We start from the raw sequence: 72,089 nt of genomic DNA, 5'->3' as shown, positions 1-72,089 counted from the left end.
TGAATCCAGATTGGAATTTTTCATATATGCAAAGGTAGAATGGAATTTTGATGAAAAAGCTGGCGAACTAGAAGCCTATTTCAGTGTCAGATGAACATCAACTATGCCTGTTGATAGTTCAGTTCCTTGGGAAGGGTATGAAAAGTGCCAACATCCCCTTCACAGTCTGGAAAGGTACATTTCTGCAGATAGTCTGCCACTTTCATTGCTATTTATTTATTTAGTTAAAACATTAATTATGCAATGTTTTAAAATGAATACAAGTACAAAAACATTTTTTCTACAAACTTTATGGATTTGGGTCTCTATATTATTCCAAAATAGGTCCACTCTAAAAATAAACCAAAAATTTCTTCTTTGAAGTTTGAAGCTTTTCAAGAACCATTTTTGGGTTCTTGAATCTTTTGAATCTTCCAATGGGTGATTTTTACAAAAATGGTTCTTTAAGACTTTGAAGAACATTTTTTGAAGTTCAACAAACCAATTATACTGATTAAAAGATTAATTCCTAGAAATGTAATTTCAAACAAAGAGCCATTTCATTGTAGAAGTGTGCAAAAGACGGTTCATGCTTTCAAATAGTTGCAAGTTTTAGATATGATGAAATGCAAATTGACATGGATTATAGAATATTTCACAGAGCTCTCTTTGAAGATGAATATTGTTACTAGGATATTGTATTGTTACTCTACAGCTACACACTGCTGAGCTAACTGCTGTTTTCTCTGACACACACACACACACACATTACCACACACTCCTCGACAGGTGACAGTGGATGTCAGCAGTGTGTGTCGTGGTGATTTGAGTGTGGAGCTGGTGTCTCCAGTCCAAACGCATTCAGTACTGCTGGACACGCGGAGAAATGACAGGTCAGAAGCCGGACTCAGGAGGTGGACACTGATGACCGTACAAAACTGGGGGGAAAATCCACAAGGAACATGGAGACTGACCGTATGCTCCACACATGTGCACAAACACACACTCATAGTATATGTAATACAGACACACACAAACACACATGAACAGAAATGATAGATAGATAGATAGATAGATAGATACATACATACATACATACATACATACATACATACATACATATGTAGATGCATACCATGAAGGATACCATATACTATGTGTGTAAGACACACAGAGATGAGAATAGAATGACTGTAAGTTGGCTTTGAAGATAAAAGGCACACATACACACACATATGTACCATCTCCTACAGATTTACTGTCTCCTTTGTGGCCAATTACACAGCATCTGTAAGAGCACAGACAGCACAATGATTAAAACAGCATATACAATATTGCCTTTAAAACACACACACACAGTGTAATCATTAACACACACACACAATACAAGACACAAATGCTCACAAACAATTTCTGTTTGCTGTGTGCAGACTTTAAAGAAAAATAAAAATACAAAGCTGCCTCAGACATGATTAGCAGAGACAGATGTGTGCATGGGTGTGGATCTGATGCCTGAATTTCTTCCATGTGACTTAGTGATCCGACCCAAACCTGCTCACATGGACTCACAGAGATGGATTAAAGTATTCGAGTTATTTGGGACACTCTTACATACAGTATATTGTGTTAAAATGTTCTTTTATTTTATTCATGCAATTTATCCTAACATGCAATGAAAATAAATAAAAAAATTGACACACTGAAATCATTTTACAGTAATTACATATGATTAGATATGATTATCACTGACTTTTATACCATAGTTCACAGTATATCGTTAAACTGCTAACTGTCACATGTCTACTATAGATAAAAGTATATATAACAAATGTAAGGAATCCAAGAACAGAATGGTAAGTGCTGGTATATTGTGTGTATAGCAGGAGAGCTCAGTAGACATAGAGTTACACTGATCTGCCTTAAAGAGGAATTTTTTTTCTGTATAATGAAATGGTTGAGATGTATCTAAAATGTTTTGATGTAAAATGTTCAGTTCTAGGGGACATACAATAAGCTTTTGCCCTAAGATGTATTTTTTAAAGCCATTCATGGCAGAGAGCTACATGCAGGGAATTGTAAGGCAAAATAGCTCCCAAAGAAAACATTGCTGCTATTTTACCATTATTAGCATTACATATAACAACTCATGTAGGTTTACTGGGGGTTTTGGCTAGTAAATAAAATTTGCTGTTTGTTATTGTATTTGTACTGATGACCCCTGGTTCATATCACCACCACTGTAAATAAATCTGTACATTTTTTTGTATAAGTAAACATTTCACATCAAACCACTCTGGATGGTGTGGAATTTTGGTGTGGATGGAACAGGAATTTTGGCCAAACTGTGGAATTCCCCTTGAATGATGGTTATGTTTGCTGACCACTTTCAAAACACCAACAATTGTAAAACCACAAATTTTAGACTAACTGGGGCTTTCCACAATAAAAACTAGTTCATTGCCCAAGTTCACAATACAAACACCTTAAAGACAGACAGAGAGAGAGAGAGAGAGAGAGAGAGAGAGAGAGATGCTGTGTACTTGTACTTAAATGGAATGACAAAAGTCTCTTGACTTGACTTGAGAGAGAGAGAGAGAGAGAGAGAGAGAGAGAGAGAGAGAGAGAGAGAGAGAGAAATGCAATAGGAATCTCCCCACTAGTAGTAGATGTACTTCACTGTGGTTGCATATTTGACTTAGAGCTGATACTTGTGTGAAAGGTCAGTATTTATTTGTATAGCGCTTTTTACAACAGCTGGTGTCAGCAGCTTTACAGAAAATCTGTGTCCAAGGCCCAGTGGCCAAGCCAAGGGTGACATCCATCCATCCATTTTCTAAGCCGCTTCTCCGTCAAATTATGTCAAAAACTGAAAAAAAAACAAGGTTTTCTTCTGACAACAGCGATATACATATTTGTCCATGTGCTGCTCATTTTTGACCTACTTATACACTCTGATATGACCAGCAACATCTTCAGAAACACACTGGCCCAAAGGTAGATTTCTATAGGTGCGTATATCTGCATATTTTTGCATGGTTAATGAATCTGAGGAGGTCAAGAACGGATACTTCTGCTTTTTTATTTTTTTTATTTCAGAACTGAGAGTGAGCAGTACAATTTGTAGGCATATGCATGTGTGTGTGTGTGTGTGTGTGTGTGTGTTTGTGTGTGTCTGCTTCTTGCAAAGAGGACCACACTCTCAGAAAAAAAGGTATGACACTGTCACTGGGGCAGTTCCCTTCTTGTCACTAGGGTGGTACCCCCAGGGGTACATCCCAGTACCTTTAGTCAGGGAATATAACTGGACCATAATCCACTGAAATGATATGTTCTAAGATGTACTGACACCACACACCCCGCCTCGCCTCCAGGCTTTTATTACATCGTTCTGTCTTAAAACATTAGTTTATAAAAAGATACAACTATCTACTTTTCCACTGGGAAAAACTTATTTAAGGTACACAATTGGTCCTTAAAACCATTGTTGTACCTTTGAGGGAACATATACATAATTTCTACCTTGATGAACGAATCATGTACCTGCATAGTACCTTGCATTTCCAACAGTGCATGATATGATGTAGTAGAGCATAGTGGAGTGTTTGTGGTATATTGAGGTAAAGCAGGAAACTTTAAAGTATAAAGGGGGGTATAATGGAGGTGTTGGGGGATATACAGGTATAATAATAATAATAATGGGGTATATTGGCTATAGTAAGACATATAGTGGTGCAATGGGGCGCCACAGGATTTAAAAGATTAACTCTGGCATGTATCCACCTCATGTGGACAACACTGTTTCAAACTCTCAGATATCCAGTTAGGGAACATAAGTGTCATTTGTTACCATTTTTAGTAAAGTCAGTCAGTGTATTGGGGTGCATTTAGGTATTATGGTGTGTTTTAAGATATAATGTGGTATATTACAGGTATAGTGTATTGCAGGGGATTAGTGGGATGTAGTAGAATAATGGACTGTACTGAGGTATAGTCAGAGGTGTTTGCGTATAGTGCATATTTTGTGTTATAATAAGATTTTTTGGGACTTTAGTGGGATAAAACATACTGCATTGTGGTTGTATATTGGACTTGAATTGCACTTAGTATATTACTATTAGCATTTTTATTATTATTATATATAAAATACATACGGTTTATTATTACTGAGGTGTTTTGGTGTAGTGTGGTGTACTGGAGTTTAGAGTAGTTGTGTTGTGAATGATTGATGTAGGGATTTTGGCCTGCAGCCAGCAACATACTCTCTCCTGCTGCTCTACATATGTACACTCAGCATGAGCTCCACTGGCACAGACCTGCGAGTCTCTCTCACTGTTGCTCTCCTTCTCTTTCTCGCTCTCTTCTTTCTCTCTGTCTGTCTTCTCCCCTCCCCCTTTGGTCACAGTCATGCAGTGTGATTCTTTCTGTTTGCCCCACCAACATCCCTCACTTTCTCTCTCTCCACCCCAAAATATCTCTCTCCATCTAGCCCACTCTCCTTTCCACTCTCTCTCCTGCTATCGCCTCCTGCTCTAATCTTTTTCACACCCTGTGTAGACATCCATCCCTCATAATCTCTCTCTCTCTCTCTCTCTCTCTCTCTCTCTCTTTCTCTCACTCACTCACTCTTTGAATAACACATCTACCCCCTGTCCTTTTCTGTTTATTGCATGCCCTGGGTGTAATTTTCTTTGTCCTCTTCTGAATGTTGTTATTTCCTGGCCTACATGTCTTGGTTTGCCACCCTGTTAAAATATAGCATATTTCTACCTCTACCTCTAGAGACAAATATTTACACGTAATGGAAGGAAGTTATGGAAGAAGAGCTGTCCCCACTGGTATACTTCATTTATGAAGTTGATATATATAAACATTTGAGAGAACATATTAATATGTGGTGTAGTATATTAATTTTCATTATGGTTTCCACTGAGGGGCTTTTGGCTTGCTGTTGTGTTTCTGATTTTGTTGTTGCTTTTTTGGTTAGTTTGTCCTCCCCCTATTAAAATCCCATTACAGGCAGAGCATGAGCAGGTCCATAGCTGTGCTGGGATGTAAGTGTTAGCTAGAAGTGCAGAGGAAAATGGGTGCAATGAAGGCAGAATTAAATTTTGTAGATATGTGTTGTTAAGGGAAGCTATTGACTCTGCAGGAAGTGAGGATAGCTTCTGCAGAGAGAGAGAGAAGACTCTCCTGGTGATGCTACAAACACTATTGATCCACCGCTGGTGGTGTCCAGCAGTTTATTTACCAACAACAAATCGATGCTGCCCTCCGCTGTGGGACATTATACTCTGACCGAGAACCCTCTTCATTCTGCACTGTTAAAACAAGCACATCTAGATCCCTCTTCATTCTACACCATTAAATGAGCACACCTACAATGTTCTTCATTGTTCATGTTTATGTTTCATCTCTCTCAAGCCTATCCAGAACCTTCATTATTCTGTACTGTTATATAAAGCACATACAGAACCTTCTTCATTTTATATTGCTTAAACAAGCACATTAACAACCTCCTTTTTATCCCATTACACCAGCACATTTAGAATGTTCTTCATTTTGTACTGTTAAAGCAAGCACATCTAGAACCTTCTACGCTCAGCACTGTTAAAACAAGTACTTGCGCTGTTCTGCACTTTGAAAACAAACAAATTTAGGAACCTCATCATTCTCCACTGATTAAACAGGCACGTCTAGAATCCTCTTCACTCTACTCAATTAAACATGCACATCTAATATGCTCTTCACTCTGCACTGTTTAAACAAGCACATCTAGAACCCTCTCCATTAATTACATCAAGAACCCTCTTTATTTTACTCTCCAGAACCTTATTCTTTCTGCATTGTTAAAACAAACACATATAGAACTTGTTCTGTTCTGTGTTCTGTTTTTAAAACAAGCAAATTGTTTTAATTGTTAAACAGTTCCTATCTGTAGTGTTAAATCAAGTATGTCTAGAATCTTCTTCAATCTGCAGTGTTTAAGAACACATCTAGAACCTGCACTTTAGAAATAAGCACATCCAGATCTCTCTTTGTCCTGCACTGTTAAAACAAGAACATTCAAACCATTCCTCATTGTGCACCATTAAGGCGAGTACATCTAAAATACTCTTCGTTCTGCATTTTAAAACTAAACACACCTAGAACCCTGTTCATTCTACACCATTAAAACAAAGGACATTTAGTTAATTCTGCAGTCTCATTCTTGTGTCCAGCAGCTTATTTACCACCAACAAATCAATGCTGCCCTCCGCTGTGGGACCTTATAAGCTGATCAAGAACCCTTTATAATCAGCACTGCTAAAACAAGCTATATTCATCCTAGACCATAAAACAAGCAAATCTAGAACCCGCTCAGTTCTGCACTGTAAAACTCATTTGCATGCACTCCATCCTGCACTGTACTCAAAATAAACTAATCTAGAACCCTCTTCATGCACGTAAAAATCCAATAACAGCTGAAAATCAGAATTTGTCAGTAATCAAATCAATGCAGTTTACATGCACTTAATAATCCGATAACAGCTGAAAATCAGATGTAGTCAGTAATCAGATCAACACAGTTTACATGCACTTAATAATATGATAACATCTGAAAATCAGAATTTGTCAGTAATCAGATCAACAGTTTACATGCACTTGGGTCAGATAATGGAAAAACTCCAGGTCTACATGAGTCATACATCAGGCAGTAATCAGATTTCTGATTTGCAACCGGCCAATAAACTCCAGAGTGTATTGATTACATGACCATTTAAACAATCAGATAACTGCAGAAATTAAATTATTTGATGCATGTAAATCCACTCAGTCACAACAATGACTCCCTCGAAAGGTGAAAACTCCTGTGTCACCCAGCTTGGGAAAGGAAAATGTGCTCATTTTCACAAATACATATATGTGTGCCATCACAAATTGTATGTTTATGAAATAAAAAAGCATGAATAAACTGAATTGCCAAATTTTGTTTGACATGTAGCTTGGCAGACAATAAGGTAACAGGCGAATCCAGTAATATTCTGAGATTTTAAATTCAAAGATCATTAAATAATATATACTGTCTGTTACAAGCTTAAGTTATCAAAAGTCTTTGTACAAATTCAGGCTGTGTGGAGTTGAACACTCAGTCAGGAAAAAGAAGTCTTAGCTTAATGTGCATTAACATATGCTGTTGGAACAATCAATCAATCAATCAATCAATCAATCAACCTTTATTTTGACTCGGAAGTATATTGAGGGCAACCCACATTTTCAATGTAGCCGAGCATTTACAAAAACAGGGATTGACATGACAAAGAAAATAATAACTACATTTAATCATTTTAAATTAAAAGAAAATTTAAAATAACAGTGAATAAAAGATAAAAGTGGATAAAAAAATAGAACTTGAGATTTTAAATGGTAAGAAATTAATATCAAAAATAGATAAGAAATTAGTAAAGTAATACTACAATATCACAAATTAAAAAAAAAAAGTAATCATAAAAACTTAAAATAAAATGAGAGGAAATAAATAAATAAATAAAAAGAGATAAAAACAAAAAAAAAACAGAAAACAAAAAAAAACAAAAAAAAACCTTGCATATCCAAAAACATGCATTACTTTCAATATAAGTCAATGGAACCAGAATTTTTTCTATGTCATTTTTGGCCATTTATTTTGGTCCATCCTTCATGAAAGTTACAGAGAATGTAAAGGCCAACATTATGTCAAAAACTGAAAATCAACAAAAATGGAGATACAAGGTTTTTTTTCCGACAGCAGCGATATAATAGAAAATCTAATATACACATTAGCTGAAATGAACATTATCATCAAAGGTGTTTTTTTGATAATCAAAGGCTGCTATTAAGACAAATTTTTCCATGTTAAACACTGTTAAATAGTTATATGTGCTGCATGATGATTATATGACAAAGTGCAGAATATGCCTTTTTTATGTGGGTGTATTCCAGGTGTTGAAGTAGGTCTTGGTAAGGGTCACAGTCCTCTATGGCAGTAAGTCAAACAGCAAGTAGCTCTGCATGGTAATGATATACAGCGTGTGTGTGTGTGTGTGTGTTGGGCAGGTAAAGGATAATAAAGAGACGGTTCCTGGCTGTAAACGAAGTAACAGTGAGGAAGCAGCGGGAGCTGTGCTGAACATTACGCTCACACTCTATGGCACCTACAACCCCAACAAAACTAACCACGGTAACATACACACTCATATTTGATGTTATAGACTGTCAGAATCAATCTGCAATTAATTACAGTGAAGAGTTTACTTGCTTTCAATGCAACACTGTCGTAGGTTACATATGGACCATTTTACTTATTTAGTTCAAACTGCAGTCTCACAGAATAAAAACATAGGCTCATTCAAAGCAAAAGCATATTAGTTCAAAGTCTGGTTAAAAGTCGGTTAAAAGTCCAAAATTTGTTTTTCAGCTCTGACTTTGAACCAATTTGTTGGAATGATCTATATACATTACATTTCCAAAAGAATGTCTTTTGTCCACTCTTTCTAATAGCGGGTTTGGCTACATCAGCGGCACATTGCTAACAGGTGCACATCCACATAATCTCCATAGACCAAAAACTGGCGGTAAAATGGGCTGTACTGTAGAGCTCAGTGAACAACATGCCGCTAGATTCCACTTATCTGACAAGTCAATGCAGATTACTTGAGCTGCTCTGTCACTTCCCTGTACTTCTACTTTACTGTGAATGAAGTAGAAATGTCTAGGAACAACAACTGCTCAGACATAAAGTGGTACACCAAACAAGCTCAAACCACAAGACCATGCTGAAGCACACAGCGTTCAGTTTCAACACGCATTACCAAATTCCTAATGACTGCACAGTGGCAAACATCAGCTGGTGTGAAGTACACCACTGTTAAGCTCTGGAGCAATGGAAATGCATTTTCTGCAGTCTGACGGCCGAATCTGGGTTTGGTGGATGCCAGGGGTAAGATTAATAAACTGGGGCTGTTTTTCATGATTTAGGAAAGTTTGAGGAAAGCTGTTTCCTGTTTCAGCATGACGACACCCTAAGCACAAAGCAGGCTCCATAAAGAAATGATTTGCCAAGGTTGGGGTGAAAGAACTTGACTGGTCTGCACAGAGCCCTGACCTTAGGGATAAACTGAATGCTTACTGTGAACCATGCCTTCTCACACAACATCAGTGCCCAACCACACTAATGCTCTTGTGGCAGAATGGAAACATTCCTACAACCATGTTCTGAAAGCTTTCTGGCTGGTACTCAAAGTTATGGCTATAGATAATGAAAGCAGGTTGTAATTTAAAATAATGAGAATTTCTATGGAAATTGCAGTTTCTAAACTTTCAATCCATAACATGCTGCCTCTGTTAATGTTTGTACAGAGCCCCGCTGGTGACATCCCGTTTAAATAAAAATAATGCGTGGCCATACCTTATTAAAGCGTGGCAACGCGATCCTAATGCATGGTCAGGACTTAGTAAGGTGTGGGAATGAGATGATTAAGTCGTGGCCATGACTTAGTAATGTGTGGGAACGAGATCACGGCTTACTAAGTTGTGGCCATGCATTAGGATTTCATTCCCACACTTTACTAAGTCATGGCCATGACTTAATTATCTCATTCCCATGCCTTACTAAGTCATGGCCACGCATTATTTTGATTTATAGAGGATGTCACCAGCAGGGCTCTGTATGTTTGTAAGTAGAAGAAGAGATATTTTATGCGAAAAGTTGATGTTGCCTGAAGAGCACTCTGAAATCTGTCATTACAGGCTGTAATCTAATGTTAATGTAAATTATTATGCAACTATGTAATTACATCTGTAAGTAAATAACAGCAAAATGGCAATAATTACTATAGACATCTAAGTTTTAAAACTATCATATACTTATCTCAGTATTTTTGTGTTATTTTAACAGCTTCTCTCTTTCTCCTGACTTCAGTCTGACTGCTGAGTCCTTCAGTCTCCCAATCACTCCCTCACAGTGTGTGTCCCTCAAACACTCACACTAACACAGCAAACATCTGCGCACATGTGTGTGTGTGTGTCTCACACCTCTGAATCCAGCCACGGCCCTGACAGTGTGTGTAACGAGATAACACACACACACACACACACACACAGACACACACACACACCAACTACCGATACAAGAAACCTGGCACACTAGGTTTGATTTTAAACTAGCCTTTAATCTGAGACTAAACATCAATATGTGACAATATGTGAAAATAGTTTTTAATATGAGAAAGCAGCCATTAGGGGTGTACTGGTGCCGGTCCCAAGCCCGGATAAATGGTGAGGGTTGCGTCAGGAAGGGCATCCGGCATAAAACTTGTGCCAAAACTATCATGCGGATCACAAATATGATTGCCATACCGCATCGGTCGAGGCCCGGGTTAACAACGACCGCCTCCGGTACTGTAGGTCGAAGACCATCAAAGAGGAGAGGAGGAAGGCGGTTAGAAGGCAGCGAGAGAGAAGGAAAGGCAGGAGTGTGGAGGTTAGAGTAGGGACTCTGAACATAGGAACAATGACTGGTAAAGGCAGAGGAAGGTAGATATTCTGTGTGTCCAGGAGACCAGATGCAAAGGAAGCAAGGCCAGGAACATTCGAGGTGGATTCATGGTGTAGAGAGGAAGAGAAATGGAGTAGGGATAATCCTAAAGGAACAGCTTTTGAAAAGTGTTCTGGATGTAAAGAGAGTGTCAGACAGGATCATGAGTCTGAAGTTGGAGGTTGATAATGTAATTTTGAATGTGGTCAGTTCATATGCACCACAGATTGGTTGTCAGTTAGAGGAGAAAGAGGAATTTTGGAGTAAGATAGATGAAGTGGTAGATGGTGTCCCTAGAGAGGAAAAATTAGTGATTGTTGCAGACTTCAATGGACATGTTGGTGAAGGGAACAGAGGGGACGAAGAGGTGCTGGGTATGTATGGTGTGAAAGACAGAAATGCGGAAGGTCAGATGGTTGTAGATTTTGCAAAGAGAATGGAAATGGCTGTGGTGAACACATATTTTAAGAAGAGGGAAGAACACAGGGTGACATACAAGAGTGGAAGGAGGTGCACACAGGTGGATTATATCCACCTAATAGCCACCTAATGCCACCTAAAGGAGATTGGAGATTGTAAAGTGGTACCAGGGGAAAGTGTAGCAAGGCAGCATATAGGGTGGTTGTCTGTAGAATGAGATTAGAAACAAAGAAGAGGACAGAGCCAAAGATTAGATGGTGGCAGCTGAAGGAGGAGGATGGTTGCAGGCAGTTCAGGGAAAAATTGCAACAGGCCCTTGGGGGCAGTGAGGAGCTACCTGAGGACTGGGAAACTACAGCTAAGGTGGTGAGAGAAACTGGCAAGAATGTGTTGGGTGTTTCGTCTGGTCAGAGGAAAGAAGACAAGGAAAGTTGGTGGTGGAATGAGGAAGTCCAGGAGAGTATTCAGAAGAAGAAGGCAGCTAAGAAAAAGTGGGATAACCAGAGAGATGAAGGAAGTAGGCAGGAGTACTGTGAGACTAGTCGCATAGCGAAAAGAATGGTGGCAAAGGCAAAGGCAAAGGCCTATGATGAGCTGTATGAGAGGCTGGACAGTAAAGAAGGAGTAAAGGACTTGTATCGTTTGGCTAAACAGAGAGATAGAGCAGGAAAGGATGTACAGCAGGTTAGGCTGATAAAGGATAGAGAGGGAAATGTACTAGTGAGTGAACAGAGAGTGTTGAGTAGATGGAAGGAGTACTTTGAAGAACTAATGAATGAGGAAAACGAGAGAGAGAGGAGGACAACGGGGGGAGAGATAGTGGATCAGGAAGTGCAGAGAATTGGTAAGGTGGAAGTGAGGGCAGCTTTAAAAAGGATGAAGAATGGAAAGGCAGTTGGTCCAGATGACATACCTGTGGAGGTATGGAGATGTTTAGGAGAGAAGGCAGTGGACTTTTTAACCAGGTTGGTTAACAAAATCCTGAAGAGTGAGAGGATGCCTGATGATGGGAGAAGTAGTGTACTGGTCCCCATTTTTAAGAACAAGGGTGATGTGCAGAGCTGCAGTAACTACAGTGGTATAAAGTTGATGAGCCACACCATGAAGGTATGGGAAAGAGTTGTTGAAGCAAGGCTAAGGCGAGAGCTCAGATCAGTGAGCAGCAGTTTCATGCCCAGAAAGAGTACCACAGATGCAATTTTTGCTTTGAGAGTGTTGGTAGAGAAGTACAGAGAAGTTCAGAAGGAGCTACATTGTGTCTTTGTGGATCTAGAGAAGGCAAATGATAGGGTGCCAAGAGAGGAACTGTGGTACTGTATGAGGAAGTCAAGTGTAGCTGAAAAGTATGTTAGGGTGGTGCAGGACGTTGTATGAGGATAGTGAGACAGTGGTGAGTTGTGCAGTTGGAGTGACAAATGGTTTCAAGGTGAAGGTAGGGTTACATCAGGGATCAGCTTTGAGCCCCTTCTTGTTTGCAATGGTGATGGACAGGTTGACAGATGAGGTCAGGCAGGAGGCTCCATGGACCATGATGTTTGTAGATGACATTGTAATCTGTGGTGAGAGTAGAGAGCAGGTGGAAGAGAATCTGGAGAGGTGGAGGTTTGCACTGGAGAGGAGAGGAATGAAGGTCAGTAGAGACAAGACAGAATACAATACGTGTGTGAATGAGAGGGAGGCAGGTGGAAAGGTGAAGATGCAAGGAGTAGAGGTCGTAAAGGTGGATGACTTCAAATATCTTGGGTCAACCATCCAGAGCAATGGACAGTGTAGAAAAGAGGTGAAGAAGAGGGTGCAGGCAGGATGGAGTGGGTGAAAACGGGTGTCAGGGCTGATGTGTGACAGAAGGATAGCAGCAAGAGTAAAAGGGATGGTTTACAAGACAGTAGTGCGTCCTGCTATGATGTGTGGTTTGGAGACTGTGGCTCTGTCTAAAAGACAGGAGGCTGAGCTGGAGGTGGCGGAGATGAAGATGCTGAGATTTTAATTGGGAGTGACAAGGATGGACAAGATTAGAAATGAGCAGATCAGAGGGACAGTGAAGGTGGAGCAGTTTGGAGATAAAGCCAGAGAGGCCAGGTTGAGATGTTTGGACATGTGTTGAGGAGGAATAGTGGATATATTTGTCAAAGAATGTTGGAGATGGAGCTGCCGGGTAGAAGGAGAAGAGGTAGACTTCAGAGAAGGTTTATGGATGTAGTGAAGGTGGACATGGAGCTGGTTGGTGTAAAAGTAGAGGAGGCAGTGGATAGTGCAAGATGGAGGCAGATGATCCGCTGTGGCGACCTTTAAAGGGAGCAGCCGAAAGAAGAAGAAGAAGAAGAGGTTTTAATATGAGACTAACTGTTACAGTGAGGCTAGGCTTTAATTTTAGACTAGGCTTTGAAATTAAGATGAAACTTTATTTTGAGACTAGGTTTTAATCTGAATATAGGATTTAAACTGAGAATCTCAAGACTTTGGTCTGAGGGTTGGCTCTAGAGAAACTTAATCTGAGGCTAGGCTTTAATCTGAAACTAGCTGTTAGAGTGAGACTAGGCTTAAATCTGAAACTAGTCTTTAAGATAAGGTTTAATTTGAGATGAAGTTTAATTTTAAGACAAGGTTTTTGGCTGAGACTAGCCTTTAATCTGAGGTGGGCTCTAAAGAAATTTAATCTAAGGCTATGTTTTAATCTGAGATTAGGCTTTAAATTGAAACTAGACTTTATATAAACTAGAGTTTATATTCTGAGGCAAAGTTTTAAATTTAGACTAGGTAATAATGTGAAACTAGCCTTTATTCTGAGGCAAGGCTCTAAGAAAGCTCTAAAAAGTAAGTTCATCTGAGACTAAGATTTGATGTACGATTATGCTCTAATCTGATACTAGGTTTGATCTGAGACTATCCTTATGTCTAAAACAAGGCTAATCTAAGACTAGACTTTAATCTGAGAAGAGGCTTTGTTTCTTGTTGAGGCCAGGCTTTAGTTTGATACTAGGCTTAGTTTAAGGTGAAGCTTTAAAAAGAGACTTGACAAGGTTTTAGTCTTAGACCAAGTTTGAAGCCGAGACTAGGTTTGTTCTGAGACAAACCTTTAGTCTTAGACTAGCTTTAAATTTGAGACAAGGCTTTAATCTGTGACTTGGTTTAATCTGAGAAGAGACTTTAATCTGGGATTATGTTTAATCTGAGACTGGCCTTAGGTGTATTCTTTTTTCAGCATTTTTTTATTTATTTATTTATTTATTTATTTATTGCAAAGGCTGTTGGAGTGAACCAATTCCACCATATGCATCACCCTCCCCCACACTTTCACCCTCCCTCATGAACGCACACACACACACACACACACCAGACACACTCCTTGCACGCTATCACCATTTCTTCTTTCAATCTTCAAGCCTTTTTACTCCAACCCCCTTTTAGTGATATCCCTGCTCTCTCTTTTTCTTTCTCTCTCTCTCTCTCTCTCTCTCTCTCTCTGTTGAGGAGCAATTACCTCTCCGTTTCTAAGTGTTGGATGTGCATCATTGTCTGCTGCAATTTACCCGCCGTCTCCAGCTGAATGCCTCCATTCACAATTACACTCCACAGTCTCTCCATTAGAGCGAGCTGCACTTTCAGAGCTTGTTGTCTTCGTTTTCTTTTGCACACCATTTTTTTTAAATGCAATTAAATCTGGACAAAGCAAGTGAGGGTAGAATGGTGGCCCCCCAAAATCACCAACCTGTTCTTTAACTGAGTTTAGATGCTTTCACTTTCTCTCTCTCTCTCTCTCTCTCTCTCTCTCTCTCTCTCTCTGTCTCTCTCTTTCCCTTTCCACCTCTCTTCTCCTCTGTATCTCTCTCTCACATTCACGTTTCTTTTCTTCTAAGATATTATTGGATTTTCTTGCATTACCGCCCTCATAGCATGCTTTTGTGTCATTGTTTTACCTCATCCCATATGTTTCCCTCTCTTTGAGCCCACTTCACTTCACTTCAGGTTAATGGGCTTTAACTTCAATTCAGCCAGTAACAGTGGTAATAGTACTTATTACTTATTACTATTAATTACTTTATTCTTAATTGTAATCTAATTTTTTTCTCTCTCTCTGTCTTACTCTCTTTATCAGATATTCCTCTTAGTGGTTTTATCTCTCTGGGTGAGCGCCACAATATTCCTTCTGAAGGAGTGAGTGTGCGGAATCGTTTCCTGCCACAAGACCTCATCCATCGGGCCTTCAGGCTTGAGCAGAGCAACAAGATCTTACCTGAGGACATACAACATGGAACGAAATGGAGCAAGGTAGAAACACACACACACACACACACACACACACACACACACACACACACACACACAAACAAATACACATACATCCACTGGGCTTTCAGGCTGGAGCACAGCCATACAGTCCCACGAGAGGACACACCACTCAAATATTTTTTTTACAGCATTTAGCACACCCAGAGAATAAAACCCAGGAAAAAAGGAACTAAACTAGTAATTATAATTAAGCAATTGGTTCTTTAAGCCAGCCTTGTAACTAACAGAGTCTAAGCGAGAGAAAATCTCAACTCAGAGCCTATCTTTACCAACAGAAAGACAGTATTCAATTAGAAGACAAGCACACACAGATATCAACACAGACATAGATACAGCCATGCTGTAAGGACATTCAGCAGAACAGGAGAGTATAGGCACAGTACACACACACACATGCGCAAAACCTCATCCTCACAACACCCATGCACATCAACTGGATCTTCAAGATCTATTTGGCCTTCAGATTGGAGCAGTCCTCACACCTGAGGACAGAAAGCAACACAGCGAAGTACACATACATACAGTGTATGTTCCATGCAGTTGTACACACACATATACAAACACACACACCATTACACACAAACACACACTTAATCTTAACTTAACTTAATCCCCTGGACCTTCAGATTGGAGAAAGACAAAAAAGTTGCACTTCTGGACATACTGCTTAGGCTGCAACACAGCAAAGACCACACACACACACACACACACACACACACACACACACACACAAACACATTTAACCACATCCTCACATTATCCATGCCCATCCACCGGGCCTTCAGACTGGAGCAGGGTGGCAAAGTCACAACTGAGGACATCCTGCTCAGACCACACCAACATTCACACATAAACATATGCACATTCACTTTAACTTCAGACCGGTGGTAAGGTCACATCTGAGGACTTAGCACTCAGTCCACACTGCAATTACACACACACACACACACACACACACACACACACACACACACACACACACACACACACACAATGACCTACAGATATTTCACTCTGCCCACTGCCCATGCCAACACAAGGTACACACACGATCACACACGGACACTCATACACACCAGTCCAATAAATCATTGGTGGCTGCCTAATTTCCTATGGATTTCAATTTCCTCTGAACAAATCTGCATTGATCAGAGTGAGAGACGCTGAGCCTCACTCAGCTGGAGGATGACGGAGGAGTTTTATTTCAGCTCCAAAAAAAAAGCACACAGACACACACACACACACACACACACACACACACACACACACACACACACACACACACACACACTCCTAATCTGATCAAGTGCATTCTCTGATATGGAATTGTCTATGAAATGTGTTCTTGCAGTGACAGATACAGCAGTAGTCCAGATATAAAACTTTTCCACACACTTGCAGGGTACTGATGTCCATTCACTGTGTGGTGGATAACCACTCTTTCTCATGGAAACATGTCACTATCATGAAATTAAAGATGACAACTACTTACATTTAAATTATTCTAATTAACAGTTTCTCTTTTTTATTCACTGAATGTCTCTATTAAAGTGGCTAAATTGCCTGACTAGTCAATTTACTTCCTCACTGTCGATTCTTAGCAGCTTAAGCTTAAATAAACAAACACTGTGTGTATATATATATATATATGTGTGTGTGTGTGTGTGTGTGTGTGTGTGTGTGTGTGTGTGTGTGTGTGTGTGTGTGTGTGTACTCATTGGCCACTTTATTAGGTACAGTTAGGTTCAGTTGCTTGTTAGCACAAACAGCTAATCAGCCAATCACATAGCCACAACTCAATGCATTTTAGACATGCAGAGGTGGTCAAGACAGTGCAGACCGAGCATCAGAACGGGGAAGAAAGGTGATTTAAGTGACTTTGAGCGTGGCATGGTTGTTGGTGCCAGACGGGCTGGTCTGAGTATTTTAGAAACTGCTGATCTACTGGGATTTTCACGCACAACTATCTCTAGGGTTTACAGAGAATGGTCCAAAAAAGAGAAAATATCCAGTGAGTGGCAGTTGTGTGGACAAAAATGCCTTGTTGATGTGAGAGGTCAGAGAATGGGCAGTGTCACGATTGGCCCCTCCCAGTCTTGTCCATGTGCGTTTTTGTTTTGGGTTTTCTAGTCCTGCCCCCTCGTTTTGTGTCTCCACTCATGATTGTCTCCACCTGTTTTCCACCTGTCCCTCTTTTACTTTTTGTTGTTTAAGCCCTGTGTTTGCCCTTAGTGTTCGCTGGTCTTTGTATCGGTCTTTGTCTGATGTATTGGTCTATGTTTGATGTTGGTTTGAATCTCTGCTGTGTTGTTTGAACCTGTTTATAGTTTGTATGTCATTACCTCCTTATCTCTGCTTACCTCCGCACATGTGTCCACTACCATGCTCCACGTTACAGGCAGACTGGTTCCAGATGATAGAAAGGCAAAAGGAACTCAATTAACCAACCAACCAAATCTCCTTGTTGAAAGTATGCCACAAAGAATTAAGGCAGTTCTGAAGGCAAAAGGGGGTCCAGCCTTTTACTAGCAAGGTGTACCTAATAAAGTGGCCAGTGAGTATGTACACAACAAATCAGACAATACCAGTTAAAGCCTGTGCATGTGTCTACATACATATACACTGTTCAAAAAAATAAAGGGAACACATCCTACACATCTAACACATCCTAGATCTGAATGAATGAAACATTCTCATTGAATACTTTGTTCTGTACAAAGTTGAATGTGCCGACAACAAAATCACACAAAAATCATCAATGGAAATCAAATTTATTAACCAATGGAGGCCTGGATTTGGAGTCACACACAAAATTAAAGTGGAAAAACACATTACAGGCTGATCCAACTTTGATGTAATTTTCCTTAAAACAAGACAAAATGAGGCTCAGTATTGTGTGTGGCCTCCACGTGCCTGTATGACCTCCCTACAACGCCTGTGCATGCTCCTGATGAGGTGGCGGATGGTCTCCTGAGGGATCTCCTCCCAGACCTGGACTAAAGCATCCGCCAACTCCTGGACAGTCAACGTGGCGTTTGTGGATGGAGTGAGACATGATGTCCCAGACGTGCTCAATCAGATTCAGGTCTAGGGAACAGGCGGGCCAGTCCATAGCTTCAATGCTTTCATCTTGCAGGAACTGCTGACACACTCCAGCCACATGAGGTCTAGCATTGTCCTGCATTAGGAGGAACCCAGGGCCAACTGCACCAGCATATGGTCTCACAAGGGGTCTGAGGATGTCATCTTGGTATGTAATGGCAGTCAGGCCCTCCAAAGAAATGCCACCCCACAACATTACTGACCCACTGCCAAACCGGTCATGCTGAAGGATGTTGCAGGCAGCAGATCACTCTCCACAGCATCTCCAGACTCTGTCACGTCTGTCACATGTGCTCAGTGTGAACCTGCTTTCATCTGTGAAGAGCACAGGGCGCCAGTGGCGAATTTGCCAATCCTGGTGTTCTCTGGTAAATGCCAAACGTCCTGCACGGTGTTGGGCTATTAGCACAACCCTCATCTGTGGACCTCGGGCCCTCATACCATCCTCATGGAGTTGGTTTCTAACCGTTTGTGCAGACACATGCACATTTGTGGCCTGCTGGAGGTCATTTTGCAGGGCTCTGGCAGTGCTCCTCCTGTTCCTCTTTGCACAAAGGCGGAGGTAGCGGTCCTGCCGCTGGGTTGTTGCCCTCCTACGGCCTCCTCCACTTCTCTTGGTGTACTGGCCTGTCTCCTTGTAGCGCCTCCAGCCTCTGGACACTACGCTGACAGACACAGCAAACCTTCTTGCCACAGCTAACATTGATGTGCCATCCTGGATGAGCTGAGCCACTTGTATGGGTTGTAGAGTCTGTCTCATGCTACCATGAGTGTGAAAGCACCACCAACATTCAAAAGTGTCCAAAACATCAGCCAGAAAGCATAGGTACTGAGAAGTGGTCTGTGGTCCCCACCTGCAGAACCACTAATTTATTGAGTGTGTCTTGCTAATTTCCAATAATTTCCACCTTTTGTTTATTCCATTTGCACAACAGCATGTGAAATTGATTGTCAATCAGTGTTGTTTCCTAAGTGGACAGTTTGATTTCACAGACGTTTGATTTACTTTACGTTATGTTGTGTTCCCTTTATTTTTTTTGAGCAGTATATATATATATATATATATATATATTTGTGTGAGTGTGAGTGTGTGGGTGTGTGTGTGTGTGTGTGTGTGTGTGTGTGTGTGTGTGTGTGTGTGTGTGTGTGTGTGTGTGTGTATAAGATGCTGCCTGTCCTGTGCTGCTCCCCAAGGCAGGACTTATAGATCTCAGGGGTGAAACTGGAGAATAAATTGGAGGGAGGGGTGAAAGGATCAATTGCGTGGTAAACACATCTTTAGCCCTTGTCCAACACAGACTGTTTTTTCCTCTAGCTTCCTTTAGCTCAGTTAGCTATACTATGTCCAAAAAATTTTAGACACCTGACCATCAAACAGTTCTTCTGAAATCAAAAATATTAACAAGCATTAGTGAGTCAGATACTGATGCTGGATCACAAATGCCACTTGACAGATTTTCATTAGTGCTTTATACCCATCTAGCCAATGCTTGGCATTAGGCCTGGCGATTTCAGTCTCATTTGTGGCTGCTCTAGAACATTGCAGTCTATTGGTAATGCTTTACTCAGGAGCTATTGGTCAGTTTCTGAGCACAGAACCACTGAAACACAGTTATCTTAGCATCAATGCTATGTAGACTGATCCACAACCCAATAATATCCAGCCAAGAGCAGCTGTTTGATCAGAAACTGATCACCAATGAGGGGCTAGAAGGTAACTAAGAAAAAATGTGCATCAGCAGATGTTACCATAACTAGGTGGAGGAATGTGTCAGGAATGGGTGCATCTTAAAACAGCTGAATTGACTGATTAGAAGATACTTTTGGACATGTTTGTGATGTACATTAGGTGTTTTAGAGTAGATATATACATACACAAACTGCAGCTCACCTTGTGCTATATAATTTTTCAGCCAATCTACTATTCACTATTGGTCAGTTTCTGAGCACAGGACCACTGAAACACAGTTATCTCAGCATCAATGCTATGTAGACTGATCCACAACCCAATAAGCAGCTGTTTGGTCAGAAACTGATCACCAATGAGGGACTAGAAGAAAAATGTGCATCAGCAGATGGTACCATAACTAGGTGGAGTTACAAAGGAGGTGTTTCTTATGACAGGTACAGTGTGTGTTAACTTTTACTTTCTTTAGAAACCAGAGGTACAGAATATACCGGATTCCAAGTTCAGCTCAAAGGACATGGATGACACTGACGGAGAGGCTCTCAAGTCTCACCTGCTGAAGCTGTGGAACACCCTGAGAAATACAGTGCAGGAGGACCAGGTTCAGTACAACACCCTAACACAGGCTAACACACAGCAGGTAATGCTTCTGAGGCATGTGTTTGTGTTTAGGTATTTATTTCTTTGTGGGAAACATACAGTACTGTGTGAAGGTTTTAGGCATCTAATTAAGCAAATTTTTAAACGCTTTACCTCAGTAGTGAGTTTATCATTATATACATTAGAATAAAGTCATGTTCATAATTTATATTTATAATAAATAAACATAAAAACTATAAAAAGTAACAAGAATTTCTTGGGTCCATATTTTTCCTTGACACCTTCACAGCTGCCACAGAGACTTGTTAATATCATCAGTTACATCATGAGCACAATTTACTGAAGCACTGATTGGTCAAACCAGGAGCTGCTTTTTAACTACATATAATACTGGGCTTCCTCGAGGAGAGGTTTGGAGATGGTTAAACAAACACACTAACATCCAGAAAATCTATTTTATATATATATTTTAATATTAATATTCTATACATTTTGTTTATTCAAATATTAACACTTTTCTCAGCAAATAAACACAAACTACACAAAGAAATAGATTTTGAAAATGCATCTTGGGTGCCTAAGACTTTCGCACAGTACTTTATCTCTCCAGGATGATGAAAATTTGGTAATATTTTGGTATTAGCAAGTTGTATTTAGCAAAAAATGGCATACTCATTTTAATTTTTACTAACGGACTAGTAAGTTAATAATTGTAACAGTAAAGATATGTAATAAAAGAATAGTGATAACATGTTGCACAAACCTAAAATGTAATTAAGAAAATTACTACTTAAAGTGAATTTCTTCCATCACTGAGCTCAACTATCTAAGCTATTTATCAGACCTGTATTTTGTACTAGAGTAATAGTTTTGTGTTACAGGTAACACAAGGAACATGTTTTTCCAGCCCTGATTCTGTGTCTTAGTATTGCCTCATCTATTCTTATGGGTGAACATACAACAGTAATAGGGCATCCAGGAGTGATTATAATAAATTAATTTTCATAATATAATTACAGTGGTTCAAAGTGGTTAGGAGCATTATTTTAAAGAACTGATGCTTACCTGAAACAAGATGGAAAGAAGTAAGTTTGTGTTTTACAGCTCCAGTACCACTTAGTTTCACTATAATTACAGTCTCTAAATATGTCTGTTTATCATGCTGAATCTGACCATGTAAAACCATAATAAATAATAAATTAATTAATTAATTAGTACTATTTTACAGTGCTGATATCATATCATTTCAGAACATCATTCTTTTGGGATAATAAACCTAATATGAAACCATACAATAATTTAAAGAAATGCGGGTGATATGCTAACTAAATATCCAGATATTATGCTGGACACCTTATTCCTATAAATGTGAAAAAACATTTTGCTTCAGCTGGAAAATTAACATCATATTTAGAGGTAAATAGAATTTGTTAGCATTGTGTTGAATTGAATTATTAACTAGTTACTGCTACAATAACTAATTTGAAAATGAGCATGCGTTTTAGGTTAGTACAAATTGTTACAGTTACCATTTTATTTGCAACTTGGTGCCTCTAAAATTACTAACTGATTATTCATTAACAACTAAAAAATAGCATGCAATTTTTAGCTTAGTACATTTTATTACATAGTGTTAGCATATAAATACTCCCTTATCACCAATCTGCAAAGTGCTATCAAAACTTCAGACCTATTGTGAATCAATGCAGCATTTATATGTGGCAATGTAGTTTCTATTGTTTCTATTTAAAAAATGATTGTAATGCGCTACAGCAGGGCTGCTCAATCCTGGTCCTGGAGATCTACCACCCTGGAGATTTCAGATCCAACACACTTGCCTTTACTATTCAGATGCCCCTGAAGGTCTTTATTACCTGACTTACCAGGTGTGTTAGATTAGGGTGGAGCTAAACTCTATAGGGTGGTATATCTCCAGGACCTGACATTCTAGAGCTATAGAAATAGTAGGGGACAATATACAATCCCAATTCCAATGAAGTTGGGACGTTGTGTAAAACATAAATAAAAACAGAATACAATGATTTGCAAATCCTTTTCAACCTATATTCAATTGAATACAATACAAAGACAAGATATGTAATGTTTAAATGGATAAACTTTATTGTTTTTTGCAAATATTCACTCATTCTGAATTTGATGCCTGCAACATGTTCCAAAGAAGTTGGGACAGGGGCAACAAAAGACTGGGAAAGTTGAGGAATGCTCAAAAAACACCTGTTTGGAACATTCCACAGGTGAACAGGTTAATTGGAAACAGGTGAGTGTCATGATTGGGTATAAAGGGAGCATCCTTGAAAGGCTCAGTCATTCACAAGCAAGGATGGGGTGAGGTTCACCACTTTGTGAACAACTGCGTGAGAAAAAAGTCCAACAGTTTAAGAACAACGTTTCTCAACATGCAACTGCAAGGAATTTAGGGATTACATCATCTACAGTCCATAATATCATCTAAAGATTCAGGAAATATGGAGAAATCTCTGCAAGTAAGCGGCAAGGCAGAAAACCAACATTGAATGCCTGTGACCTTTGATCCATCAGCGGCACTGCATTAAAAACCGACATCATTCTGTAACGGATATTACCACATGGGCTCAGGAACACTTCAGAAAACCATTGTCAGTGGAACACAGTTCGTCGCTCCATCTACAAGTGCAAGTTAAAACTCTGCCATGCAAAGCAAAAGCCATATATCAACAACACCCAGAAATGCCGCTGGCTTCTCTGGGCCCAAGCTCATCTGCGATGGACTGACGCAAAGAGAAAAAGTGTCCTGTGGTCTGACGAGTCCACATTTCAAATTGTATTTGGAAATCATGGATGTCGTGTCCTCCGGGCCAAAGAGGAAAAGGACTGTCCGGATTGTTATCAGCGCAAAGTTCAAAAGCCAGCATCTCTGATGGTATGGGGGTGTGGGGTGTGTTAGTGCCCATGGCATTGGTAACTTGCACACCTGTGAAGGCACCATTAATGCTGAAAGGTACATACAGGTTTTGGAGCAACATATGCTGCCATCCAAGCAACATCTTTTTCAGGGATGTCCTGCATATTTCAGCAAGACAATGCCAAGCCACATTCTGCACGGGTTACAGCAGCGTGGCTTCGTAGTAAAAGAGTGCGGGTACTAGACTGGCCTGCCTGCAGTTCAGACCTGTCTCCCATTGAAAATGTGTGGCGCATTATGAAGCACAAAATACGACAACGGAGACCCCGGACTGTTGTACATCAAGCAAGAATGGGAAAGAATTCCACCTACAAAGCTTCAACAATTAGTGTCCTCAGTTCCAAAACACTTATTGAGTGTTGTTAAAGGAAAAGTGATGTAACACAGCAGTAAACATGCCCCTGTCCCAACTTCTTTGGCACGTGTTGCAGGCATCAAATTCAAAATGAGTGAATTTTTGCAAAAAGCAATAAAGTTTATCCATTTGAACAATAAATATCTTTGTAGTGTATTCAATTGAATACAGGTTGAAACGGATTTGCAAATCATTGTATTCTTTTTTTTATTTGTCTTTTACACAATCTCCCAGCTTCACTGGAATTGGGGTTCTACATATATATATATACAGTACTGTGCGAAAGTTTTAGGCACCCAAGACACATTTTCAAAATGTATTTGTGTAGTTTGTGTGTTTTTTGCTGAGGAAAGTGTTAATATTTTATAAACAAAATTTATAGAATATTAATTCATAAAGATTATGTATAAATAATAAATAGTGATTTTCTGGCCACCTTCCCCGCCCAATGACTGCTGGGGTAGGCTCCAGCACCCCCCCCACCCCCCCCAGCCCCACGACCCTGAGGGAGAAGCGGCTTAAAAATTGGATGGATGGATGGATGGATGGATGGATGGATGGATGGATGGATGGATGGATGGATGGATGGATGGATGGATGGATGGATGGATGGATTTTCTGGCCAGTTTGCAATGAAGTCCCTCTAGTAACTGTAATAATAAGCCTCGGTATATAATAAGTCTAGGATTTTAAGGGGTTAATATGATGCCTGCAGTCACTCTTACACATACTTCTGCCCATTTTTATAGATAACATTGTCATAAGGTGACATACGCTGTCTACTGCATTTGGTTTAAGACTTAATAGTTAAATATCGCTTTAGATTGTTTCCTCCTCTGTGTTTCCCTTTCACAGGCACAGAGAGCAGACAGGATGCTGCCTAGATCTCTGCAGTCTGGTGCTCAGGCTGTTTTGGCTGCTCGAAGTGGCATCCGTGTTCAACGCCACATCTCCGTACACATGCAAAAGTTAAAAAACCTCAGGTCATTCCGCAAGAGCAGGACAAAGAAACAATTATGGAAGACGAAAAGAGAAATGGGGTGAAATTGGCAGCACACACAACTGCTACTACCTCACTGAGTAACAACCTGCTTTCTACTGGAAACTAAGTATGGCTAAAAGGACATTCAATTTCTCACTTTATTAAATAACGATGTGTTAAACAATAAAAAGCTGCAGTAACATTGACTGAAATTCCCTTGCTTTTTCTAAAATAATTTTTCACGTACCACATAAAGATTGTACCACTGTTCACTAGCCAGTTCATATATACTGACATTAAGCTTTTGTGATGTCACTAAGAACAGCACATTTACATATGTATGCTTGTTCAACTAAAAACAGTTGAGCTCTGCACATTCACACTGAAGTTATAAAGAGTGTTTCATCCCAGACTGCTTTTTGGATGAGGCTCAGTCCAAAGCAGCCAATCAGAACAGGCACAGTTCTTAAAGGTGCAGCAACAAAAACTTTGAAGGGATGAAAAGAGGCAGACCCAGAGACAACAGCAATAGCTGTAACAGTGATAATGACTGTGACAAAGCAGTAACATACAGGCTTTGCTTGTATGTGCTGAAAAGAGAACAGTGGGTGACAAGAAACAACATGGGTTGTCAGTTGATTTATATACATGTCTGGATATGTATGAGTGTGTATGTCTGTTAGTGTCTGCAGTGTTAAGGTGTGCTAATAGGGGAATGATAATTGTTTAGCTGCTTCACCCACAATCAGCAAGCTTCTGTCTTTCTTAACTAACTAGATGTGAGCATTGGTCTGCCACTTTAAAATATGCTGTAGCATGTTTGTAAATCTGACAGCTTCACCAAAAAGATGGAAAGCATGAATTATTACGCATTCCTCAAACTGAAGGCAAAAGAGTAGATGTAAGGTCTCAGTTAAAGTATGGAAACCAAACCAAACTAAAACAAATTGTGAAATAGCATTTCCAAAATTAAGCATTTTTCAGTGAAGCTAGCATCAGTGCTGTTATAGCCAATGTCAACGCTGCAGTAGCAAGCCAACCTGAGACCCCCCGAATAGCAGGAGGTATTTTGCACACTGATAAAAAACATGTAAAAACATAACCTTTTCTCACTATCACTGCATCATTACATCCATCTGTAAATAGCAGCATTGTTGAATGTGTAACAGAGCAGCATTAGAGGGTCACTGGTTTTCAGCCTCTCTCAAAAACCTTACTTTGGTTGGCATGTGTGGTAGCCCCCTTCAAGTTGGATGAAAGTGTGTCTGCTCTGTGTCCCACTGAAAATAATGTGCTTGAAAGCACATTTGTGAATTTTACTCGTTCAGTGTTCCGCAAGATATCCACATCTGAAAGTACCTGGCTGTGAGAAGGTGTGCAAAGCGGAGAAGAAGTGGAGCCAGGTCTGTGTGTGCTGTGTTAGGGGTTCAACACTTCACACATCACAGTGAAAGGAAAGAGATGAGCACTAAATAAACACACATACTGTGCTTCATTTTGGAGGAGAGACAGTCCGCAAGGTTTAATCAGGTTTAATTCTTCCTAATCAGCCCATGTGAACATTGGCATCATTGGCAAGTGTCACAACTAGGAAAGAAACACAACACTGTATTTCTATGCTAATGTAAACTACCCACCAGCCTACATCGCTGACCTGTTTAGTTGTTAAGCAAACCTTATAATTATAATTTCCAGGAATGTGCACATGCTAGTAAATTAATAATCTCCAAGTTGAGCATTTTTAACTCACAAATGGGTGTAAAACGGTCAGACTGCACAGGCTTGTGTTGGCCTTCTGGTTCAATTTTATCCCCTTTTTTGGTTAGTTACCTTGCGAAGTGACACATGATAAGCAGGGCATTTCCAGTGAAGCTGAACAGTTTCCAACTTGATTGAATGGTAAGACTATTTGGTTGAATTATTGCTGGATTTAATAAGGTAGTAATCTTAGCCATTCTTTAGAATGCAACTAGAAGTCATATAACGCTGCTGTTTACACTTCAACGAACATGGACATTTGAGAATGGTTTATTTTGTTTACCCTCACTATTACCCAAATATACTAAGTTAATGCAATATGTCATTAGTTAATAGTAACAACGCAGTCAGTCATGGGCTGGAGGTTAGGGAATTGGCCCTCTCACTGGAATGTTACCTGTTCGATCCCCAGCGCCGACAGTACATGACTCAGGTGTCCTTGAGCAAGACACCCAACCCCCAACTGCTCCCTGGGTGCCGTGGATAGGGCTGCCCACTGCTCCCGGCAGTGTGCTCCCTGCCCCAGTGTGTGTGTGTGTGTGTGTGTGTGTGTGTGTGTGTGTGTGCGCTCACTAGTGTGTATGTGGTGTTTCACTTGACGGATGGGTTAAATGCAGTGGTGAAATTTCCCTGTTGTGGGACTAATAAGTATCACTGCATAAATTCAAGCTGTTTTCTGGGATTTCCAGTGTTTTTATATTGCGACTCGTATACTCTACATATCAATGTATTTGACAGTTTAGCTTATTTAGTTTTAAGACAACAGTATGCTAAAACTTTATTAAAAATTTAAGGTTAATACTTCTTTCAAGCCAACAGTACTTTAAATAATAATTCCCTTAAGAAATAGCATTTACATACCATTCATATGCATACACAGTTTTTGCCTTTACTCAGTATTTGATTAGGCAAGATATCTGGTGTCCAAGGTTGCTTTTTTAGTTATCTAAATCTATAATATTATCTATAGAAATACAAATAAATAGACAAAAGTATGTTGTTTAGCTGACTTAGCAGTGATCTTGAAGCCTTGAAGATCTTGAAGTTTAGTAAGCAGTTTCCTTAATCTGTTTAAATTTATGTACCATCTCCAGATGGATAAAGGCAAGTATATGATGATTTATCCCTGCATTTATTGTGATGCCTATAAATGAAATTAGTAAGCCACTGCTTGCTGTCTATTAGCCTTTTAGCTCCAGTGCAAAACTACAAAAGCAAACTTCTGACACAACTACATTGAAGAAAACTGTGGATGTTAGATTTTATTCTACCAAACTGACATTTTACTTTAGTGAAATGAGCAGAGTCATGGTGTATATTTCTTGTAAAAGCTGCTTCTTCACTGTTCTGTACTTTAAATTCAGTTTACCTGTGCTTTTCTCCGGGGATTTAACTGCTGTATCACTTCTGCAATATTGATGTTTCAATTAGATGAGTGTTACATGTCGCTGGCGCTTCGTAACTCAGCATGTCCCCCACCATCTGCTTCACTTCTGCGTGAGGAACGAGGTGTGTGTGGCTAATCGAGCTGCACATAAGCGATGAAACCCACACCCAGGTTGCTTTACATTACATAATCGCACACACACTCAGCTAAAGATGAGCTGAGATTGGTTTGTTTTCTTAATGGTTATAAATAGCTGGTCATTAGCACATTTCTATCTGTTTACGATGTCTTTTGGAGTCTCTGGGACAGAATAAGCTAAATCTGGAGTATGATATGGAAATGCCTTAGTGGTTCATTAACAGCTTGTTTGCAGATGTTTGGGGACAACAACGTTAGACACATACGAGCTTAAATACACCCCAAATGAGCACATTGTGTTAGGACAGTGCCAGTAAGCTTAAGTAATACAGCAGCTGATCAAATGTGCTTATCATGTCCCATATCTCAATAAGCTAAGGAGCTACAAACCTTATGATAAAAGACTTATGGTAAGACCCACCCTGACAGCTAGTTTTTCTAAGAAATATTTGCAAAGAAAATAACACAAACATTTCTAATTCTGCCACTGGCTAGGAGACTGCCCAATAAACGAAGGAAATACAGAAGAACAGTTATTGAAAAAAATATATGATTTATCTTGCATGGAAACAAAAGCAATCATTGGTGGGGCTTTCCAACGCGTGAGAGAGTGATGCCGACCTTGATTTATATCTGCTAGGCAGATAATTACTTTGCATCACACATCTAAAGATAATAAAGTGAAACAACAAAACAGCTAATTAAGCACTAGTTTTAAGCCTAGTGTCTAGAGTTTTGGGTAGAACACTGAAGGAAGGGGCTTTATTGGACCCATGATTGCACAGTGAAGGTAATTTTTGAAAGTAAGATGTTCCCGGATCAGTATCACTTTGCTTTTTACCCTCCTTTACAAAAATTAAGTATACTAGATGTTCATTTTATGAAGAACACTTAAGTAAACTAAATAGATTTCCCAAGTTTACTTCATATAAAAGGTATACTAACATCAGTGTACTATAAGTGCACCTTTAAGTATTGTAAACACTTGTAAATGTACTATTTTAATACTTCTTGGGACTAAATTGGGGCACTTTTAAGTTTATAAAAGTTTACTTGTATTTCTTAGGTGTAAGAGCAGTAAATTTAGAGCACACAACTAGTTTACATCTAAGTTTTAGTTTGTACTGCAAGTAGTTGTGTACTACGCACTTAAAAAACATGGTTCTTCAAGGGTTCCTTACAAAAGGCAGTGATTCTCTACAGAATCATGCAAAGGGTTCTTTGAGGTTTCTGGGTTCTATATAGATTCGTTTTCTTTGTAAATATAGCTTTCCTTTACAATGTTCTTCAGACTGATGAAGTATGTGTTGTATATGGTTCTATATAGTGCCAAAAACGGTGGTGGATCGTCGACCAAATAAAGCCTCACTTCTGAATCAAAGCCTGGACAAACAAACTGCAGATTTCTCATTTTGGACATATTTTGAGAAGAACCAATAAACAGGTAAAAAAGTCAGTTATGCTTTGAACAGCTGAAGATAAAAGAGAATGGATGGATACAATCAGAGAAATTATAAATAAGGCATTCAGAAGCCTAAAGACCTAAACAGAAGACTGGGTATTCTGAAGAAGCACTATCCTTGTGGTAGTCAGTAGTTGAAATGGACTTAACGGCACTTAACAAATAATAAACTCATATGGCCACAAATTCACAGGCGATGCTGTGTTGCTTTTGCACAGTGGCAACATGCTTTACAATTTTTCTCGACCAGTTTCCTACCAAAAAACTGCACATTTTCCACAAAACTTAACTGTAAAAAGAAAAAGTGCTGCAGAAAAGTTTTAAGATGTCATCACACAGTCCAGTACACTTTAAAGAAAGACAATGACATCGGCAAAGCGGAACATTTCTCATCAAAACATCACAGGAGTGTATTTTGTATGTGATTCTAGGGCACGTCGAGTGATAAGGCAAAATCTGTCTCTTAAGCATGTGTGCAAGCTGGACTGTGCAAAACAGATGCAGCACCACCAGTAAAGTTTTTAGACTTTGCAAAGAAAAAAAATTGGATTTTACACGGCTCACATGGTAGAAAAGTTCATCGGTCATTCTGAGGACATCCATTCAACAGGACATTCGTGGCTGATAATTTTAATGACAAAGTCTGAACACTATCATTAAAGGTAAGGTAATTTGAGTGTTAAAACACTAATACTAGCAACATTAATGTTGACTGACATTCCCCTGAGACAGGGAATGTAATTATGCACCTCCATACTGATCCTGGATAGATTTTTACTGTTAATTCAGGTACATCACCCCCCGTATGGGTCCTGGATAGACTTTTTGATGTTGATTTAGTGACATCACTGCCATAGCAATCTACCCTGGATAGATTTTTTTAATGATGATTATGCTTGACAGATCTTCTAATGTTGATCCCAGGAACTCACTGCCATACTGATCCTGGACAGATTTTCTAATGTTGATTTAATTAAATCACTGCCATACTGATCCTGGAAAGATTTTCAAATGTTAATTTGTGAACTTTATCACCACACTGATACTAAATAGATTTTCTAATGTTGATTCAGGGACATCATCTTCATACTGATCCTGGACAGATTTTCTCATGTGGATTCCAAGACATCACTGCCATACTGATCCTGGATGTATTTTCTAATGTTGACTGAGGAGCATCACCACCATGCTAATCCTGGATAGATTTTCTAATGTTGATTAAGAAACATCATTGCCATGATTCTGGATGGATTTTTCTAAAGTTATTTCAGGAACATATTCGTCATACTGATCCTAAAATGATTTTCTAATGCTGTTTTGGGAACACTGTTGCCATTCTGATCCTGGATAGATTTTCTAATGTTGATTAAGAAACATCATTGCTTAATGTTTCTGGATGGGTTTTTCTAATGTTAATTCAGGAACATCATCACCATACTGATCCTGGATAGATTTTCTAATGTTCCTAAGGTACATAGCATCTGTACTGATCCCCACAATATTCATTATTAAAATCCAATAATTTTGTCTTTTGACTCAAAATTGAAAGCATTAAACTAAGCTCATTTGAATGGTCACAAATTATGTTACATCCCCACTGCCCCCCAGCGACCCCAGTTGTGATCTCTCAATTAAGTGCACAAATCAGCTTTGTAGCACATCTACCTAGAGAAGTGTTGCAAAAATGAAGATGGGCAGATGTGAAGTTGTGCTGTCACATTTAAAAGGTTGTGAGCTCAAATTTGTAAGGGCAGAGGCAAAAATGAAAATATGTACAAATAAATATTTGTTATATTCTTGTTTTCATTCACAAATATGTGACTTTTTGGCTATGATCAAGTTTGAAGTGCAGTTTGAAGTGAGGATATATTTTGTGAGTAAAAATTTCAAGATGCAAGCTCAGATTTTTATTTTACAAGCTGTCACTAAAGATATTACTTTACGGGTTCTCAGATCAGGTCCTTCAAGTTCTCAAGTTTTGCTACATAATTACCTCCATATTGTTCAGACTTGGCCACTCAAAACAGATTTTTTTGCATACTTCATTTGATCAGGGCAGACTTTGTGCAGTCTAAACAATAAAAAGTCACATGAAATCTGACAAACTGATCAGATTTTGTGTTTTGTTCTGTTTATTTATTTATTTTTTTGGAGAGCTGCAGTTCAGAGTGCATCAGTATGTGCAACATGAAAGTCACTGGTATATATTCACATTTAACAGATTTAACATGAATAGAAGTGTAGAAGCTTTTAGCATCATTTAACACATAAAAAGTGTTAAAAAGATGGTTAATTTTATATATATATATAATTATATCTTTTGACTCCTTATTTTATCCATTTACGTAAGCATCAATTTCACTAAAACAAATCCAGATTACCATAACTGCAAGGGTACTTGTCTGATAAAGTAATTCTATGCCTGATAATGAAATTGATTCTGCTCTGTATGAAGTTTATTGGTCATTGTGGGAAGAAACAGTGCTTTGGCTCTGGGGGCAACACTGTCCCTAATGGCTCCTGCTACTGCCTCCCAGCACACTGGTGGGTGCAAACTATTCATCTCTGCTGAGACCTGGGGGTCTCTCTCTCTCTCTCTCTCTCTCTCTCTCTCACTCACTCACTCACTCACTCTCTCTGTTGCTGTATCTCTCTCTCTCTCTCTCTCACACTCACACACTGGGGTGGTCTTTTCAGTTATCCAACCTAACACAATAGACCCAAACAATCGCCGGGCCAGTTTAGAGGGGGACAGATTTAACAAGGTTTTTGTGCAGCCTAATTGCATTGGATTACCAAACACTATACTGAAGAGAAAGGGAAAGAGGGAGAGAAGGAGGGAGGGCGATGCCACATTTATATTGCCAAAGCTCAGAGCAGAAAACTTGGGAATATTAAAAAGAGTGCACATAAAAACATAAAAAAAACATAAGCACTGTTAAAGATGAATTCCTCTTGTACAAAATACCATTTTTCATAGTGGTGGTGATAGGAACCAGACATCCAAAGGGTTATGTTATTAAAAGTTATGAAGAATGCATTGCCTGATATGGTGTTTTACAATAGTTTTGTGAAGATTTTGGCCTGAAATGTAATTTTCAAAATGCGTGTGAGGTGATGAGGGTGCTGTAAGGCACAGTGGTTTTTTGATTTACTACTAATTTTACCACAAAACTCAAGAGACACATGTAGTTGCACTGGTGGTTTTGGATAGTACAAAAATGTTTGTGAGGTACACATCATGAACCAGTTTCTGTAGAATGCACCAGTTCACAACAAATCACTGTGAATTATGGAAAAATGTTTGTATAAAAAAACATTTGAGACTGAATATTAAGCGCTGCAAAACTGCAGAATCAGACACTGTATGAAAAGAAAGAAAGAAAGAACAAAAGAAAGAAGGAAAGGAATAGAAAAGAAACTAAGGCAAAGGAAGAGAAAAAAAAAAGTAAGAGAAGGAAACAAACTTTTAGGGTTTGGCGTGTGTGTGTGTGTTTATTCTACAATTTAATAAACAATTCCTAGAAAGAAACAAATGGCCCCTTGTTTTTTGTTGCTTAAAAGTGCTGCTGCTCTGTATGAATAATTAATAATAAGTACCAGTTTTGTTTTGAAGTTTTTAAGAAGCCCATATATTTTCTTTGTATTTTCCATCCACTCATTTATCATGTGGTTATACCCGTCTGGTGCAGTAGAGCGCTTATGTGCTTATAGACCAGTCATGTTTTAATTTGGCATGAAATTTAATTTTGCCTGTCCTTACCAAATAAAATAGGAAAGTCACTGTTTTGTATCTGCATGCGACCCTGAGTGTCAGTTTTTTGTAAAACAGGGGAAACAAGTTGATGCATGTGGAGACAGTTCCCTAATTATATCATAAAAAATGAAATCTTTACAACATGTGGGTTACATAATTACTGTTAATTTAACGCTCAGATTCCTCGTCATTAATTTTTATTCTCTTATATGTAGTTTGGCAGTGGCCCCTGGAGCTCAGAATAGCGCTTCTCTGCGTGTCATCTCGCTGGCCCTTCCAAACGAATTAGCACAGACCACCAATAACAGACCCTGCATCGTTTATGCATTGTTAAGCCATGTAATTGAACAGCCCATAGTTTGCATATTATGCCATTAGAGTAATGTGCTTCGGTTTTCTCCCCACACGCCTCGCTAAGCCGCTGTGGTCGTGCCGTAATGCGCCGAATTACGGCCCTAATTGCCACAAATGTTCTTTTGATTTGGGTGATTTCACTGTTACGCCACAATGATGTTCATTATTATGCCAATGGATTTCAGCACCATATCTTTAAAGTTTTTTTTTATCTTCCTTTCATTAATCCCCACTTGCTTTGACTCGATTATCTGCGTAATACTTTTGCAATTGTCGCTTGTTTTTGCAACTTTGACCTGCCCTAAAGACATTTAGATCATTTCCAAAGCTTTTACGCCAATCGCAGCTTTCACAAGAGTGATATAGGACAGTAAAAGTAAAGTAGTGCTAAGGTATTTTAATATTTTAAAGTCTTTTAATCTAAAAGTTTGATGTAGTATGTAAACACTGTTACAATGTAAACAAATGTACAATATTTTGAAACTAAGTTGCAAATATGGCCTGTTCTGAAATCATTGATTGTGTGATATACCAAAAACAAATACACATGTCCAGCAACCTAAGAAAAATTTAATTAAGCAGCTATTTATGTGGGCAGTAAATTATTATTTGCTCAGAAAAATAAATGGTTTGAAACGTTGATAGCATATCTGCCTATTTAGCCCTGCCAGTTTAGTTCTGACTGTTTTGTGAGATTGTGTATGTTTGTACTTTAAGATGTAAGATTTAAGACAGCTTATATCCTAAAGTTTGCATAAGGGAAAGAAGATGTGCATGATGTGCCATTTGTACAAGATTTATTTATTTACTTATTTATTCAGCCTGGACTGCTTTGTGAATGAGCTGCTGTATAGCACAGCCATTCAGAAAACAAGGTTTTTGCATCTGTCAGGTTTGAAGGCACAATCATTAAAATAGCCTGTTCCACCACACCGTGTGGTATCGTATCCATGATCACACATTTTGTTGTCATTTCCACTGCCAAGTAAACAGTAGCTGTGCTAGTTACCCTCACATGCGTTGAGCCAGAATGTAAAAGTAATGCTAATGGTGTAAAACATTGATTGGCCAAACACAGTATTAAATGGAATTGTCATATGGTGTCACTGGAATCAGATGACTGCAAAAGAAAGAAAAGAAAATCACTGGCTGGACAGAATCACTGTTTGTGACTCTCGTATAAAGCCAAATGGAAGGTAAAAGGTAAATCAGTTTTAAATGCCTCCATTGTTGCTACTGTTGTTTGTGTTTATAGTTAATGCTAAAATTAGAACATTCAGAGGAAAAATACAATGCAAATGTGGAATCTGGAACATGAAATGGAGATAAATGGGTTTATTAATGTAGATAAATTGAGTTATTGTTTACACACTAATTGTGTTATTGTTGTTGTTTTGTTGGATGTCAATTGGAAACTAATTGAATGTTTTCATTTAATATACCCAGGTTCATTTTCTGACATTTACACAATAAAGAGGTGCAACAGCCAATCAGAGACCAGAACCCATCTGTTGAAACACACACACACACACACACACACACACTCACACACACACACACTCACTGAAACACATGCACACAATCTCACAGACACACACACTCACATTCACAGACACATAGTCTAACACACAGCTTTAGGGTCACACACACTCTCATGCACACACTGTCACTCACACACACAGTCACACAATCACACATCTCTCTCTCGCTCTCTCTCTCTCTCTCTCTCTCTCTCTCTCTCTCTCTCTCTGTCTCTATCTCTCTCCCCCCCTCACTCTGTCGTCTCCTATTCTCTCCTTTGTCCTGTCTGAAAGCTGATGTAAGTGGTTCTTTAGATGCCGTGTGTTGCAGGGGGGTGGGGTGGCGGGTGGAGGGGTAGAGGGGCTTTAGTGTTGAGGATAGTTTTTGGTGGGGGCAGTAGGGCAGTTGTTTGATTTCTCTCTATGGCAACCAGCAGTGGGGCTGAAAAAATCCTAAGATCTCCCCCAGTCTGGATGATGCTGCTGCATTCAGCATAGACGCTGGCCAGTTCTTTGTTCCATAGTTTAAAAATGAAAGAAGAAAATATTTCTTTTAAATATATAAATCCAGTATGTTCAAAAGTCAGAGATCACCTTTCGTTTATGTCATTTCTGGTCAAACCAGCCATTAACTGGAGTTCAAATAAAAATTAAAAAAATAGATAAAATGAGACAACCTTCTCAAGACCTGGCAGACCACCAAAGCCCTCCCCGTCAGATAAACAGGACTGAAAGCTCTCATCCTAGAGAGATAGCAGGAAATTAAGCTTCAGATCTAACACAAATCGACAGGTGTTTCTGTCCATCCTTCCACTGGGTAAAGACCCCAACGACACTGAAAGATGTGTATTTGTAGAGAAGCCCTTACTAAGAAAAGGAATATAACATTTGCAAATGAAGGAAACAAGCTACTTGTGTTATCACTGCAGTGGACTGACCACCAAAGCCCAGGCCTCAACATCCCTGAATGTGTTTATGATTGCTTGGTTTGTGAGAAGCAGAAACACAACCAACTTCTTACTTTGCAGGTGTGGAAAAATTTCCTCCTGAGATTCTTGGATATTCAAATATCCTGCTGCAGATTTCTTGAGTGGAAAGTGTTGGGGCAGTTGTGGGCTGGAGGTTAGGGAACCAGCCCTGTGACTGGAAGGTTGCCCGTTTGATCCCCATGACTGAAGCACCCTTGAGCAAGGCACCTAACCCCCAGTTGCTCCCCAGGTGCCATGGATAGGGCTGCCCACTGCTCTGGGCAAGTGTGATCACTGCCCCCAGTATGTGTGTTCACTAGCGTGCATGTATGTGGGTGTTTCACTGCACGGATGGGTTAAATGCAGAGGTCTAATTTCACAGTGTGCAAAATGCAGTTGGCTGATGGTTCTGAAATCTAAAAAAAAAAAATTCTGTAACAAAGGCAATGTGTGGACACTAAATAAAGACAGGATGTAACCTGTTCTGTAAAATAACAGAGGTTTCTTTTGTATATTTTACATTCACAGAAGAGTAGAAAACTGTGTGTTATGTGACATTTACCTGAACATTAATTATTTGACGGACAGTTATTTTCCATGACCAAATCATACAGCGTCTATGCAAATACAGTGACACAATCCCATTTCTGGTAATCTGGCTTCAGAAGGCCATTACACAGTCTGGCAAGCAAAAAAAGTGTCTGAAAACAGGGGAAAGAGTGATGTTTTATTGTAGCACTGAAACTTATATTTTATAACTCCCGCATTAGCACAAACTTGTCTGAGATACTGTGGATTCAATGGAGCATAATCTGTCTGCTCTGTTCATTCTGTTTTGACTTTTTCAATGAAATCCTAACATATCAGTGTGGCTAATAATCCTAATCTAATAAATTAGGTCTTTAACCGAATATAGACAGCCTGCGGACACATTTCAAATTCAAAATTCACCAGAAACTTCAACAGATCGGCAGGAGCCAATACAACAGTCATTAATGAGGAAAAAGTGAATAATTCCTCTCAGATTTATATAAACAGACGTATACTTTGGCAATAAATTTCAGGTCTTGTTTATTAGTTTGGTAGTTTAGTTTAGGAGTTTAGTAACATAAAGAAACTCCCTGTCTGTTTTGCCAGCTGGGCCACACCGTCCAAGTGGGTCAGCACAGTTTCAGAAAGAGACAGGTGAACACATTTAATCTTCTTTAAGGTGTAGGAAGCAAAGTGATATGACAGCAAGCAAATCTCTGTTAAAGCTACACTGTGTAAGTTTGGCAAATTTGGGGAATTGGTGGCCTCTCTGGTGGAAATAAGTCATTGCATGAAACATGCGTAAGAACATTTTGTAACATGGGTGGTGCTGCGGTTCTGTTCTCCCAGCGGATTAATGTATGTGTACTGCTGTTTTTCATAACTGAGGGGAAATTTATGGAAATCACTTGCTTCACCACATATACCTAATAGCTAACATTAATATTCATATGAACAGCTGTGTCCTGTGTCCGACAAAACGTGTCCATTATTCATGTAACCCTCCTCTGAATCAGATATTTATTTATTTATGTTGGCCAGGTAAATTTATATTGCTTGCGTTTTCAAAAGGAGACTGATGGCAGCGCTGGAAATGATCTGAGAACAATGGCTAGCCTGGTTCATCAAAAAATAGTAATTGGCTAATGTTATTCAGCTCAAACAGCTTCACAATTACAAAGATGCACTACATTACATAATTTACCAGTTCAGCAATAAAAAAGCAAATTCATCATCACTCCTAAGTCTCTTCAGGTGATGGAGCTGTTGCCATCTCTGAAAAGCCAAGCTAAGCTCTGTTACCTTGTAGAAATGTCTTACTGTAGCACATATTTATAGATAGTTCCCTACATAAAACTTCTAAGTAGCATATTTTAATACCCTAAATCACCTTATCATAAAATAATAAATACTATGAGCATTTAAATTACAAAGCTGAAGTCAGCGTCTTATTCACCAGCTTCTTGTTCAGATTTTAAATGATGCAGCAGTGATTATAATGCTTCGGGCACTAGCATGTAAATGCTGCACCTTTTAAAATGTAGTCCTATTAAGCTGAGTCTGGACTGAATTAACATAAACAACAAAATAAAAATTCTAAAACACTGAGTTAAAAACTGTGAGCTGCTCACATAACTTTAAAAATTAGGATAACCCGCCGCCCTAAAAAATAGGTTAAGCATTGTTGAACAAAGCAGCAAGTTTATGTTTGAAAACTGCTGCATCAGTAATTTACATGAATACCGCCTGGTATTGACAGTGTGGCTGTGGCCGACAACAGCTGGGAACAAAGCACCATGACTTGTGCAAAAGCCATGAACACTGCAATGCATAAGCTCACAGTAACCGGCCAACAGCACTACCAGCACACCAGGGATTCTCTCCACACTTATGGTCACCCACCCCAGCACTGCCTCCAGCTCATCTCAATATTATTCTCCGCCAGTTTAGATTGCTAGGCAAAGTAATGTTATTCACCTCTCCTGGCATACAGTACTGTGCGAAGGTTTTAGGTATCTAATCTAAAACAATTGACCTCAGCAGTGAGTTTATCACAATATACATTAGAATAAAGTCATATTCGTAATTCAAATAAACATAAAAACAATAAAAAATAAAAAGAATTTCTTTGGTCCATATTTTTCTTTGACACCCTCACAGCCACCACAGATAATATCATATCTGTTAATATCATCAATTACATCATGAGCACAATTTACTGAAGCACTGATTGGTCAAACCAGGAGCTGCTTTTTAACTACATATAATACTGGGCTTCCTCAAGGAGAGGTTTGGAAATGGGTAAACAAACAAACTAACATCCATAAAGTCACTATTTATTGCATATATATATATATATATATATATATATATATATATATATATGTGTGTGTGTGTGTGTGTGTGTGTGTGTATGGGGGGGGGGCATATTAATGTATTAACATTATTAATTTATATTCTATACATTTTGTTTATTCAAATAACACTTACACTTTTCTCAGTAAATAAACACAAACTACACAAATTAATTGATTTTGTAAATGTGTCTTGTGGGCCTAAGATTTCACACAGTACTGTACATTATAATAAAGCAAGTTAACAGTGTAGTTTTGTATATAGACGCTCACTAGAGTTCAAACTTCTTGTAGATCTCAAGGAAATCTTCAGACACACGCAAATCTGTAAAGCAGAAGATTCGGTGAATGAGACCCAATCAGTGTAGTATAAACCCAGTAAAACTGAAATACCAGTTGCATCCCTACATGCATGGAGATGCAGTCAGATGCACTGCAGATAACGGTAACAGCACGTACAGACCACCGGGCAGAAGCTGCGCTTTTTTAGTATAATATATAATATATAATGTTTTTTTTTTCCAGAAAAATACAAGTAATAACGGTGCTGTGGCTTTTTTTCAGACTCTCTTGTTTTAAACAGTGTTAACAGAATCCCCACTCCGGCTGACCACACTGCTGCTTAGAGACCCTGAGCTTCAGGTCAACATGGGCTAAACAATAAACCCACGCTGCGCATTCGGCTGTGGGCAGCTACGGGCAGCGGTCTGTGGTGTGTATGTGCGCGCAGGCTCCAGCAGAGACCCTGCCCACCCACCCACCCACACACCCACACACCCTCTGTCCGTCACTGGGTTTCCCTCCAATGGTCCCTTGTTGTAGGCGTGGCCGCGTTGCGCGTGCGCGCTCCCGCGCGCCGTGTTCCCGGGGTTTTTGGCGGCGGTGCTGCGCTGCTGCTGCTGCAGAGACGCGCGCGGCGCCGTGGCGGAGGGACCGATGGCCGCCTACAGCCTCCCGCCCTCCGCCATGCAGCAGCAGCAGCAGCAGCAGCACGAGCCACCGTACCGGCACGCGCACGGCCTGCTGCTGCACGGCGACTACGGCGGAGTTGGCGGCGGCGGTGTTGGCGGGCACGCGCTCAGCCACGCGCACCAGTGGCTCACGGCGGCGCTGGCGGCGCACGGGGACGCGTGGTCGAGCGGAGAGCGCGAGGTCAAACCCGCGGTGCAGAGCGCGCGGGAGGAGAACGGCAACAGCAACGGCAGCACGGGCAACAGCAACAACGCAGGCGGCAACGCAGGCGGCAACCTGCAGCAGCAGCTGGGGCATCACGCGCACCACAACAACGGCAGCAGCAACCACGACGGGAGCGCGTGGAGGACGAGCGCCAACGGGCACGATCTCGTGTACTCGCAGTCCGGGTTCGGCATGCACCACCAGCACGAGCACCAGCAGCAGCAGCAGCAGCACGAGCAGCACCATCACCACCAGCACGAGGACCATCAGCACGCGCACCACGCGCTCCAGCAGCACCAACAGCATCAGCTCGAGCCAACGAGCGGCAGCGGCGGCGTCTCGGACGAGGACGTGCCCACGTCAGATGACTTGGAGCAGTTCGCGCGCCAGTTCAAGCAGCGCCGCATCAAGCTGGGCTTCACGCAGGCGGACGTGGGGCTCGCGCTGGGCACGCTCTACGGCAACGTGTTCTCGCAGACCACCATCTGCCGCTTCGAGGCGCTGCAGCTCAGCTTCAAGAACATGTGCAAGCTCAAGCCGCTGCTGGGTAAGTGGCTCGAGGAGGCGGACTGCGGCGCGAGCGGCCCCGCGGGGCTCGACAAGCTCGCGGCGCACGGGCGCAAGCGCAAGAAGCGCACGAGCATCGAGGTAAGCGTCAAAGGCGCGCTCGAGAGCCACTTCCTCAAATGCCCCAAACCCGCAGCGGCGGAGATCACGAGCCTGGCGGACAGCCTGCGGCTCGAGAAGGAGGTGGTGCGCGTGTGGTTCTGCAACCGCAGGCAGAAGGAGAAGCGCATGACCCCGCCCGTGGGGGGGCAGTGAGTAAACAAACAAACAAACGGGCGAAACCAGAGAGAATAAACTCTGATGGATTAAACAAAAGCAGCAGCAGCGGTGGAGAGGGTTCAGAGCTCGCTCGCGCGCGCACGCGGGGCCGCGTTGGGAGAGCGCGCGGCGCGGCTCAGTGCGAAGGACAGAGCGCGTGGAGTAAAAAACGAAAAAAAGGTGCGTTAACCGGAAACAGAGGAGCCCTGCTGCTGCACGCGCGGGGGTTACAGCAGCACAGGACTGCATTATTGTTATTATTATTATTATTATTATTATTATTATTATTATTATTATTTTATTCTGGTGTGAGTGTGTAATCCTCACTGAGTTCCCACTGCAGCTTCTTATTTTAACCCCCCCCCCCCAAAACAGAACAAAATTTAATTCTATTTAATTCTATTAGTCAGTATTAATGAGGAGAGAGCGCGAGCTTTAATAAGAACAAAAACACGATCTAAAGCATTTTAATCATCATCACCTTAAACACCAGAGTCACTTATTATCACTCAGTTCGGTAGGAGGGGTCGTTTTATTTGATTTTAATTTTATTTTGTTCATTTTTATCGCAGTCTTTAATAATCACGTATTTTTTTTATTTAAAAATGTTTTCAGTCTTTATTCTTATTTCCTTAATCATCTTTGCGACCCTTGTTTTTGTAGCTGTGCACTAAAACCCCAACTATCAACACTATTTACACTGCAGCGATTATATATAATTATATCATACATCTCTGCTTTAAGATCCTTTAAAACTCAGTGCTGCAGAACAGTCACACTCAGATCTCTGTATTTATATTTATGAAAGCATATCAAACGAAATTACTAACATTATTATTATTATTATTATTTGTCCAGTTAACTCAGCTTTCAGAGATGTTTCATATGTAGTGAGCGTGAAGGATGGAGAGATTTTATTATTTGATTTTTTTTAGCTGCAGGTCTCTTTCTCTTCAGGACTCCAGTGTGTATATTACCACTATAAAGCTTTGAAAGATTATTTTACTTTTTTATATATTTTTTTCCCACACAAGCCCAGGGCATTTGGTCCCTGTCCTTTTGAGAGCAGAAGAAATGGACATCATTTGACGTAAACATGTTTTTTGCTGTTGTAGCTTTAAGTCCCCCCTGTCCTGTGGATGGATTTATTGTTTTATTTGATTTCCTGTCATTATCAGCCTTTGGTCTGGATGGGTTTGTGTAATAAAATCTCAGAGGTTGGGACATCAAGGCCTCAATTTATTCACCATATCTGGGGAAATTTAAACAGAATCAGTCAAAAATGTGCCAGAAGGTATAAATCTGTGTGTGACTCTTTCACAGGCTGTGTAAACGAGGGTTTTAGCTCCATAGTACTGCAGTGTTTACGCGGAGAGCGCAGGAAGAAAGGCTTTGTGCTGTATTTGTAGCTTCTCATGTGAGTTTAGTTGAGAAACTGAAGGGCAGATTTTTCTGTCAGGCCCAGTTTTGCTTTTGCTCTGTAAATAATGATTCAATCCTGGTGTTTTTACATTCGAACATAAAGTGAGTTTGGGTTGGAGGCACTACAACTTTTAGAATAGTTACACGATGAAAAAGCTGTTCTATTCTATTTTATTCTATTCTATTCTCTTCTGTTCTATTCTATTCTGTGTTTAAGCTGAATTACAAAATTACATTGCAAAAACCTTTTACTTTTTATAAAGACGCATCACTTATATGGTTGAGAATCATATTGTGTTATATTGTCATATTGACTATTAGTTAATGATCGTTACTAATCATCATTAATATATCTTCTAGCCATTCTGTTGGTTGGATATTATATTGAGCTGCATTAGTTTTAAAGCCTTGGGAAGCGGAATATAATAGGAATTTAGGGTAATGTGTTCAACATTTTATAAACCACCCTTTTATTGTCTATTTTATCACTGTTTTAATGTGCAAAATAATTTTTGACTTTGTTTTAACTTATATAAAAATACTTAAATTTAACCTTGAACCTTAGATAGTTCCCTGAACCATAATCAGTGGTGTAACAGTCAAATTTATCAGTTATCAAATGACGTTTTAAGCTAGAACACAATCACTTTTTAATCTTTGGTCTCTAGTTTAGCATCGTATGGTCTCAGGCTGGAGAGGATTGCGCTGGTCCCCATCCGTGCACTCATTTTATCCTTTAAACAGGATTTGTTATTGAAAAGTCCATTACTGTTCTTACAGGCTGCTGAAAGACACCCACATATAACAGACTGCAATGCTGTGTTAGTACATTTCAGAATATACCTAGGCTTACTGTATTAGTATACAGTGTAATATGTACACTGCGTTACATTTTCTTATGGAAAGATGATTTTTAGCTGCTGCTGCTTTTCTAGAGCTTAAAAGAACTCTGCTGTGTTTCAGCCTAATCTGAACCTGCTGCACCTGTAGCAAACTGTCAGCTTCTGCTTAGAAAAGAAAAGAATAACTGGGGAAGCCAGTGGGCAGATGCTTGAAGCTTGAGGAATGTGCCCATTGGTGTCTATTATAAGCGAGTTTCAAGTCATCAGGATTTCTGTTTGTTTTTTTTTCCTCACCACAATGAAATGAATGTGTGTTGTAATCCACCACATGCTACAGATGAAGCAGACAGAGACTGAACGTGTTGAAAAACACTTAAGACTGCAACTATAGTCTTTAATGAATGTGATGTTATGGTAGTGCAGTTCAGTGCATCTCTGCTGCTGTAACACAGCAGAATATATGTCTTCAGGTGTTGGTTGGATCTAGAGTACATGTTGATCCTTTAGCACCACCTGGTGGCAAAATGCTGGGAACTGCATCCAAAGCTTAGTGGGCTAAATGCTACCCTAACTTGTACGCTGACCTGCTGCAGCAGTAGGCCAAGGCTGCATACATCACTGCAAACTACTATACTAAATAGTATGTTAAAAATAATTAGTCAACATCATTAGAATTACATTAATTAGTACCATATGTATACTATTGTAGTACGTGTTTTGAAAGCAGATTAACACTAATAGATTTTTTTAAAATAAATGTATAGTATGTAAACATGGTTAAAGGTACTATTCATGCCCAAGGCCATACAGTACTAAGCATGTTAAATGAACTGTTTCTGTACACCTGGACATTTCGGTCTATTCAGCCTATGGCAGTTTGGTTCCACCTGTTGTGTTGACTTATATTCACTTGGGAATCAGCAATGTGTGATTTAACCAGAGGTATTCAAACTTTTGCAAAAACTGTATGTCATTCTTAAAAGAGCAGTAACAAAAGCAACCTGTTTAAATTCTAAAGGTAAAGAGAGAGGCTGGACAGTGGTCTTTTAAAAATGATTTTTTTGGTACATAAAACTGCACAAACATGTGGCGCTAACTGAAAAATGTAGAATATTGGACTTTTAAAGGCTTTTAAGCACCGTAGCTACAGTTTGTAGACATTTGGATGAATGCGCCATTGCTTGTAAATTCATGTTGTTTTATCTTTCTTGACTACTTTATATGTGTATGTGGGTTTTATTGCTTTGTGGGGTCCAAATCCCCCCAACACTATATAAAAAAATGTTTGTCAATACAACCTAAAAAATACTTCATGCTGTAACCAGTAATAAATAAACTAGTTCATTCAGCCTAAATTATACGATTTGAACGATCCATCCAAGTTTTTCAAAAAAAGTTGATCAAAACTAGTTCAGTTGCTTGTTACCACATGAAGTCAATTTTTAGGTTAAACAATTTTTTTTTACAGTGTAGGACAATGAAAATATGAATATAATAGGAGGGACGTTTGACGGCTTTTCTTGAGGTAAAAAATTCTTTTTAGGGTTGGGTTAGGTGGAGCACAAAAGCGTTTACATACACGCATACAGAAATGCATCATAACAGCACGCACACACACACACACACACACACCAGTACAAAAAATATAAGCCATGTTTAACAAACAGTTATAAGACTGAATGAATGATACTGAATAATATAACACATGAATTAGTCAGGGTTACTTCACTTGTGCAATCGTAATAATGTAATAAGCTGATAATACACTGTTCTGCACAAAACATAACTGCACTCCATAAAGCATCTTCATCGTACATGTTCATATCCCCATTAGCACTGTGTACTTTTTAAAATAAAATATGTGCTGTTTATACTTTGAAACATCTGGTATATCATTATACCAAAAATAAACCAAGAAATACATAAATGTTAGAAATGTTATTGTGGCTGTACAGTCCTTAAAACCTTATGATTGAAATAATATCATCCAACATGCTTAAACTACATAGGCTTAAAATTTGTTTAGAAACCTGTAGAAATGAAACGAGCAGGAGGTTAGTCTGGAAATCTGAGCACTATAAAATCATTCACGTCTGGAAATAATGATAAAAAGACAGTATGGTGGGAGGTTATTCTAAAATGTTAATCGTGCAGCTTCACAAGTTTAAATAATTATAAATGATAATATAAATACGTACATTGATCAGAAGCTGTAAAGATCTGTCCAGAACACCTCAAGGCAGAAAATGTGACTAAAAAATCTAAGTAGACAACCACAGTGTATTATTTATTCTGGAATAACTTCTAGATGATGCCATGCGACTTAGCTACCTTTTTCACATGAGGGCTGTGCAGTACCATTGTCCTTTGAATGGTCTGCCCAAGTTGTACCTTCTGGCTTGTGCTATAAAAACTAAAATTAGGTGTGAGTGATTCTAGAAACAAACCTCTTGGATTAAATGTTTCTGATGAGCATTCTAGCCTAATTTAAACTTTTAATTTTTCATCGTTTATTTTTAGCCATTTAGAAGAAACTACGTCGACCTGCACTGGTTACATAAAGACAAGAACAAGTTGACTAGCAATAAATTTTTTAAATAGGCAGTGTCCCATTATGGTAGGACACCCTACAGAGGTACAAAACAATACAATAGACATGCTTATATTCACCATAACACAGCTTAACCTAAACCCAACAACTAATGCAACATGTCATTATAAAGTCTTTATAAATGTGTCCACTGATAATAAGCATATTTACCCCACTGAAGATGATAAACATGAAAATTGGACATCTGTGCATAACAAAGCATTGTGGTCAGGACCACTAGAGGTGGGCCTGAGTCAAGACCAAGACTTTTATGAAATATTTTGTAAAATAGAACATTAAATAATACATAATCTAAAGTTATTTTGAATTATTTTCAATTACAGTCCAACTTTTCCAAAACTTATTTTAAATCTATCTGACATTAAGTTAGACGGGATTTTAAAATTTGCTAGAAATGTCCAATTTTAACTGGTCAAAAACTGGTGTTTAAACTACCAACAGTGTGGCATGGTCAAGTTTGTTTTCCAACTTGCTGCAATGTTTTATGCTGATCAATGGTCAAATTTGTTCTCTTGCAATACTTTTTCATCACTGGTTTAAGATTCTGTTGCAAAAAAAAAAAAAACATTGGTACATTTTCCCATTGAAACACTTACACTTCAAAAACACCTTTGCTTAATATTTTTCTAACCTTAACATCCTCAGAGAACAGACATCTAAAAAACGTCATGCAACATTTAAGGGGAAAGTTAATTTTCAACTTCAAATCAACTTTCAAAAATTCTGCATAATTCAAGTGTTGATATGGAACAAAGTCAAAGTGGTTTGATTTGAAATGCTTCATTGTCTATAAAACAAAAATAGTCTTTGAGGATGATTTTGCTTATAACCCTCTGCATATACATCTTCACCATGAATGGATTAAAAAAAAAAAAAAAACACCTTTTACTCCAAAAAAATCTGAAACTTATTGCAAAACTATGTCTCAAGCACCAGGCTCTGCATTTGAAACAGTTTCACAGGAATACTTTTTTTGAGGTTGCTTGTGAGAGGCATTTAATGCTTCAGATGTCTGGTTCCTATCACTATCAGTATGAATAGTCATGATTCTGTCCATTTTTTCTGGAACTGAGTATTTTGCCACTCTGAATGACTTTTACATCTTATTAATGATACCCCCATTAATATGGGTAGATTTGTCCCTTCAATGTTTAGCCTAAAATAAGCACTGAAGATGTTTCATGCAGGCTGCCGCAGATCTTGATGATGCATGATGACTATTACTCCTTGGGAAATCTACAGATTATTTTGATAATGAAGTCAGAGTTTTTAAAATAATGAAAATTCACCTAACCGAATACCATGCATGACCTTTTTAAATGTTGAATTTACTTTATCAGAAAAGATAAAGTAGGAATCCTTTAAAAACACGTGTGTCCATAAGGCTCTGTTTCTTATGAGACATCATCATGCAAACTGACAACTAATCACTGCCAATTCAGCAGGAAGAGACTCTGATTTAGTTTTCATCTGATTTAGTTCTAGTTTTTATCTGGTTGATCTGTTGATCTGATGACACAAATTTTGTCTAACTTCAAAACCATGACAACAGCTTTGAGTCAAAGGCCTTTATGCTTGAGTAATATATCCACCAGATAAGTTTAAGCTGAAATGAATCAAAGACTGCCAGCAAGTCTAGCTAATTGGGACTTTTTAAAAACCGATATTAATAATTAAGCAAGCTATAGTTATGCATCATTTAATGTAACTAAAAGTGTTCATAGTTGTAATAATTATTAGTAATGACTATGTAGTAATCAAAGAATTCATAGCAGTGACTGAATAATTAATAGTAATTGACTAATTAATAGTAGTGACTGAATAATCTATAGCAATTATTGACTAATAGTAGTGACTGAAGAAGTTATAGTAGTTATTGACTAATTAATAGTAGTGACTGAATAATTTATAAAGTTATTGACTAATTAATAGTAGTGACTGAATAATTTATAGCAGTTCCTGAATAATTCATACATTATTAAATAATTCCTAGTAGTTGATTCATAATAGTTACTGTATAATTCACAGTAGTGACTGAATAATTAACCGACCCAACACATTCCTTTTTGTTTTATAGTAGATATTTGATTCATGACAAATAAATTTAGTCTTCACTAACAGACACACAGTATATTTAACCTTCATGTTTATTCAGCCATTCCTTCTACCAACAACCTTTGCACAGAACACAGCAATCCTGAAAATGGCACCAATTTGTTAACATTTACAAAAATCACTAAAATAAACCATATTTTACAAATTTCAATAATAATAAATTAAATGTTTTGACAAAAAAAGGTTGCATTCAGCAGTATTCTCCCAATCTTTTACACAGAAATGGTTTGTAGTTTGTAGTTTGTAGTGAGTCCTTTTATAAATAAAAAAGTGACAAAATGAATTGGTTGTTGCAATTGGACTTGGACAATAAAATCTTAGCCCCAAGAAAGTAAACACACAACATCCAGCAGCTTTCACATGTGAGTTAACAGTAGTGTATTGATTAAAAAAAAAGCAAATGAAGAGCTTTGGTTCAAGACTACTTCACACTACCAGCAAAACAACACACACACACACACACACCCCACCCCCCCCCCCCACCCCCCACACACACATAATGGTGTTGCTCACTATATAAGGCACCTGTATACACCATATAGCAATTAGCATGCTACTAAAAGAAAACTTTAGGTTTTACAACCAAAAAAGAAGAAGCTTCTTTTCTGTACACGGTTTAACTCAAAATGCTATCAGATTGTTAATGAAATAATCTGAATGTCTCAGGTTAAAAAATTATTCACTAATAATTCTGAATTTTGATAAACAACGAAATGCAGTGAGTCAATGATGCAGCCGTCACTGCATCTTCTGCAAAACAAGCACGTAAATAAAAGCAATCCTTACTGCAAAGTTATATGCATGAACATCAACGCTTGAGAAAGGAAAACAATTTGGCAATTACAAACCGAATATTCAGTACTTTGTTCATTGGAAAGGGTGTTTAGTTTGTTGGCAAAAAATAAATAAATAAATAAAACATGAAAATAAAACCCTGAGATTAAGATCAATCGCTGAGGTCAGGTGTGAAGAAACATTGAAATGTCCATTTGGCTCAGTCCTTTATTCTGTGCTCTCCTTAACACGACAGTTCGGTAAGAAATCAAAGGTACACAATTTCCTCTTCACTCAGAATGCAATCAGCCAGCAAAGACATGTTTGGTATCTAAAACTTTGTTAGTTCTGCACTTGAGCTACAATAATACAATGTTACTTAACAGCTGAATGCAGTTTATAGAAAGTGCGCAATGATTTAGTCATGCAGTTTGTACAATGTTAACTGACCTATCCATGCTTCATCAACACACAGTTTTAGGTGATGTCGGCAATAATCCAATTCAACTTAATGAGAATCCATAACGCATAAATTGAACTTTGTTTAAATTAGAGCTCCCAATAGTTAAATTAAAGAATCATGATTGACATTGATAATGTATTATTTGCTTTTTTTTCTATTTAAAAAGTAATGCATTTTGGTTTATATATATATATGAGTGGACAAAGTAAGCTTCACCAGAATGGTCTTATTACTTTGTACATCACATGAACCAGAACATGAAACTCAAATGAAAGTAGGGTAACCGTGATAAAGAATGAATGCAGTTTCCAGTTTTCATCTCCAACAGTGGGTGCATGCTCTAACTAGTCTGGGATTGTAGCCTTTCGCTCTCACACCACAATGTTTTGAGGGGGAGCTAATAATGTGTTTACTTTGACATCACTAGCTAAAATACATAAAAAATAAATAATTACTTCTATTCCATGTGTGTGGAAGATCACAGTGTTCTATGTAGTTTTTTGGGTCATGTAATGGAGCTAATGTTAGCGTAGTGGCAATTTTTTGTATCCAATCTGTTTTGATTAGCCACAACAACATGCTGTGTGGTCAGTAGTGCAGCATTTTAAACTGGAAACTCAGCATTATGTAGTGACTTCACACTCCAAAAGAACAGATTTCTATGTGAAGCATGGGAGCAAACATCAGGCACCAAAGATGTCTTAGCTGACCAAGCACATTTGGGGTAAGAGTGTAACTGTGTAAGTTTGATTGTCTGCTGAGATATTGCTTTATCACTACCACGTAGGCAAAGCGGCCATATTGGCAGCACCAAGAAACCCGAAAGGCAGCCCTTGTGGGCAGGGTCTTAGTGCCCCCAGGCTATGGGCAGTGCCCCACTGCGGACTGGCTGTGGAAGATGTCACTGGGTGAAGCTCTTTTTGATGGATACATTTGGGAAGAGGCTGCCCAGCTCCTGCACAGTCCGTGCGTCGATCTGTGAGCAGAACGAGACGTCCAGCAGACGCAGCCGAGGACATGCCTGCAGCAGTCTTCTCAGAGCAGCAGGACTGACCATCCGCGTGCCTGAACACACACATCAGCAAAACACACCTTAAACACCACAACACACATTCGATTATCTGGCAGACAAGTCTCAACAAGGACAGTGTGTTTCTATGCATACATTTTCAGTTCATACTGACTCTAATAAACCCAGAGAAAAGCAGGGCTAACCAACAAAAACGGCCCTGACTTTTGTTTTTTGTTTTTACAAAAGCTCCATGGTTCATGTTTTAAAACTGAAAGAGCAAAAGCATTTCTTTCTGGTTACTTTCAGATTAAAATTAGGATTAGGTTTAGAATTAGACAAGAATTAGAATTCTTACTACATATACGTACTTATATAAATATAACACATTCGGGACATAAAATATGCTTACATTTAAACTAATATTCAAAAGTGTGCAATCCTGCTTAAAGGTTTGAAATTGATTGTGGTTGCAGACACGTTTAAAATTCTTCTAATATGCAAGTCCTGTGTAACTTCATAGGTTTCTAATAATTAGTAGGATTTCCCAGGTAATTCACTACTAAAAAAGTAGCATCTTTTGGTCACCAAGTCTCCAAAACTACCATAAGACACCTCCTCCATGATTACTTGGAAGGCATGCCAGGAAAAAGCCTTTCCCAGTCATCCAACCACATAAGTGCATGCAGTTCGCTAAATTCTATGGAGACTTTAACTGGGAGTTCTATGGACAGATGAAATGAAAATGAGAAAATTAGTTTTTGGCAACAAACACTCAAGGTGGGTTTGGTGTACAAAGAAGGATAACTACACTGAAAAGAACCTGATGCCCACTGTTAAATATGGAGGGTTTCTGATGTGGGCGTTTTTTCCTCCAAAGGCCCTGGGAACCTCTTTAGGGTACATGGCATCATGGAATACCAAGAAATCTTTAATCAACATCTGTCTGCTTCTGCCTAAAAGCTAAAAACGTGTTGTCATTTGTCATTGGATCTTCCAACAGGACAATGATTCAAAACATACGTCCAGAGCAACATACACACACACACTATATATATACATATATATATATATATATATATATATATATATATATGTGGGCGGGTGTGTGTGTGTGTGTGTGTGTGTGTCACTGTTGTGGGATTAAAACCTTGTATGTCCTAAATGGTAACTTTACAGGAGAAACCTACTTTACTTTAATGTAAGTCAATGTAACCAGACATTTTTATAAGCCATTTTAGGTGATCTTGTGGCCCATTCATCATGAAATTTACACACAATGTAAAGAACAACAGGTATTTTCAAATTATGTTAAAAACTGAAAAACATCAAAAGCTGAGATCCGAGGTTTTCTTATGACAACAGCGATATATACACACACACTATGTTTCTCTTGAAAGTGTAAAAATACCAGCAAAAGCACTCCAGCTGCAAGCTTCCGAAGTAGCTAACTTTACATTGGTGAACAAATATAACCTGATCATTCTAAAAAGAGTGACATGCAACAATACTAATGTTAATACTTTTGAATGGCGGTATAGATAACACATATGGAACATATTACATTTCTACATTATATTATTCTGACATGGTATAAAAGTCAAGTTTATTTATATGGCACATTGCCACAGAGCAGCCTTACAGAAAATCTGGGTCCAAGCCCCCATGAGCAAGTCGAGTACAGGCAAAGTAAAACTCTCTAAGAGCAAGAGGAAGAAACCGTGAGAAGAACCAAGACTCAAAAGGGGAACCCATCCTCCTCTGGTCGACACCAGATAAAATATATGATCGAATATATGAATTTGTATGTGTCACTGTCTTGTCTGACCCAGTTTTATATTTAAAACTATTTATATTTACTATTTATATTTTCTATGTAAATTCTCACCCAGTATGTCAAGGTGCTCCAGTGCAGGGCAGTTTGTTGCGAGTTGCTCCAAGTCACTGTCACAAACAGTGCGGTTCGCAGTGAGGAAGAGTTTGCGCAGGCGATGCAGTCTGCGGCCCAGCAACTGGAAACAGCCAGAGCTACTGTGGAGACTGGAGCACCAGCCCAGGTCCAGTTCTTCCAGCCCTGCACAGCCGGACACCAGCTCTGCCAGCCCACGCTCGCTCAGATTCCTGCAGCGCCACAGGTCCAGAGACACCAAGCCCCGGCACCGTGCAGCCACCAAACTCACCACTGCATCATAGTCCTCTATCTACAAACCAGAGATGTTTATGTCATTTCATATAGGTCTGAGTCAAGTTTCAAGTCTTTAGTTGTGTTCATTTAAGCACTGCACTGTAAAACTCCATAAAACAGTCTATTAACAGTCTTTTCATTATTTAAATGAAAAGGGTAACATAAAAGGGTGTTCAGCCAGTTTCCCTAAACCTGAAGTCACTTTACTTTATTAAGCACCATCATACCATTTATAAGACAAAATTCTTGCTGTCCTACAATCTTGCATAAAAATGTAATAATGAAATCTGCTCAGCTCTAAATCATGTTTTGGCTACACTGCAGAGAAGAATACTAACCAATAATATCATGCTTCACTTCCACCTCCCACACCCCCAGCCCCATCATGAACCACCACTGAACCTGTCTAGTACTGTGTTTCATTCAGGAATGTGTTATAGTTAAATCTTAAAATGCATTATGATTTTTTTTATTCATGTTGACTTTAAACTCAGATGATACACAGCACTTCTGTTATGTCCATCAGATTGAAAAGTCTTTGAAGCCAAGCCATCTCTGACAATGGTACAAGCTGTAAGAGTACTTACAAACTCAAAAGACCCTGCGATGCACACATAAGGTCAAACACAAAGAAAAAAGTTTCATTAATTTACCACAAACCACTGGCCACATGGGTTTGTATCATTTCACTAAGATTCTGTCAGGCAGTCATATTTTTCTGAGCACACTCACTTTGCTTCTCTACTTCCATTACCCTATTGTGTGGGCAATGGCATCACAGCAATCTTTGGTTGCTTTCTGTGGAATCTAAACTAGCTGTCCCTTCTTTTAGCCACAAAGAAAAGATTTCTTTAATCATTCAAAGCGAGTCATACTGTGTGTCTACACCATAACTTTGAGTTATCCTAAACTAAGACCTGGATGTGGTTTCAGCAGGTTGAGAGAAGTTCTGATGTTGTATTTATGGAAACAGTTTGGGTGACTATTGACTTTCCGTGTTTGCCAGCCTTGCAGATCTAGTCCTAAACTAATTTGGACACCAAACATGCCTTAGAGGTGGGGTAAGCAGAAAACCATGTAAATTAGATTTTTTGTCAAACTATTCCTTTAGGTACCTATGTTTGTAGGTTAACAGTGGCTTATTATTCTTGGATGTTTTTTTTCACTTTTCCATTTTTAAACACAAAAATTAATATAAATGTGATAAAGCATTCGCACCCTCAAATATGTCCAAAACCCAAATAAACCCAAAATATTTTAATTGTATAAAATAGTAAAAAACAAAACTAAATAATATATAGATACTATATACTATATAAGTAAACTTATATCAGTACTGCTTTCTAACATGGCCTTATTTTCTACAAAGCTAAAGTTGGCTTCCCATTTGCCATCTTTTTGTTAAAATAAAAAAGCACACGTACCAGCAGCTGAATGTAACTACTGCACCACTGAAGGTGGAACAGGAAATCTGAATAAAAAGTTAACTTTATTTTATCAAGTCAGCTGTCCCGTTTGTGTGTTCCACATACTCATGCCTCTGATTATCAGGCATTCTCGCCACACTGTCATCTGTCCTGATTCTTCTTGACCTCTCAGTAGCTTTTGACACGGTCAACCATGCAATCCTTCTAGACATCCTCACCAAGCTTGGAATCACTGGCTATGCGTGGAAGTAGTTCAAGTCCTATCTGGAGGATCGCTCTCCACTGGTGTCCCACAAGGTTCGGTGCTGGGTCCTCTTCTCTTTACACTAGCTGTTATCACAGTTATGCTGATGACACTCAACTAATGCTTTCTTTCTCACCCTCTGACACACAGGTTTCCAGTTGCATCTCCGCATGTCTATCTGACATATCTTAATGGATGGCAGCTTACCACCTGAAGCTCAATCCTAGCAAGACTGAGCTGCTCCTCATCATTCAAGAACTTTCTGATTGCTCCGTCTGTAGAAGCAAGAAGTCTTGGTGTGATTCTGGATGGCTAGTTATCGTTCTTGACTCACATCATGAATGTACTCGGTTATGCAGATATCTCCTGTACAACATCTGGAGGATTCGATCCCTTCCTCACCCGAAAAGCCGCCCAGGTGTTGGGCTTGACTACTGCAACTCGCTCTTGGCTGGTCTTCCCATGTAGTCCATCAAGCCTCTGCAACTCATCCAGAATGCGGCAGCATGGCTCGTCTTCAACCTCGCCAAGTTCAGCCCAGTCACCCCACTGCTGCGCTCCCTTCAATGGCTTCCCATAGCTGCACGCATCAGATTTAAAACCCTAATGCTTGCCTACAAAGTCAATAATGGACCAGCTCCTACCGACTTGATGGCAATGGTGAAATCTCAAACTGTACCACGAGCCTTTCGAGCTACAGCTCAGCTTGACCGGCCATCCTTCAAGGCACATAGAAGACAAGCATCAAGACTGTTCTCTGTACTGGCGCCCAAGTGGTGGAACCAACGCCCACTGGCTGTCCACACAGCAGAGTCTCTCGTTGTCTTCAAATGCAGACTGACACTCTCTTTACACAGCACTTAAATGAGCATTGAATTAAGTATTGATTGTAATGTATTGTACTGCACTTATGTATTGTATTGTATTGCATTGTAGTGTATTGTAGTGTATTGTATTGTAGTGTAGTGTATTGTAGTGTATTGTAGTGTAGTGTATTGTAGTGCATTGTATTGCACTGTTCTGTGCTCAACTCTGCTCCTTTTCTCTCTGTATCTACAGTGACTTTTTGTTTCTAGCAGTATCTGAGCTCTTTCTCTCTAACCTACTGGTAACTAGCAAAAATACTTTCTCTAGATAGACAGAGCAGTTTGTGTAAGTCGCTCTGGATAAGAGCGTCTGCTAAACGCTGTAAATGTAAATGTAATACGGAATCAGTATACAATATATTTGTATACAATACACCATTTCACATCAAACCCCTATGACTTTGTTTACATCCCAGTGATTTCATTCCGCTGAAATTTTGAATTATGGGTGGAATTGTTCTTGAAGCTACAGACTCAAGGTAACATAGTTGTGATGATACTGTGTGTGTGTGTGTGTGTGTGTGTGTGTGTGTGAGACTCACCATTACACAGCTGCCCAGGTTGAGATGTCTCAGCTCAGCGCAGAATGTCAGGATGCTCAGCATGGCTGTTTGCTATAAACATACACAGAAAAGAGAGAATATGACTAGAGCTGTATTAGTGCACAGGGTCATCAAGGCTCCAGCCCAGGGCCCCCCAAGTGGGAGGGGCCCCAAATTGTTCAACAAATGATGGATGGGTTGTGGGTGATTTTTCAGATGTAACATCAGGTTTGAGTTTATTTTCCAGCGAGTGATTTCTTTACATAGGACATTTTGGACACAGCACAATTTTTTTCTGTCCCTCTCTAGCTCCCTGTAGCACTTTCTCTTTTTCGTTATGTTAGCTGCATTCTGAATGAACTGCTCTGGAGTATGAAGAGTGGGTTAATATGTCACTGAATGAAACCATGGATGATGAGAGGAATGTGTTATGTTGCTGAAAGGTAACAGAAAATCTTTCCCCTTGCTTGTTAAGACTGCATGATAGGTGACAGGTGCAGCAGTAGCTGGAGTTAGCTGGAGGTACTTTAGCACAGTGGTGCCAGCTGTGATTGACAATTCCACAAAAATATACTGATAATAAATACTGCTAGATTGTTACAGATGCTAAGCACTGTAAAACCCTGTCTATAGCCCCTTAGCTTAGCCTGGACTTGAGGTGAAATGTATACGCAATTACCCACATCTGCTAGTGCAGACTTAGTCAGGCCTGGCTTGGCTGGCTTCCAAAACTGTGATTATGGGTCAGGATTAGCTGCACTTTCAGTGCTGTGCCAACATATTCTTTCTAATATCACATCCATAAATCTACATTGATTACAAATGCATACAGTACATTGTTAGAAATAAAGGTACCATGCAGGGACATGATTCGTTCATCAAGGTACAAACAGTGTAACCGTTCCCTCAAAGGTACAGCAGTGGGTTTAAGGACCAATTGTGTAAAGTTTTCCCAGTGGAAAAGTAGATATTTGTATTTTTTTATAAGCCTGGAGGCGAGGCGGGGTGTGTGGAGTCAGTACAGCTTAGAACATATCATTTCAGTGGATTATGTTTCAGTTACGGTTACTGACTAAAGGGACTGAGATGTACCCCTGAGGGTACCACCTCAGTGACAAGAAGGGTACTGCCCCAGTGACAGCGTTGTACCTTTTTTTTTGAGAGTGTAGTCAACAGTCTCTAGCCAGGCACTAAACTCAAAATCTCCAAATGATCTAATAATAGCAGTCCTTAAAAAGTACGTAAAACATAAATAAAAACAGATTACGATGATTTGCAAATAATTTTCAACCTATATTCAATTGAATACACTACAAAGACAAGATATTTAATGTTCTTTATTCTTACTTATTCTTACTTAACTTCATTGTTTTTTGCAAATATTCACTCATTTTGAATTTGATGCCTGCAACACGTCCAAAGAAGTTGGGACAGGGGCAACAAAAAAACGGGAAAGTTGAGGAATGCTCAAAAAACACCTATTTGGAACATTCTACAGGTGAACAGGTAAATTGGAAGCATCCTTGAAAGGCTCGGTCGTTCACAAGCAAGGATGGGGCGAGGTTCACCACTTTGTGAACAACTGCGTGAGCAAATAGTCCAACAGTTTAAGAACAACGTTTCTCAACATGCAATTGCAAGGAATTTAGGGATTTCATCTCTGCGAGTAAGCGGCAAGGCAGAAAACCAACACTGAATGCCAGAGACCTTCGATCCCTCAGGCGGCACTGCATTAAAAACCGACATCATTCTGTAATGGATATTACCACATGGGCTCAGGAACACTTCAGAAAACCATTGTCAGTGAACACAGTTCGTCTCTCCATCTACAAGTGCAAGTTAAAACTCTGCCATGTAAAGCGAAAGCCATACATCAACAACACCCAGAAACGCAGCCGGCTTCTCTGGGGCCGAGCTCATCTGCGATGGACTGACGCAAAGAGAAAAAGTGTCCTGTGGTCTGAGAGTCTACATTTCAAATTGTTTTTGGAAATCATGGACGTTGTGTCCTCCGGGCCAAAGAGGAAAAGGACTGTCCGGATTGTTGTCAGTGCAAAGTTCAAAAGCCAGCATCTCTGATGGTATGGGGGTGTGGGGTGTGTTAGTGCCCATGGCATGGGTAAATTGCACATCTCTGAAGGCACCATTAATGCTGAAAGGTACATACAGGTTTTGGAGCAACATCTGCTGCCATCCAAGCAACTTCTTTTTCAGGGAAGTCCTGCTTATTTCAGCAAGACAATGCCAAGCCACATTCTGCACATGTTAAAACAGCATGGCTTCATAGTAAAAGAGTGCAGGTACTAGACTGGCCTGCCTGCAGTCCAGACCTGTGTCCCATTGAAAATGTGTGGCGCATTATGAAGCACAAAATACGACAATGGAGACCCCGGACTGTTGAGCAACTGAAGTTGTACATCAAGAAAAAATGGGAAAGAATTCCATCTACAAAGCTTCAACAATTAGTGTCCTCAGTTCCCAAAAGCTTATTGAGTGTTGTTAAAAGGAAAGGTGATGTAACACAGTGGTAAACATGCCTCTGTGCCAACTTCTTTGGAATGGTGTTGCAGGACATTAAATTCAAAATGAGTGAATATTTGCAAAATCTGTTTTTAATTATCTTACATTGTTATATTATGTTATATGTTATATTACAACGTCCCAACTTCACTGGAATTGGGGTTGTACATTTTGTTACAGGTTGGATGCGTAAAGGAAGCTACCTCTTCAGAGGCTCTACTGAGCTAACAGAGCTACTCAGTGCACAGAATGAACGACTTGTTGACCTCTTACAGGTGGATGACCTGCAGATGGTAGGTTTATCCGAGAAATATATTTTCACAGCTTCTGGACCTAGTTAACATTAGCTGGAGTAATTTAGTTCGTTCATTTAAAAGACTTTGTTCTTAACAACGTTTTCTTGGCCATGCGCTCTCGTTCAAGCACTCATGAGTGGACTTGCCATATTTTATTGCCCTGTTAAAACTAATTCCTAACTAAATAATATCAGTGTTTCAATCAAACAATGAACACACAATGCACTTAAATGAACAATAATTTTTTACTTAGTAAAAAAATAAACAAAAACATCTGTAATCTCTGCATATTGTGCATCTAAAAAGAACTAACTCCTCTTTCTGGCAGTCTCTTAACTCCAAAATATCACTGAACTCAAGCCTATTCACACTAGCTTAAGGATTTGCATCAGAGAAGAACAACAACTAAGCACGCTGTCCAAGTCGCTTTGGATTAGAGTGTCTGCTAAATGCCATAAATGCAAATGTAAATGTGTATGCTTTGTGCCTGTGAAAGCCCCTTGAGATTTATAGCCCAAGGGCCTGTGTTAGTGTTAATGTGGCCTTGAACATGACAAACCTTACAGCATCAAATTAGTGAGGGAATAAAATAATGTGAGTATTATAATATATGTCAATCCCACAACAGACTGAAAATAGCTCAGACAAAGGAACAAAGGTTGGTTCCTATTAAATGATCAAAGAAAACAAAGCCTCCAACCACAACCTGTCTACAATCCAGCGGTGGAAAAATGAGACAGAGGAATACGGAAAGCTGAGTGGAAAGACAGCAGTGAGCTTAGCCATGTTATTCAGTACTGTTAGAGAAATGGATATGTCAAAATAAAAGTATTACATGACTTCATGGCTCGGCACGCTCGCATTAAGAAGAGGATGGTTTAAAATTTCAGTGGAAAAATGTCTTCATTTTGACGGAAACAGCTGAATCATTGCTGTCTTAAAGACAGCAGGCTCAACACCTCAATTAGCACAGAATACAGCTATTGTCCTCCGCTGAGTTAAAACACGTCTCAGTAAACGCATGTGTGCGCATGTCTTTGACTGCACACCTCTCACTCTGCTGACGGTGAGAAAAGAAACATGCTAATTATGTCAGTGACAGCCTAATAGTAGAGGGATGGGGGATTTGACAGGCTGTGAGGATGTGTGAATAGTATCCTTCTCTGCAGTGAAACACTATGCCTATAAGTAGAGAATGGAGCAGGACCACAAAGCACTGAGCCACTCTAAAGCACACGCTCAGACACACCACTGCGATCAGTGTTACTGGGGTTTACTGCTGTTATTAGTGTTAGCGTTGTTCTTTGTGCAGTTTTGGGAGAGACTGTAGGTCGATAATTCCTGATTGGGTCATGCGAAGGGCACGTCAGAAATCTGACCAAAGCCTGATGCCAGAAAACAAGCCAAATGACCAAGAAAACAATTAACACACATAGTGTCATATGCAAAGGTTTGGGCATCCCTATTACCATGTTTTGTTGATTTGAAAATATGAACACAGTGTCTACAGAGAACACATATCTTTTATGCACATCATTTTAATGTACAATTACTGCTTGTTGGTTAAATGTAACATATTGTGGAAAAGGTTAGCAAATAAGCAGAACCTGTAATGCCGTTTATAATTGCTTTGTTAATTTTCTCTTAAAAGTGTGACTATTCAAAACTTTGCATAGGACTGTCCAGTGCAGAGTTTTAGGCACCCAAGAAAAATACACATAAATAAGCTATTTTCATTGCAGTAATCATATTTGCTCAGAAAAAACACTAACACTGATATAAATATAAATGGTATTAATATAAATAGTGATTGTACATTTACATGTCAATGTGTTTGTTTAACCATTTCCAAACCTCTCCTTGAGGAAGCCCAGTATTATTATCTGGTTTGTCTTAATTAATCCCTTATTAAGCAAAATCAAGGGAGCCAGAGTGCTCTTTAACAACAAAAACCTTTTTACTTTACGTTTATGTGCATATATTAAATATTATTTTTACTGGCAAAATCAGACTTATTGCCAAGTTAATAGTTTTAAACAATGCACTTAGGTGACTAAGACTTTGGCACAGTACCGACTCACAACACAAAGAATACCAACCACAATACATTCTATACTACTATAATAAATCAGTCTATATTATAAACCATAACACGTTATCCTGCTCTATAAAACATCAGAAAAAGTTAATGTTAACTATAATACACTCAATACCTGTGGTAAATGGTTATATGAGTCTGTGTTTCTACATCTCATCTGTGCTAGAAATATGAATTAATAATAAATATGGTATTAACCACTCTTCGTGTTTAAATGTTTACGTGTGGGAATCTCAGCATCTTAGAGGCTGTGCTTTATGGAAAATAAAATCAATAAATGAACATCATTTATTTCTTATTCTTTTTCACTAGGGACTGTTACCATAGTAACTTGTTTAACCTTCACCAAGACAGCCTTGGAAGAATAGTCAATTATGTAAATATAAGTCAGCAAACAAATTGATTACTGAACTAGTAGCAGCCCCTTGCCCTCTCACCTCTATTTTGGTGCGGTACAGTATAAGGCGGCGGATGTGCGTGAGCTTGGTGATGTGGGTGAAGGCGTGAGGCTGTAGCCGGTCACATGAGGAGAGATCCAACTCCTGAAGGCGCGGACACGTCACACACACAACCTCCAAACACATCTCATTCAAGAAGTGGCAGCAGGACAGCTGCAAACACACCAGACTCATCCCACATGCCCTGATGAAGCTGTGGGAGGAAGAATGAACACAGACACATTGATTTAACAGTGCACTACAGGGATCCACACACACACACACACACACACACACACTGACACTATGTCACGCATTCAGCAAAGGAGACAGACTTCATTTCCCAGAGCGCTAGGGGAGACCACGTGACCGCTCACGTGCTATCTGACTCCATCATAGGAGAAGACTTCAATCCCCAGGATTCTCAGACTGATGACGTGGTTTCCCCTCACACCTATCAGCGATGTCAGTCGCCTGATTATTGAACCCTTACACCTGAGTCTCATATACTACTGGGATATTTAAGCGGGGTATTGTTTAGGCAATCACTGAGTGTTCTCTTATTCCTATTGTTCTGTCTGGACTTTCTCTGTGAACTGCGTTTTCCCCTTTGACCGTGTGGATCATTAAACCACCTAATCTTACCTGCGAGCGTCTGCGATTCTGTCTGCACGTTACACACTATAGTAAACAAGTACCATATAGGCGCAATGTATAAGTGTTAGTTCAAGTAATAATTTATAATAAACTATAGGCTTATGCCCCAGCTATTACTTTTGAATGGGCAAACAGCAGTATGCGTTATAAACAAAAGCAAAATTACAGGTTGCTTTCTATCATTTAATTAATCCTCAAAAGCCGCAGTTATCACTAGTGCTAATCTACAGTCAGCTGGTAATTAGGCTGAAATAAATAGAGGACAAAGTAAGTTAGTCAACAATCTCAGATCTGTAGTCTGTAATTCATCTAAACAGCTAAACGTGCTAACATTTTTGTAAGTTTTGAAGAAATGCGATCTGTAAATTGCATGTAGGTCTTCATGTCCTGCAGACTGTAGGTTTATTATAATCAAATCTGATGTCACTGCTTTTAACTTGCTCCAGGGCCAGAGTTGCTCTGGGATGATATTCAAGATTCTTGAACTTTCTTGTTTTTGATGAGGACTGTAATGCCGGTGAACTACTCAGCATTTATTTCAGATGCCTTTATTATTTCAGTGCACTCATTAAACAAAAATAACTAACTAACTAACAAGAGTGCCAACCAGAAAAAAAAAGTGAAATAAAGTGAACATTTTTGCATCACGGCACAGACAGTTGCCAGGGTAGTAACACAAATTCACTACAATACACTTTGGAAACAAAAGGTTTTATTTGTTTACTGCATTCAAATTGTCTGATTAAATCAGTTTTGTTTGTTTTTTTTGTTTTTTTTAATTTGGGTGAAATTTTGAAAGTACCAGCCGAGTCAAGTCATGAGTCATTTAAGAGTGAGTGAACACGCTGCCTCTGGACTGTATATTTAAAGAGAAAAGTGCTTGATAATGCTCTATAATGACCACATGACATATTGTGGTAATAGATTGTGTCGAGCCTTCACCTGCAGAATCCTGCAGCAGTCACAGCTCCTCTGTTTCCAGTCCAGGACATGTTGAGCCTTTGGAGGAGTGTGCAGCGCGGCTGCAGGTGTGTCAGCGCAGCATCGCTGAGGCGAGACCAGTACGGCTGCAGGCTGAGCTGGACGTACTGCAGTGGGTCAGAGCAATGCTGCTGCAGGAGCTTACAGCACTGACCCAAACGGCACAGATCAGGAACCGCCAAGTGACTTACAATCAACTGAATTAACTAGAGAGAGAGAGAGAGAGAGAGAGAGAGAGAGAGAGAGAGAGAGAGAGAGAGAGAGAGAGAGATAGAGAGAGAGACAGAGACATGGAAGGGAGAGAGAGAGAGAGAGAGAGAGAGAGAGAGAGAGAGAGAGACATGGAAGGGAGAGAAGGGAAGAAGAGGCAGCATGTTACAAGTTGGACATTGTACCAACAGCAGAACCCTTTTGGTGCTATATATAACCATATACAATGTATTCTCCATCAATCTAAAGAAAGTCTTCACCATGTAAAGAACAAGTTACATGCTTAAATGTTTCTTTACATGGTGAAGACTTTCTTTAGATTGATGGAGAATACACAGTATTCAATAGAAGTGTTCATCGTTCTAATCTTTAGAAAATAACCATTGAAGAACCATCTTTTTTAAGAGCGTAGGAAACTGTACTCACTGACACCCTAGTTTTCTTTGTAATTTTTCTGAGGGAAAGGCCTACACTTAAGAGTTACAATGTTAAAATGTTTTCCTTTATTATTCATCCTTTTCTCATCATTACAACAGCAATATAATTCACCTTGATGTGCAATGCTATCCAAATACTGCCCTAAGGGTTTAATCTCATCTGATTATAAAATCAGTCCCAACACTGATTTTATACACACAGAGTTTGTAAGTGATCAATAAATCTTGGAATATCCTTGGGAACTGTTTGCATCAAATTTCAAAGCTTAATTTACTTCCATTAGCGCAGAATGGCTGAAAGTTGTTAAACAATAACTTGATTTCTGACAACAGCCTTTGAAATATGCATTACTGTTCAGTTTCTTAACCTCTGGTAGTTTACTACTTACCTTTGTACCATTTCAAGTTGTTCACTCGACCTGAACTGCTTAAATGTCAATAAAAAACTAGAAAAATGGAGGTGTTCTAAAACTTTTGACTATAGGACTATGGCTTCATATTAATGAAAAATCAGAGGCAATGTGAGAGAATATACTCAGACCTCATCCAGGTGTAGTGTTTATGTTGTTTATGTTGTTCGTGTGTGTGTGTGTGTGTGTGTGTGTGTGTGTCAAATTGAATATCAGCTGGCAGATAATGGCTGTATCACACTACACACACACACACACACACACACACACACACACACACAGAGTCTGAGTGATACGGTGGAGATGCAGTGGTTTGGCAAAGACATCAGAGCTGTGCCAGCATAACACATCACACATCACACAGGTATTTCTAAAATTACTCGACCACAAAATGACACTATAATTATCCAAAAATTACTACAAACACGATATCTGAAGAGCTCAAGCTAAGCACGTCTCCTTCTTTCATGCCAAAAACATCTACGAGAGATGTACCAGGCTGCTCATTTAATACTTGTCTAGTAAAGAAGAGATCTAGCCTCTTTTTTCTGTGTGATCAGCATAATGAGTCTGTAACATTTTGAGTTTTACCTTATTACTATATTCTGTTGTACTATACATTACAATGCACTTGCTACATTATTAGATATTGCTACCTTGTACCTACACTCATTGTTCATTTTATTATAAACAGCATATGCATGCACATTACTGGTTTACAGTTAAAGGCTGTGGCTCTGAGCTTGAAATTTTTATCTGAACCCAACAGGACCCCATCTGGTCGTGTCAGTCTTAGTCAAATTTGGATATCGTTTCTCAAATGCATGTCAGGCTTGGGTCGGATGCAAATTTACATTCATAGTTTTTAATGATATCCATATAATCCATTCAAGCTGTTAACAAAATTTAACGCAAGGCCCACGCTTAATAAAGTTAGCGCAGCTAACAAGTATTCAGACACTTTTGTTGATTTGTTATTTAATATAACTTCAGTGGATTTTTCTGTGTCAATTGTACACAAGACATATTTTGACTTTGTTCTTATGAATACTAAAAAAGAACAGACTGTGTCCTTAAGTATAAGCATCTTCAAATCCTTCAAATCCTAAAGTTAAAAGAGTCCCTCTGTTGGGTTCAAATTTCAAAGGGATTGAAGCACCTTCAAGTACATAAACTTTTTTTTGTTTTATTTTTCTCAGAAAACAGTCTTATTTTGGCTTTATGTTTGGGCCACTGTCCTGTTCAAACATTGTTTCTGCTGATGAGAATCAACTCTTGATGATATATGAAGCCCCAACACTGTTTGCAGATAAGCATTCGCATAACATGATGCTCCCACCAGATCACAAGCACCACCCATCTTTCTCCAAACATGACTGGCTGAGTTATTGCCGAAGAACTACGTGAGACCAATGTACATATTTCCAAAACAGTTCTGATTTGTGTGATTATATACTTGTTTCCTCTATCAATTTTATGATTTAATGGGTAAATCTGACATAACATTCCATATTGGAAGTAAATTAAATAACAAAAACAAAAGTCTCTGAATACTTGTCTCCCCTCACAGTATACGTTTTAGGTTCTATGTAGAGACAGCATTTTAGGATTAAACAGGTGTAGGATCTCACTATATTAGTACCGCACAGCATGAGAACAGCACTGTATGTAAAGTTTATTCAGACTAAAAACATTTGAGACAACTGGTTGTTTTACTGTTTTATGTATTATTGTTATTTTATATTATTTTTATTTATCTGTGATGTAATGGCAGCTGTATGTGTCACTACAGAGCAATCAAGTTCAGAAATTTGACATTTTATTCGTAACTTTAGATGTTTAGTAGCCAGTTTGGGTTTTGGACAAAAATTTGAACAGCTCAACTTGAAGATGTGGTTGGTGTCAGACTCGGACTGGACGTTTTTATAGCATATTCAGGTTTAAAGAAAAATGGAAATGATGCTTGATGAGATTGTTATAGATAGAACAAATGTCCATCACTTCATTTTAAGACCTTTTATATAAATGTAGCATAATTTCTTAAAACATCTTATGTCACATTGTAGTTACATATAATATTGCATCTTTTTTGTGATTATTCAATTATTACTTTACAAATACATCATTCAGTGCCTATGCATGTGTTCCCTATGCAGAAAGCCTCATATAAAGTGTCACCAAAAATCCTTACTTGTGATTAGTCCTATATTGGCATTAGTGTGAATGAGGCTGCATTTACCTCATAAGGTAGTTTATCAAAGTAGCCATTGCCATGGTTGTGTTTGTGGTCAGCGGTGGCCGTCCTGCAGCACAGTGGACCCCCGGTCTCACTCAGGTCCTCCTCACCATCACTCAGATCACTGATGTCTATCATAGGCATCTTATAAAGAGCAAGGATGGGCCTTTCGCGAACCCCTCGCAGGACCACCGCGTCAAGCTCGGTGTAGTAATCCAGCATAGAGCCATTCACTTCCAGACGCAACAAGTTGGTGGGGAAGCTAATGGGCCGGATTGTAGGGGAAAACTGACGTGCCTGGGGGCTCAGGGCTTTGGTGGGTTCCCCTGACCATAACACCTCCCATCTACACACACACACACACTTTATTTGTAATAATAACAATGTGAAAAATATCATTATAAATGAAAAAAAATATATTGTTCAATTAACTTCCATTAAAAGAACTTGTCTTAATTAAATTATATTATTAAATTTATGTCTATCCAGACATATGTTGGTCTGCATATTCCCAGACCTGTAGCAGTTACCTGACGTCAGCAGGTGGATTCTGTGTGAAAGGATTTAGCGAGCAGGCCAGGATCTGTATGATAGCGCCGGGGTGGTAGGTCTCCAGCACTTCCACAGCAGTGGGGTAGACTTGCTCCTCAAAGGCCAGCTCCAGGAAGTCTCGGCTGTGGAAGGATGGCGGTGTGCGGTGGAACGGTGCTGGAGCACTAACACACTGATCCCACCAGTGTCCATACGTCCGAAAAACGGCTGTCTGGGTGAAGTCTCCCGTGCTGGGGTAGACGTTAGGCACTCCAGCGAGGTTCCACATGGTGTAAGACATGCTGTTTTCACTGCCATAGTGTGAGCTGAAGTCTAGAACCTCCTTAGCATACTGTTCCACCTCCACAGTGACTGGCAAGGTAGAACGCTGGCCCAAATCGATGAGTGCACGGCGACCACCCAGCGACTCTGCTCGCGACCCACTCCTGCACCGCCGTCGCAGACAGATATAGTAAAACATGCTGAGAAGAGTTAGCATAGGGAACATAGGTTCTGGGGGCCGGGGTGGGGTGGGAGGAGGGGTTTGGGGTCAGAGAGTACTCCCTAGTGACAATCTGGGGCACTCTACACCACACAGGCTACAGGCCGAGCCACATGCATGACCTGCGAGGTTAAAAAGAGAAAGCATACAAAACAGAGTTAGATTAATAAAAACATTGCAACAAAGGCAAAACAGCACCTACTGCATTCACCCTGCATCCACAAAATCAAACTTACACTGTATATCATTGGTGACAAAACCCTGTATCACCATTTTTGCAGTTTTACATAATTTGAAAATGCTGCACAGCTTTCACACTGTGTGAAACCTTCAAGAGGAAAAGAAAGGACTAATACAAATGGTACAAAATTGCTTTGAATATAAACGCTTTTACATTAACTTAACTTAATAATTTAAGAATGTCTTTTCCTTCTATTATAATGTAACCATTTCAGGAATGCAATGTTTTGTTCCAACAGCGACAATATGAGACAATAAAAAAGTGACTACTCAGCTACTAATCACTTAACCAAATGACCAAATTCATTTGCCATTTGGATTCAGTTTCACCATCCATTTTCAGGCATGATTACTGCCAGACCTGTTCAGTCCTGACTTGAATCCTTCTGTGGCAAGACATTAAACAGACAGCTCATGCTCAAAAACCTCCAATGTAGTTAAATTAAAAAAAGAAGAGTGGGCCAAAATTCCTCCTTAGTGATGCAAAATCCTTACTATCGTAAATATCTGATTGCAGCTGCTACTGCCAAGGGTGGCACAATCAGATGTTAGGTTTAGAGAGGCAATTACTTTCACACAGGTGACATAAATTTTGAATAAATCTTTACCTTCAATTAAAGGAATTATCATATAAAAGCTGCATTTTGTGTTTACTCGTGTTGTCTTTATCGTATATTAAAATTTGTTGGACGATCTGAAATATTTAAATGTGACACATTAGCAATAACAGGCCAAATGGGTGGGGACAAATACTTTTTCACAGCACTGTATTGTGGTAACCGACATTTAATCACTTCACATTGTGTAGCGCCATAATTAGTACGCACTGTAGAATAAAGACATTTTTAAACATGTAAAATACCAAAAAGTTACAGCAGTGAGCTCAGCATTAAGTGCCTTACACATCAACAATATAAGAACAGCTGGCTAGTAGAGAACTGCTGGAGCTTTTTCAAAATATTTTAAACACCATCAAGCTCCACCACTACCAAACAGGGTGAGCAAGTGTACTTAAGCCTTCAGATGTCAAGAACTGAAACCTTGACTGACTGGCTAGATGTCAAGATGTCAAGTACTGAAACCCTGACTCTATTGAAGCCTTGACTGTATTGAAGCCTTGACTGGTTATATGTCAAGTACTGAAACCCTGACTGTACTGAAGCCTTGACTGTACTAAAACCTTGACTGACTGGTTAAATGCCAAGATGTCAAGTACTGAAACCTTGACTGTACTGAAATCCTGACTGACTGGTTAGATGTCAAGATGTCAAGTACTGAAACCCTGACTGTACTGAAGCCTTGACTGTACTGAAACCCTGACTGTACTGAAGCCTTGACTGTACTAAAACCTTGACTGACTGGTTAAATGCCAAGATGTCAAGTACTGAAACCTTGACTGTACTGAAATCCTGACTGACTGGTTAGATGTCAAGATGTCAAGTACTGAAACCCTGACTGTACTGAAGCCTTGACTGTACTGAAACCCTGACTGTACTGAAACCCTGACTGACTGGTTAGATGTCAAGATGTCAAGTACTGAAACCCTGACTGTACTGAAGCCTTGACTGTACTGAAACCCTGACTGTACTGAAACCCTGACTGACTGGTTAGATGTCAAGAAGTCCAGTGCCAAATACAAACACAAATGCAGCCAGCACCTTTAGCTTGCTTGTTATACTAACGTTAGTTAAAAAAGCCAAGCTGAGTTAGGCTGAGCCGCAAACAAACAGACAGCGACACTGCAGGAGTCGGCGATGATGCGATGAGGCGAATCTACAAGATGTCATTTAGATCTTGTTGCTGAAATACTGAAACAACCGAACAGACCGGATTCTGAAGCGCTACTCAGAAGTCCCAGTCCAGATAAGACTTCCGCAGACACAGCAGAATCCCAGTAAACCACCTCCCACACCAGGCAGAACTAAACCACAGCTATTTACAGAAACAACACAACAACTTACACAGGATCAGACGGCGAGTGTGCGTTAGGAAACCGTCCCGCGGCCATTGGAGTGTGTGTTTACTCCGGACAGCAACATCCGGCTAAGGTGCATTGTGGGTATTGGAGTTCATCTGTATAAGGTGCAACTACAACAATGAAACCACAGTCAAGCGGTCGGTTTCATTGCGCTTTAGTCCGCTTTAATGTTAACAAACCTGACATCTCTGCGACATTCCACACTTAGTCGGTTTGAAATGGTTAGGAAGAAAATATTAGACCATTTATTCCTTGGCCTGGTGGGAGTTTTGTAGGCTAATCATGGCACATGGTTTAAATGTTTACCTACTAACTTCTTAAAAATGAATGCTCAAGCTGGTTTCAGGCATCTACACACTATAGTGTGTGTGTGTGTGTGTGTGTGTGTGTGTGTGTGTGTGTGTGTGCGTGTGTGTGTGTGTGTGTGTGTGTGTGTCTTATGAAGGTTTTCTATATTTCTTCGAATAAACACTGCTTTGCACTTTCTAAAGGTGTATAGTACTGTGCGAAAGTTTGTGTTTATTAAATATATTAACATTAATTAATAATGATTATATATATATATATATATATATATATATCACTAAAACTATTAGTTATTATTATTACTACTAGTTATTATATATTCATCCATCCATTTTCCAAGCTGCTTCTCCGGCATGGTCGCGTGGGGGTGCTGGAGCCTATCCCAGCAGTCATTGGGCGGAAGGCAGGATACACCCTGTACAGGTCGCCAGTCCATCGCAGGGCAGACAGACAGACAGACAGACATAGACAGTCACTCACACCTAGGGGCAATGTAGCATATCCAATTGGCCTGACTGTTTTTGAACTGTGGGAGGAAACCAACACAGACACAGGGAGAACATGCAAACACCACACAGAGAGGACCCGGTCATCCGGCCGGGAAATCGAACCCAGGCCCTCCTTGCTGTGAGGCCGAGAGCGCTACCCACCGCACCACCGTGCCGGCCATTTATTATACACTCCTCAAAAAAATAAAGGGAACACTCAAGTAACACATCCTAGATCTGAGTGAATGAAATATGCTCATTGAATACTTTGTTCTGTACAAAATTGAATGTGCTGACAACAAAATCACACAAAAATAATCAATGGAAAAATCAATGGAAAAAACACGCTACAGGCTGATCCAACTTTGATGTGATGTCCTTAAAACAAGTCAAAATGAGGCTCAGTATTGTGTGTGGCCTCCATGTGCCTGTATGACCTCCCTACAACGCCTGGACATGCTCCTGATGAGGTGGCGGATGGTCTCCTGAGGGATCTCCTCCCAGACCTGGACTAAAGCATCTGCCAACCCCTGGACAGTCTGTGGTGCAACGTGGCATTGGTGGATGGAGCGAGACATGATGTCCCAGATGTGCTCAATCGGATTCAGGTCTGGGGAACGGGCAGGCCAGTCCATAGCTTCAATGCCTTCATCTTGCAGGAACTGCGGACACACTCCAGCCACATGAGGTCTAGCATTGTCCTGCATTAGGAGGAACCCAGGGCCAACCGCACCAGCATATGGTCTCACAAGGGGTCTGAGGATCTCATCTCGGTACCTAATGGCAGTCAGGCTACCTCTGCGAGCACATGGAGGGCTGTGCAGCCCTCCTAAGAAATGCCACCCCACACCATTACTGACCCACTGCCAAACCGGTCATGCTGAAGGATGTTGCAGGCAGCAGATCACTCTCCACGGCGTCTCCAGACTCTGTCACGTCTGTCACATGTGCTCAGTGTGAACCTGCTTTCATCTGTGAAGAGCACAGGGTGCCAGTGGCGAATTTGCCAATCCTGGTGTTCTCTGGCAAATGCCAAGCATCCTGCACGGTGTTGGGCTGTGAGCACAACCCACATCTGTGGACGTCGGGCCCTCATACCATCCTCATGGAGTCGGTTTCTAACCGTTTGTGCAGACACATGCACATTTGTGGCCTGCTTGAGGTAATTTTGCAGGGTTCTGGCAGTGCTCCTCCTGTTCCTCCTTGCACAAAGGCAGAGGTAGCGGTCCTGCTGCTGGGTTGTTGCCCTCCTACGGCCTCCTCCACCTCTCCTGGTGTACTGGCCTCCTGGTCTCCTGGTAGCGCCTCCAGCCTCTGGACACTATGCTGACAGACACAGCAAACCTTCTTGCCACAGCTCGCATTGATCATCCATCCTGGATGAGCTGCACTACCTGAGCCACTTGTGTGTAGAGTCCGTCTTATGCTACCACGAGTGTGAAAGCACCACCAACATTCAAAAGTGACCAAAACATCAGCCAGAAAGCATAGGTACTGAGAAGTCCCCACCTGCAGAACCACACCTTTATTGAGTTTGTCTTGCTAATTTCCAATAATTTCCACCTGTTGTCTATTCCATTTGCACAACAACATGTGAAATTGATTGTCAATCAGTGTTGCTTCCTAAGTGGACAGTTTGATTTCATAGACGTTTGATTTACTTGGAGTTATATTGTGTTGTTTAAGTGTTCCCTTTATTTTTTTAGCAGTATATATATATAATAACTAATGATTTTCTGGATGTTAGTGTGTTTGTTTACCCATTTTCAAACCTCTCCTCGAGGAAGCCCAGTATTATATGTAGTTAAAAAGCAACTCCTGGTTTGACCAATCAGTGCTTCAGTAAATTGTGCTCATGATGTAATTGATGATATTAACAAGTCTCTGTGGCAGCTGAAAAGGTGTCAAGAACAAATATGGACCCAAGAAATTCTTGTTACTTTTTATTGTTTTTATGTTCATTTGAATTATGAATATGAATTTATTCTAATGTATATTGTGATAAACACACTGCTGAGGTCAATTGTTTAAAGATTTGCTTAGATGCCTAAAACCTTCACACAGTACTACATTTAACAGTACATTATCGGGCAAAACTAGCAT

The 72,089-nt window shown here is 39.6% G+C and overlaps 3 protein-coding genes across 4 annotated transcripts in view; 2 read left to right on the top strand and 1 right to left on the bottom strand.

Moving 5' to 3' along the window:
* The window catches only part of LOC108411523 (PC3-like endoprotease variant B), a 219,783-nt gene extending 194,648 nt beyond the window's left edge, over window positions 1-25,135 (top strand). For both annotated transcript variants that reach the window (XM_017683140.2, XM_037530903.1), the window contains exons 16-20: window positions 769-954; window positions 8,053-8,176; window positions 15,048-15,220; window positions 20,500-20,670; window positions 24,803-25,135. In XM_017683140.2, coding sequence (XP_017538629.1) covers window positions 769-954; window positions 8,053-8,176; window positions 15,048-15,220; window positions 20,500-20,670; window positions 24,803-24,991 — 843 coding nt within the window. In that variant the 3' untranslated portion in view covers window positions 24,992-25,135. The remainder of the gene's footprint in view (window positions 1-768; window positions 955-8,052; window positions 8,177-15,047; window positions 15,221-20,499; window positions 20,671-24,802) is intronic.
* Window positions 25,136-40,026: 14,891 nt separating this feature from the next.
* Window positions 40,027-42,383, top strand: pou3f2b (POU class 3 homeobox 2b). The gene has a single exon (XM_017683138.2). The coding sequence runs from the start codon at window positions 40,095-40,097 to the stop codon at window positions 41,154-41,156; it is 1,062 nt and encodes a 353-aa protein (XP_017538627.1). The 5' UTR covers window positions 40,027-40,094; the 3' UTR covers window positions 41,157-42,383.
* Window positions 42,384-48,642: 6,259 nt separating this feature from the next.
* On the bottom strand, window positions 48,643-69,256 carry fbxl4 (F-box and leucine-rich repeat protein 4). Its single transcript, XM_017683141.2, has 8 exons — window positions 69,176-69,256; window positions 66,472-67,096; window positions 65,945-66,287; window positions 62,610-62,854; window positions 61,011-61,224; window positions 55,660-55,731; window positions 52,284-52,596; window positions 48,643-50,451 (listed from the first exon to the last, which is right to left on the bottom strand). Exons 2-8 carry the CDS (start codon window positions 66,978-66,980, stop codon window positions 50,288-50,290), a joined length of 1,860 nt encoding a protein of 619 aa, XP_017538630.1. The 5' UTR covers window positions 66,981-67,096; window positions 69,176-69,256; the 3' UTR covers window positions 48,643-50,287.
* Window positions 69,257-72,089: the final 2,833 nt, after the last annotated feature.

The sequence above is a fragment of the Pygocentrus nattereri genome, chromosome 19 (genome assembly GCF_015220715.1).
Source record: "Pygocentrus nattereri isolate fPygNat1 chromosome 19, fPygNat1.pri, whole genome shotgun sequence".
Classification (NCBI taxonomy): Eukaryota; Metazoa; Chordata; class Actinopteri; order Characiformes; family Serrasalmidae; genus Pygocentrus; species Pygocentrus nattereri.
The sequence above is the reverse complement of the archived record's forward strand: the minus strand, read 5'-3'. Positions and strand labels throughout refer to the sequence as shown.

What these genes read in the sequence shown, in the direction of transcription:
- fbxl4 (XM_017683141.2), bottom strand. Translation starts at nt 66,980, where the DNA reads ATGTTCCCTATGCTAACTCTTCTCAGCATGTTTTACTATATCTGTCTG. An exon ending in AATCCACCTGCTGACGTCAG is followed by an intron (nt 66,288 to 66,471) that starts GTAACTGCTACA and finishes GTGTGTGTGTAG; the next exon opens with ATGGGAGGTGTTATGGTCAG. An exon ending in TTGATAAACTACCTTATGAG is followed by an intron (nt 62,855 to 65,944) that starts GTAAATGCAGCC and finishes CTCTCTCTCTAG; the next exon opens with TTAATTCAGTTGATTGTAAG.
- pou3f2b (XM_017683138.2), top strand. Translation starts at nt 40,095, where the DNA reads ATGGCCGCCTACAGCCTCCCGCCCTCCGCCATGCAGCAGCAGCAGCAG.